The sequence below is a fragment of the Nesoenas mayeri genome (assembly GCF_963082525.1).
Source record: "Nesoenas mayeri genome assembly, chromosome: 17".
NCBI lineage: Eukaryota > Metazoa > Chordata > Aves > Columbiformes > Columbidae > Nesoenas > Nesoenas mayeri.
In genome coordinates, this window is record NC_137565.1 from 6,001,664 (window position 1) to 6,072,424 (window position 70,761).

At 45.7% G+C, this 70,761-nt stretch overlaps 2 protein-coding genes across 2 annotated transcripts in view; both read left to right on the top strand.

The window, feature by feature from the left end:
- Positions 1 to 2,409: 2,409 nt before the first annotated feature.
- GRK3 (G protein-coupled receptor kinase 3) lies at positions 2,410 to 57,277 on the top strand (the record flags this gene model as incomplete). The annotated part of the gene is made up of 21 exons (XM_080355214.1): positions 2,410 to 2,522; positions 17,477 to 17,553; positions 32,601 to 32,674; positions 36,855 to 36,956; positions 37,759 to 37,833; positions 38,837 to 38,898; positions 39,702 to 39,753; positions 40,327 to 40,418; positions 43,055 to 43,154; positions 44,610 to 44,688; positions 45,870 to 46,000; positions 46,636 to 46,730; positions 47,543 to 47,650; positions 49,543 to 49,609; positions 49,763 to 49,863; positions 51,006 to 51,072; positions 51,540 to 51,635; positions 54,202 to 54,364; positions 54,932 to 55,068; positions 55,996 to 56,109; positions 56,673 to 57,277. 21 exons carry the CDS (start codon positions 2,410 to 2,412, stop codon positions 56,832 to 56,834), a joined length of 2,067 nt encoding a protein of 688 aa, XP_080211340.1. The 3' UTR covers positions 56,835 to 57,277.
- Positions 57,278 to 65,724: 8,447 nt separating this feature from the next.
- The window catches only part of MYO18B (myosin XVIIIB), a gene marked incomplete at both ends in the record, with an annotated part of 58,167 nt that continues 53,130 nt past the window's right edge, over positions 65,725 to 70,761 (top strand). The window contains 8 exons of the mRNA XM_080355245.1: positions 65,725 to 65,763; positions 66,560 to 66,715; positions 67,369 to 68,100; positions 68,340 to 68,406; positions 68,563 to 68,672; positions 68,841 to 69,017; positions 69,617 to 69,815; positions 70,604 to 70,746. Of these exons, the coding sequence (XP_080211371.1) occupies positions 65,725 to 65,763; positions 66,560 to 66,715; positions 67,369 to 68,100; positions 68,340 to 68,406; positions 68,563 to 68,672; positions 68,841 to 69,017; positions 69,617 to 69,815; positions 70,604 to 70,746 (1,623 nt within the window). The remainder of the gene's footprint in view (positions 65,764 to 66,559; positions 66,716 to 67,368; positions 68,101 to 68,339; positions 68,407 to 68,562; positions 68,673 to 68,840; positions 69,018 to 69,616; positions 69,816 to 70,603; positions 70,747 to 70,761) is intronic.

Here is a 70,761-nt window from a genome sequence, read left to right on the forward strand (position 1 = left end):
GTGTGAATTTTACATGCTGCCAGAGGTAACAATTAACAAACAGAGCTCCCCGGCCCGTGCTGGCACAGCTCCGGATGGAGGGAAGAAGGGATGTTTGATCAGGGCCAGTAGCACCGTGTCACTGGCGAGAGCACAGGGACGGCTCTGGGGCCACGTCACTGCCTCAGACCCCATTGTGAATACACTTTGTGAAGAGCTGGTGGAGAGAATGTCTTTTCTTAGAACCCACCACTGGCCTGGTTCCAGCGGCTGCTGCCATGCCAGCTGGCACCGGTGGAAGCACAAAGGCAGAAAGAACAAGTTTCTTAACTGGGTGCCTGTATTAGCCACCTCTAAATGTGACTTCCTAGAAATTGTCACCAAGAACGCCTCTGAAGCGTACGCTACAACACTATCCAGATAATAATGGCAAAAACGCGGCACAGGAATAAAAAGGAGAGAATTATGAATCCTAAACGGCATTTTTGTGGCCCTTATTGCTATCATCATCACTGTAAAGTAACTTAAATATTTCAGAAAATAGGAGGGCCTCCTTGGCGAGGCAGCAGTGACGGCTTTCTGTTTGCTTTCTCCTCCCCTCCATGCAGCTGCATCATGCTGGGGGTGTTTAGCAACACTATCAGGTCAGCGCTGACAACCTCGCTGCTGCTCACCTGCTTCTTTTGCACGTTCACATTGTAGGAAATGAAAACCAGCTCTCTCTGTGGAAATATCTGTGAGTGGTGAGGGACAGAGGGAGCTCGGTTCAGTTAAAACTTTAGATAGGGCTGGTGGGAAACATCACACTGAGCTTCCAAGAGGGACATGCCCTAGGTCCTCTGCTCCCTTTCACCGCTTGCTCCAACACCCCAAGCCTCAGCACCACTCTGCAGCCACCAGGAACAGCTGCTGGAGGAGAAACCTACCCCAACGGATCTGTTCTGGTGAAAAGTGTTGGTTTAAATTAACATTTTCAACAAAAAGCAGGTTCTCAGGTGGTTCATAATGAGCCACACGGTGAAATCCTCCCAGCTGTATACGCTACCAAGCTTTAATCAGATCATTAACTTTCACGAAGATGTAGGAAGGAGGAGTGGCGGCACTTGAAAAGAGCTCAAAACAAGCTGAGTTTCAAACTTCAGACTTGTCATTGACTTAGCCTTTCATTGAGCCAATTATTTATGACATATTTGACGAAATTCAGGAAAGAAAGAAGTCGAAATCTGCATATGTGCTTGGCTGCAGCAGAGCTACTACTACATTTCTAACCGGGAATGTGAGCGGGGAGCTCTGCTTGGCGCCCGAGGGCACCCAGGAGCACCCAGCCAGCCACCGGCACAGCCAGCCGGGTTCGGCATGCAGCCTTGTTTGCACCATTATTTTCCAGCAAAAGAATTTCAGTGATGGGGTTTCATACAGGTGCATTTATTTGTGTCCATTTTTTCTTACGCACATCATGTTTCAATAAACTACGAGGAAATGAATTTTGAAGACTTGTGTCCGACTCCGAGCCACACGCCGGCACGGCGGGTGCTGTGCCAGGCCGGCTTGGGCTTCTACCATCCCGATGCCAGCGGGGCTGATGCGGGAGTGTCCCGGGGAGCACCCGCAGCCCCGAACCAGGTCTGGGATGAATAAACGAGGACCCCGCGCTTGCCTCCTTGGTGGCTGAAGCCATATAAAGTCCCAGTGTCAGGGGCTTCGCTCTCAAGCCCCGGGCAGCGGCAGGCGGCCCGGAGCCCCTCACCCGCGGCAGGGGCGATGCGGGCACCGCGGGAGCCCCTCGGGGCCGGGCAGACCCCGGCGGCTGCCCCTTCCCGGGAATCCCCGCGGGCGTCCCCGGCGACTCCCCCCGCCCCAGCCCCGCCGGAATCCAGGTCCGGATTTTTGCAGGCGCCGCCGCACCGCAGCCCCTCACGCCGCCGCCGCCGGGCAGCCCCTGCGGCCGCGCCGCCCGCCCATGGCCGCTGAGCCCCGCGGCCGCGCTGCGACCTGCCCGCCCGGCGCCGCGGGGGCCGCGTAGGCTGCGAGCCGCGGGGGCCGCGCCGGGTGCCCGGCCGCCGCCATGGGCCCGGCGGGGGCGGGCGAGCGCTGAGGGGCGGTGCGGGCGGGGGGGGGCGCTGCGGCCCGGCCCGGCGGGGGCGGGCACGGCCGCGGGGGGGGGGGTTTCCCGCCCGCCCGCCGCGGCGGCCGCGGGCTGAGGGCGCGCAGGGCCGGCGGCGAGCCCCAGGCGTGGAGGGCGGGGAGGCGGCCGCTGCCCCCCCCCCGTGCACACACACGCGCACACGCGCAGCCGGGAGGCGCTCGGCGGCACCGGGCGGACGGGGAACCGCCGCCGCCCGCGTCGCCTGCCCGCCGCCAACCCCCCGCCTCGGGGGCGGCTGCCCCCGGCGGAGCCTCCATCTGCAGCCCGGCGGCGGGAGCGGGAACATGGCGGACCTGGAGGCGGTGCTGGCCGATGTCAGCTACCTGATGGCGATGGAGAAGAGCAAGAGCACCCCGGCGGCCAGGGCCAGCAAGAAGATCACCCTGCCCGAGCCCAGGTACCGTCCGCCCCGGCGCCAGGAGCCCCGGCCCGGCGGCCTCCCGCTCGCTGCCCCCCCCGCGCCGGCACGGCGGTGCCGAACATAACGGTCTGGCGGTGGCGGGGCCTCCCGCCGTGCCCGGCACCCGCGGCCTCCGGCGGGGCGGGGAGCAGCGCCCGGAGCCCTTCGTGGGGGTCGGGTCGGGTGCGTTTATTGCAAACAACTTCTGCAGGCGGGTCTCGGTGGGTAGCGGTGCGGGGAAGCCAGCTTCTCCCGGGAGGAAAACCCAAACCCCACGGTTCGGGAGTTCATTTGGTGCTGTACTCGGTGCTTCATTCAGTGGGTGAGAAATTCTTTAAGTGGTGAGCTGAACAAAATGGCAAAACCGAACTGAATCGTTCTGTTTTATTCTGCGAAGCTATTTTGTTGGTGATGCTTCATGAGGTTTGACAACAGAGCAGGGAGATGCGGGCAGGGAGGACAGACTCCCAGAGAGGGTTTCTGGCTCTTAGCAGGCAGCTCACGGAGCAGAGCTGGTGTAGAGCAAGGAACCCGTGTGGGTCTCGGTGGCCGTGGGCCCCCACGGGTGTCACCGAGTGAGCAGACAAGTGCCTTGACGTGGCTCAGGTCGTTTTCTTGCGGTTTGGTGGTAAAAGCAGATTTTCTCCTGAACGACAGTCCCTGCTTATGCATGTGTTATAAAATTACCTGAGCGTCGCCTGCTTATCGCCGAAATTACAAGTAAGCTTTCCCTTTCGTTCGTGGCTCTGCAGATGTGTATTTAAAACGAAGATTTAGCCACCGAACAAAATATTGCAACAGGAAAAATATAATCCAGAATTCGCTGCAAAACGTGTAGGCAGTTTGCAGGCGTACTGGTGGCCTAGCTGAGCTGTCTGCCGGGAACGAGACATCACTGGAGCCTTCTTCGTACTTGTTCTCTCGTTTTTCTGCCTCTCTGCTTGAATTCTGGGTAGCCCAGTGAGGCTGTGGAGCAGGCGAGGGCCTGGGGGTGTCCAGCGCATGTTCATCCCCATTGCAGAGGTGGTGAAGCCTCAGATGAAGAAGTTTGACAGTTGGTTTTGATGTCCGGTTGAGGATGGCTGATGCCTATTTTTCTCCTGGTATTGAGCCTATGCTGTTCACCTGGCCTGCAGTGTGCTTTACTGGGACTGCTGGTGGCTTTGCATTTACCTTTGCGTTCTGTTTGTTACTGTCCTTGTGCAGTTGTGCTCCTATGACAGCGACATCACCCCTCTGGGGATGCCCAGGGAGAGCTGCATCCTTTCAGCGCCATGAGAAGTACCAGCACGGTGGGTGCTGGTGGGGAGGCTGGAAAGCTGCCGCCTGGGCCGACATCCTCGGCACGAGGCCTGACGGGTGGGCCGTGTGCTGCTCTCCTCCAGCATTTGCGTTTTTGTCGATGTTTGGTAGTTTCCCTCAGCTGGGAGAGATGGTTCATCCATGCTCAGCGGGGTGGGATACAGCAGCCAGGTGCAGGAGCAAGAAGAAAGGTGACGGATTAGGCTCGCTCCTAGACCTGCCCATGGAAGAACCTGTTTGCAGACACATGAAATACTAGAGGAGAAAGATTGTTTGCCACCCTCCCCGGACTGTGTTGCCGTGAAGAAGGTGAGAAGCCTGAAGCGAGGCAGAGGTTTGCAGCTGTGAATGGGGGATGTGCGACAGCTCAGCAGATGAATGAGAGGAAGCGTGGACATAAATGAGAACAGAGACTTACCTAAGGCTGGGACCACAAACGGCTCTAGATTGCTTGAAATGACTGAACTTCTCAGCTTCTAACTGAAACCAGGGATTTCTTCATACAGTAGGAAATTGTGACCGTTATGCTGGTGTCAGATGTCTTCATGCTGGTTTCTGCTTGGGTTTTTTTGATCCCTCTCATTAAAACAGACATGGTGTGTTGGGTATGCTTAAATATTCTGTATCGCTGGCAAAGTGATTCATTTAAAATTATATAAATCAGCTGGTTAAATGCAGGTTGATATAGTAACGGTAAAAAATGCAACACACAAAGTCCTCTCTTAGAGGGATTTGAAATTTAAAAAAAAATCCTTTTTTTTTGGTCTTAATTTCTGTGTGTGTGTGTGAGAGAGAGAGCAGCTCCTTGGAGAAGCATGAGCACAGCTCTAATGCTACGCTGGGCACTTGGCTGTCACTGGGACAGATAGCGGGAAGGTCACTGGAATATCACATCCACGCTGGAAAATAAGCGTCTCTGCCTTGTTGCAGCGTTCTCCTCCCAGGAAGAATGCGTTTGGTGTCGGTTTATCTCCGCGGGCAACCACTGCCCAGGACGGCATCCTGCGCTGCTGACGTTATCTCCCCAAGAAGTATTACCAAGATTTTACCCCCCCACCCCCCCGCTTTTTGCAGTTTGTCATTTTGCTGGAGCCAGGTACACCTGTCGGCATCGTTTTATCTTTCTCAGATAAGACTTGACACTAAATAAAGTATAGGAGTTACTGTAATGCAAATTTGAGGGGGCTTCCTGTTTACAAGGAAATAGCTGTAGTGCAAGCAGAAGAAATTCCAAGGCTGCAGGCCAAGGCTTAGCAGCAAATAAACTACGAGGGTGAAGAGTTTATTGGCCATGGGGCTGATTGTTGCTGAGTTTACATGAAGCATCCTCAGACTGTTTTTGTACCAAACCCATTAAATATCGCAGCTTGGGAAGAAAGAGGATAGAAAACCCTAATGAGACAAGAGTGCCTAAGGAAGAGGCTGAGTGTGTTTTTGTTTTTTTTTTAAAAACACCAAAACAAAACAACCCTTTTTCCATCCTCTGTCATCTGCTTTTCCTTCCCTTCCGCGTTTCCTCCTTTCGTTCCGAAGAGCCTTGCCAAGAGTGGGGAAAGCCGTGCTCTTTTCTAGTTTTACGCTGTTTCTTAAAAGCCTGTTTTGTGGGTAGATTCACTTTGGGGGACAGAATGCAGAATGACCTGCAGAAATAGGACCTAAAATGGAAAATAAGGCATACGTATTGAAATATGAGAAAATATGAAACCTTAATCTTTTTCTGCAGAATCACTGTCAAATATTTTAAGTTTTGGGGGGAAAGGAAGAAGTGAATTGCACTCTCAATTTTTTAGGCTGTTCAGCAGACTTCTGAAGTTTTAAACTTTTCCATGTAGGTGTTAGATTTCCCTTGTTTTGGTCGAAGGAAGTGGAAGAGCGCTGTACAACAGCTCTTTTTATCTGCCAGCAGCTTCCTCTGGTTTGAATCAAGGATTTGCATAACGTGAAGTTGAGGAAATACGGTCCAGGCAGTGAGAGGAGTGGGATGGCTGAGGGTGCAGGGACGTTAACGTTAAAGCTTCCTCACTGTAAACATCGCGTAAGCTCAGGGAGCTTTGGTGTACGGATACCAGGGGCATGGTAACAAAACACAGCGTGCCTCTGCCCAGGCTTCTCCTGCTTCTCTTGCCGCACTTGCTGGTGTTTCTCATCTCATCTTTCCTTTTGTAACCTGCTTATTTCAGTAATTACCTCCCTTTTGAGTTAATTCTTATTTTTCTCGCAGCTTTTTACATTGGTCTTCTACCTTCCTCAGAATCCTAACCCTATGGGGAGAAAAAAGGTGTATTGCAGGCACTTTTATCGTAAAAATAACACTTTTAACATTTTTCCTCAGTTATTATCCCATCTTTACTTTTAGAGGTGAAGGCTTGCACTGGTACCCCAGCCACCACTCGCCAGGGCGCTTTAGTCTGTGGTGTGCTCTTTGCTTCCTTACCTACTATTCAAAGTGTTAATAACTTGTGTAAAACCCTAATTGAGATTCACTGAATGCACAGAGGCTACTTTTTCTTTTCCAGTTCCATCCTGAGCTGTTTGTGATTTGCTTTCTTTCTGTTGCAAGAATGAATACTGGCGAAAGCCAAGCAATGTCTCTGCTAGGAGTTCAGCATCATTACCCACTCCTCTTTGCTTTTTCAGTTTTGTTCTCTTGGCATTACTATTCTCTTTCTCTGAATTTCCATTATTTCTTTGATGTGTCCTTGAGTGTGTTCTTGCAGCTCTTGGAGCTTCTGTAACATCTCTAAGTCACAGGCCACAGCTCCCCTGTGTTTCTGCTGTCAGCCTTGGTTACTTTGATGCTATTTTCTCTGGCTTTGTTTAACGCCTTCTTGTTGTGTTTATCCATTTCGAGTGCTGTCTCTTTAGAAATTCCTGACAATTGTTTGTGTAATTTTCGTATTTGTTGTTATTACGCTCACCTCATCCCTTTGTATCTTTCCAGGTGTTTCTTTGTCTCTGTTGCTTCAAGCATAACCTTCAGTTTTGGGTTTCTGCAGGTGGCACTTAACTCGCAGAACGTCTCTTGCTCAGTGTTGCAGTCATCCCTCATTAAAACATGTTTTATTGGGAAGCTGATGAAGTTTGGCTGAGATCAATCTGCCAGCGCTTGCTGTGTTGATGCAGCGTTTGTTGCGGTCCCTGGTGGTGTTTCCTGCCTGGCTCCCTCCAGCCTTTTGCGTTTGCTTGTCCCGAATGACAAACGTGGGACCTCGGAGGCCTTTTCGTGGTGTTGGTCTGTGGCACAGCAGAGCAGGGTCTACCAAGGTCTTGTCAGTGATGGTAACACCAAAACACCAGGTTGTTGAGGAATGCAGCGGCTCCAGGAAGCCTTGTGCTGCATCACGCTTCTTCCTCCCTGCGTGCAAATGGGAGAAACCTTCCAAAGTACTCGTTTGTGTTTGGTTTTGTTTTTCTTTTCCAGAAAAAACAAAAAAGATGTAGGCCCAGAATTTTCAAAGGCTTGTGCATTTACTGGGGTTTGCACAGAAATGGTGCCAGTGAAGGCAGAATTAAATGGGAGATGACATGGAGGATTAAGGATCTTCTGGTTAGTTCAGGTGAATTTGTGTCACAGTACTTTAGCTGTGTAAGGTCGTGGTACTTTATTGCAGCTTGTTCCATCTGCTTGTAGCAATAATGACTGTAAATTATTTTGGGAGAAGTTCTTAAGCTTGGCTGTCTAAAATTGCAAAACGATTGAGGTTTTTGTTTGACATTTACAATTTTTTTTGTGTCAGGCAAGATTGTTTTGTGGTATTTTTATAGCGTTTCCAGTGCTTACTAAAAATTGGATTGAAAATTTTGAAGTAAGAAATTCAAACCAGCATGCAGGACACTCAAGCTGTTTGAAATGGTTTCATTGACATGTAATTTGTGAAACTACAGGAGGAAAAAGGGTTCTAGATGAAATGGTTTTATAACTGATTTATTATTTTGCAGCTATGCTGTATCCCACTGTTTGAGTTGAAGGTTTAAGCACAGAATCAAGGAAGCAAAGCTTGGTGAGAGCTGCGAAGGGCTGAATACGTGGTGTACACCAGGCAGGTATTCTGAGGACCGGTATCGGTGCTGTAGGTGCACCCGAAGTGGTGACGGAGCAAACACCATGGATTTGCACTTCCCAAGGTCAGCGTGTCCCCGTTAAACGGAGCATCTCATAGTTCAGTGGGCGCTGTCTCCAAGCAGGTTGTAAACTGCTTGAACAGACACGTTTTGTGTTACTGCGCTTCCTAAAGCAGTCCAAACTCTTATTTCTGAGATGGTGAGTGTCTTCTCATTCCAGTTAGTCCTGCTCAGGGTGAGCAGAGACGACAGAGTAGTTAAAAACCCGTTTTTGTTTAGAAATTCAAGCCCCCCTTGCTCTGCTGTCAGTAGAAGCGTTGGTTGAGAAGGCAGTAAAAAGGTGGCTTTCTCAAAATAGTTTAGTGTGTGTACAGAAAGCTAGGGCTGCTGACAGCGCGTACCCGTCTCCAGTTAGCCGTGTGCTGCAGGACTTTGTTAGCAGGAAAATGGGTGCTCCAGGGGTGGAGATGGGCTGTCACAGGGCAGGAGGGCTCCTGCTTGCTGTGGGTGCTTCTCCCCACATCGGCTGGGTGTTCTCTCCCTTGAGAATTCAGGTTGTTGTTTGTTGTAACTGTGGTGTCCAGTACCTTCAATTAAAGACAGGCTCGTATAGAAGTGCGCAGGAAGATGAGAGTCCTGCTGCAAAGCTCTTGCAGCCTGAATAGACGAGAAATGAGGGTCTGGAAGAAGGGACTGGATCACAGGAGAAGCCAATGAGGAGATAAATGTTGTGTGTTTCTTCACATGTAGGATGTTTGGCAGCGGCAGGGGTTGAAGTCGGATTTTCTGAGGTTCAGGTGAGGTCCTGGACCGTCCCAGCCCCTGAGCACACAGCACCTGGAGCGTCTCTTGGCGCAGGAACAGGATCGGGCCTTAAGGGAGATGTTCCAATTAGCTCTCCCGTGGGGATGGTATAAGGCTGAAGCTTACATTTTGAAACATAGACCTTCCCTCGGGCGTCATTACCTTAATTAAGAAAGAAAGTAAATGAGGATGATCTGGGAAGAGCTCAGTGTGCAGGCTTCTGTGACTGTGCTAACAACAGAGGGAGGTTTCTAGGGGTGTTTTTGGGGAAAGCGCCCATAAGGTGATGCTGCGTTATAGGTGTAATGGATCCTGGTGCTGGGACCGGCCTGGGGCATCGGCTGGGGAGCTCAGCGGCACAGGGAGCTCCCCTGGCCTTTCTGCAGGCAGATTTCTCTTTCCAGTAAGGTTAATAAACCTCATAGCTATTACTCCTTTTATAGGTATGACAGTTTTTCAGTGCCTGGACCTTCCCATGTGAAGCTTTTTCAGTGAAACGCTGGAGCTATAAAATCGGGGAATGAACGTACGCAGCTCTCAGTTTGTGTTCTGGTGAAATCATGTGGAATGGCCTGGTTTAATCTTCTTACCAATAATAGATTATTTTTTTTTTGGTAATTAATAAAATTAGAAAAAAGCCTATCAGGAGCCGTCAGGTTCAGGTGCATAAACTGAATAGCGTAATTTAATTGAACTAAATTCACATAAATCAGCAGTTTCTAGCTTTAGAAAATACAGCTGTTTTCCACAGAAATACCTTCAACCTATGCTTACTAGTTTCCCTCAACAAAATCAATACTGAACAAACACCTATATAAATATATGTTGCATAAGTAAAAATTTCTGAGAATGTTAGGAGAAACCTCTTCCACATAGAAACCTCCGGTCCCCTTCCAGTGTGCCAGGAATTTGTCCTGTCAGCATGTGCTGTGTCCCGTTGGGGAAGGAGCTGGGGAAGGGGCCGGATCTGGCAGGGCTGCGCGGATCAAAGCCGTCGTTAAACGCCGACAGCGATGCCGTCCGGGTGCTGCAGCGTGTTTGCGATCCCAGACAAGCACCAGCTGCGTTTCCACCCCCTGCACGTCACTGCAGCCCTGGGGACGCAGCCGGGACAGACGTCGCAGGGGCTCCATATGGAGCTGGGAACGGACGGATGCTCATCACCCGCAATAAATAACTACCTCTGCTTAAGGTGCAGAGGAGAGAAGAGCTCCCATTAGCTTTTGCATCCTGTCCAAAACTTAAAAAGCACCCAGCAACCCAGGAAAATACACAATGCTTCAAATCTGAGGGGAAGACACCCCTGTTCAAGAGCTGGACGCGGATCGGAGGCCCCACAGGACGGCTCTGCCCACACTGCTATTCCCGTTACTACATTTCTGTCTGAATTTCAGGAGGAAAGGCAAGCTCTGTGAAGTACAAATCTTCGTTAAGCTGAACTTTAAATGAAAAGAAGACAAAATGTGGGTAGGAGGTTCTTGAGGCCGTGCCTGGTGAGACCAGCCTGGCTGTGCCGTGAGGAACCGCTCGGAAGGGGGGTTTTTTGTGTGGCTGTGATTTGCTGGGGACATTCCAGCCCTTGGGGGTGCAAGGGAAGCCCGAGGGGGTGTCACCAAGGGGGTGTGACTGTCCTTTCCCAGCCTCCTCATCACTTGCTGTTTTTCTGAAGCGCCCAGCCTGGCTTCCCCATGTCTTCCCCATCGCATTCTGTTCATTTTCCTATTTAAACGGTTCTGTGTCTCTGTGCATCAGTCCTCTGATTTATTTATAAATTATATTTTCTTACCCCGGATTTTTCCAGTCTTTTTTCCAAATTGTTCTAATGATTATGGTTACTTCGTTCGCATCTCCCTTACTTCTGGGACTTTAAAGTAACCGCCAGCTTAAAATGCATAACGAGAAGAGTTTGGAGAAGATGTTTAAAAGAGTTTGGAGAAGATGTGATTCTTCAGCCAAATATTTCTTAACAGTTTTCACTTTTGATCAGTCTTGCATTGCTAAACCCTTTAAATACACTTTTATAAAGGAAAAAAAGTGTGGGCTGTGATGGCTGTGTGCCATTCTGTGATTGCTTTGAGCTGGACTTGTTGACCCTGTCGTGCTTTCAGTTCAAAGGCCTTTGAGGCAGGAACTTTGGTCCAATTTTAGCAACTTTTTGATGGATTTGGATAGCGCAAATAAACATGGAAGTCTCTGTAAAATTGCATCCTGAGACTATAAATGAATAAATCAATCACAGTTGAATGCAGTGTGTTTCAGTCGTTGTTGGCTGTTCTACTGTTTATACTCGCATGCTACTTTTAAAGAGGGTTCTAAACATTTTATAGATAAGGAAAGATTAAAATAAATGATTGGCACATCTTTAGTAATTTTGTAATTTTTTTAAGACAATCATATTGACAAATTACTTAATTGCAGCAGGAGGAAGGAGATGTGATTTTTGCTTCAGTTTCTCTTGTAATTTTTCAGTAACCACATTCTGGTGGAAGGGCAAGTCCTTGACGTTACAGTTGAGTGTAATTATTCCTGAAAAATTCATGTACTTAGAAGCTTTTATATTAGTTTCAGATTTCCGCAATGATAATGCAAATGATCCTCGAGGACCGTGAGGATAGTGCGTATTTGAAACTGTAGCTACATGGCTCTTGCTTCTGACTCCCTCGTTGCGAACTTTGTCCATTAATATAATTTGCATAAGTGAAGCTGCTTCATCATCTGGATGAGATACTGGGGGGGGGGGGGCGGGAAAGCGCTGCTGAGCTCTAATCCCTTCCATGGCAAACAGGGGGATTGGGCGGAACATGCCGTTAATCATGCTTGACAAATATAAGAGCATTAGTTCGCTGCAGAGAAACAACTTGGCAGTGGGCTTAGCATAAACTTTGGAGTGCAGGGGCAGAAAATGGGGTAGGAACGGGTGAAGTTGGGGTAGAAAATGGCAGAGCCCAGTTGTTGTCCTGTGGGATGGTCCTGCGAGGTGGGGCTGCAAACAAGGAGGTTTCCTCATTGCTGCTTCATTTGTCAGCTGATAAGACAATGAATGGAAAGAGCATGTGCACTAATTAATGTAGTACCAATGATCACTTCTATTTCCCTGTTAAATAAAGAAGCCAGCTGGATACTGCTTTGCTGTCAGGGGTATTCTAGCAATATTGTAGGATGCTCAAAAGTAAAAGAGTAAAAGGAACATGTTTTTTTTTTTTTCCATGTTATTTCATTGTCCAAAAATGTGTTTTTCACTGTCTTCTAATTATTTGTTTCATCTTCAAATATGGAATTTTACAAGTAATAGCCAAATACATCAGATGAGATGGTCTAATGGTCTTTTCTGTCTTTATATGTTGGGAATTTACTTTGCCCCATTAATTGCTCAAACAAAAGCTGCAATGTGTAAAACAACCTTTTACAGTATCTGAGAACAAATTTGTTTGGAGAAGTGTTAACTTCTGCTGAACTTTGAACTGAGTACAAGCCTGAGAGGAAGCAAAACGAAATGGATTGAATGTTCTGTGGCATGTTCGCTATTTTTTTACCTCTGTTAATATAGGAGGGAAGCAAATTCTTTTGTATTGATGACATCAAGTGTCTGCCCTGTGCTCTCACCCCAGAGTGGGATCCAGGGGCTCTTTGCAGTTTACGATCTGGTCCAAGGGGAGTTTTCTGTTGGTTGGAGAGGTGCTTCATGCCAGCGATGGGTATATTGCAAGGAAATAATAGCACCGTTAGTAATTGCTTGCACAGATTTACTCTTTGTGTTGAGATGTTTCATTCCTTCTCTCTGTCCTGTTATGTGCCTTGTTTGCTTTCTTGCTCTGCAAAACCTCAGTAAAAATACTTTTAAGAAGAAACTGTATTATTAATGACACAGTGGTGGTGGTGTGCTTCAGACTTTGAGAAATTCATCTCATTTGAAATGGTCTCTAAGCAGGCTCAGTTCTGTTCTGGCTGTGGGAGGCTCAGATCTTTGGCTTTGCAAGAGTTCCCTGCCTGCGGCTGTGCAGAGCGAGAAGGCAACGAGGAAAATAGAGATGAAAGCTGTTGGGGTGAGGGAACGTGATAAATATGGTGTGGAAAGCCAGGTGAGAACAGGAGAGATTTGAAAAAGGGAAATCAGAGTACTAGCACAAAGGAAGAGGAGAAAGCAGCCAGAATAAATAGAAGGTGATTGTCTGGCCTGGAGATGGATGCTCCAAGCGTGGGAAGCGGGCACGTGGTGAGCACAGTCCAAAAGGGGCACAGTTGGGCAGGGCGATTGTGTTACCCAATATCTAGCATTTTCCTGACATTATTGTTAGCATTGGAGTAGTTTTTGGAGGTGCCAGGAGCCATTGGGAGTTAGTGTGCTGGGGACGGGGTACACACATGGCAGAGGGATGGGACCTACCCTGATGGCAAAGGGGAGCAAATAAACACAGCTTTGTTTCACAGAGGGAGGATCTGAGGCCGGTCACATTTATCACTTATCCAGGATGACACAAGAAATGTTGGTAGAGTTAAATACTGGGCTCTGCAAAGCTGCCATTTCATTCTTGTTTTGTTTTTCTGTTGTCTTTCAGTTTCAGCTTATAGGTGAATATATTAGTGAGTGTAACTGTGTATTCTTAATGCAGATATGGTTCTTTAATGCTTGCAATAAGGCCAGTCAGTTTCTTTTTCAAGTTGTGGTGTGCGTATGTACTATAGATAATATCCCTTAAATCAGAACTCTGCTGGATTTATACGAAAAAATAATGTGCTTTTATGATAAATAATTAAATGCTCCTTTAAGATACAGTAGTAAGAAGGCCAGTAGTAAGTAGCATCTTGATCTGGTTCCAACATTAAGAGTATGTGTACGTATGCAAACCATCGCATCTCTCTTTACCCTTTCCATTTCCTAGGTGCAAGAGATGCTTTCAAAAGAACTCCTGCATAATGTAGTATTAATATAACAAACCTGCAGGGACAAAATCCATGCATCTTAGAAATTAATAGCCAAACTTTCAGGAAATGTCAAAATTAATGCTGTTTATTATCCTCTGTAACTTCTAGTTTCTGCCTACTGCTTAAACCAACAAAGAGGTATCCAGAGTCCAAATTGCATTTATCACAAAATATTGAGCCTGACTTTTGATTTCCCCTAAACACACTTGTCCTGTTATTTCAGTTGACTTGTGTTAAGTGGACAGAAAACTGAGCATTTCTGAAATTTTTGTTGTTTGCTATTTTCTTCCTCTCTGAAATAAAAAAAAATAGAGACAAAAGGTTTTTCTACAGTACAGTCGGATATGCTTTTGTTTCTGAAGTCTCCCTGGATTTAATTTTTAGCCAGCTTTTGTTTCTGCTTATTTTGAGTGTTGCTATTAAGGTAGATCATGCTGTGAACCAAGATGAACTTATGCAAAGAGTCCACTTCTCGCATTAGCACGTTGTTTGCACTGAAAGCATATTTGGATATGGAAAGCTTTTCAGAAATGGCTACTTTTCTGTGAAATGCAGCTTTTAATCCCAGATTGTTTACGTGTAGGGCAGCTAATGATTCAATATACAAAAGCAGAGGAGGAACCTTCCTGTTTGTGGAATGCACTAGGCTCCATTTTAAAGCTGCCCATCCTTCTGAAGGATATATGGACTCTGCTTCGCTTCTTTTGAACTCAGGAGAATTTCCACCTTTAAGTTCTGTGTGAGAATTAGAAGGTTGTTATTCTGGGTAGTCATAATCCACTCCATGTAATTTATTCTTATTTATTCATATGGATAATGAGAAATGATTTGAAAGGAGTGAAAATCTTTGTTCAGAAGCTGGAATGCAGCGTGGACTCCTGTAGCCTGTGATCATCTTACAGATTTGTTCAGATCCTGTAGCTGCAAAAACGTTTTGTTCCTTTGACATGTTATCCATCAGACCAGAAGCACTAGATGTCAAGGGAGAGGAGGAGAAGCGCTGGAGAGATTTGTCTGTTACACAATCGCAGTATTTTCCTGGACATTTCAGTCATACGTTAAATTTTTCATTGTCTTCTCCCATTGTCTAGACTCAGATCTGTTTATGTAATTTCTTGCAGTGCACTTGTTAGAGCAGAGGAAAGCTTTCTTGATGTCATTATTATTAAAAAGGCTTATGATGTTACTAATGGTCTAGCAGTCGGTGGGAACGAGACGTGGCTGGGAGTGCTCCAAGGGCTGATGGGCTTGGGTAGACCAGGCGGCCGAGGAGGGGAAGTCCATGGTCTTGGTGCAGACCACGTCCATTTGTACATGGTCCTCCTGCAAGCCTGGAGAGACACAGGGGAGGTCTGGCTGGGGGAAGAGGAATGTGGAGGGAAGGAGCCCACAGGTGGGCAGAGTGGCAGGGATCTCCAAAACCCTCCAGGGGTGATGGTCCCCCCGGTCCTGCCAGCCCGACCCTTAACCCCACACTGCCAGGGAACCTGCAGGTGTTTTGCCATCCACATGCTGACATTTTGTGGATTTAAGAGAAGAGTTATGTTTTACCATCACCATTTTTAAACATATAATACTAGGATGTATGTTTTTTTAAAGTCTACCCATAGAACAGGCAACCAAATTTTGTAATTCTGTCAATGATATGATAAATTTAATTTACTACCTTGCTTCTCCCAAGTACAGAACACGATCTGTATTTACTGCTTCCTCCTCATTTGACATTGGTATTTAATTTATGTTGTTAAAATATACAGAAAGTAGACCTAGTTTTTGACGCACAAATAAAAGACTAGCAAGTTCCTCACTGAATAATTCATAGTCTGAAACCTGATAAATGACATTTAGCCCTCCCAATTCTTGTTTAACTTGATGTGGTAATTAGCTTCCAGAGTTCTTGCTTTGGATCACAGTGTTCATAGGTGTGTGTTCCATGTGGGACATTAAGATATTAAAAGCTATTAATAGAATAATTTCCTAGATGGAGGTTTGGGGCCTTTGAGTTAATTTCTTGGCTTTTATTATAGATGTTTTGTTATAGTCCCTCAGACTTTGTGCCTCAGGTTCTCATTTGGGCGGGAGTGCAAATACTTTCCTCCGTCAAAGCTGGTGGAAGAGACGTTTGCTCATATTTGTGCGGTTTTTCTGCAGCTCTGGTGATGGGCACCTGGGGCGTTCTGCAGTTTTGGGGGTTCTACTGAGAACAGGGGTGCGGGACTCAGAACTACACCAGTATCTGTTCATGGAGAGGCTTTAGAAAAAAAATAGATGAGAAATAACCACAGAAATCTATTTTTTCTTCTCCAGAAAACATTAAAACTTGTCCATGAGGACTGACCTGTTCAGTCTTTCCTGACATTAAGTAGTTCAGAGTCCACATGTTATAAGGATTAGGTGCTCGGTCTTCTGCAGAAACATGAGTGATATTTAACAATCTTCTGTAGATTTGAGTACTTTGTACAGGGTATTTGTGTTTATTTTTATTAAAAAAACCCCAAACATATGTAAATATCAATTTTAAAACTGGAAACATACGAAGTCTGGTGGAGCTTTGATTTAATACTATGACAATATAGTTTTACCAAGGCACAGTACTGCTGGGTTGCATTGATTTTAAAATTTATGTGCTTGTATTGTTGCCCATATGAAATTTTTATAGGCATTATATTAAAATGAATATTGAGGTTACTTGACAAATAAAGGAAATCTTTGTTAATGTGGTTTAAATGAGTGATTGTGACATTACAAATTAGGCAAAGTAGATGTTAAGTGCTCTGCAGCCAAGCCAGAGGCCTAATGGAGCTTCTGTTGGCTCGTTGTTGGAATGATAGATGGCAATTGCGGTGTTAACGGCCTGATGTAGCTTTGATTGACTTGCACGCTTATTTTCCATGGTGCAAGCTCAACACTGGTGTGAGAACGCAGATGTGAAGGGTGGCGAGGGTGTCCCCGGGAAGTGCGGTGACCCCGCGCCAGCCCAGGCCTCTGAGGGGCAGGGCCCCTGGGCCTCTGCCTGCAGCCTCCTTGCTATGTTTTTGAGGAAAAACACCCAGCATTTGGTGTTCCAGCTCCCAGTGGCAGCCCTGTACCCTTCCATTCAACCTGTAATATCTAACTGGGATCAAACCCCCCTGGGAAAACCCAGGGAAAGGCTGGGAGCCTTTAAACGGTGCTGCTCTTGCTTCTCTAGTGGCATACTATGAAGGGAAATACGTGCAGTCACCAATGTATTTTATTTTTTTTCCCCCAATTTATGCTCCGTTGCATTATTTTCAAACCTTATTATAGCAGATAAGTACATATTATTGAAGAGGAATTCTAGCAGCATCACACTATGGTGTAGACTATTGATACGTTAAACTTGAAGTGTAAAAGTAACATCTCTCCTACACTGAATGGGCACTAATATTACTAATACTCTATACTGGATAATGTTGGTATTTACAGTGGGGAAAAGTGAGAGTTATTGTATACCTCAAACTCAAAGAACCTTTAAAAAAACAACACCTTAAAAACCCCCACAATATTGAGACTGCAAGGCTAATTTCAGGCTATGTAAGGTGGTGTCTGGAAAGGTATTTGTAGGTGATAACTGAATTTTCGTGAAAGAATTTGCAGTGTGAATTCAGCAGTCTCTGTGTGTCTGTGACGTGGCTCTGGGCCCGGTGGCCTTGGTGGCAGTGATCCTCAGATATGGCAGCAGACTGCCCGTGGTGATGCAGTGGAATCTCATCTCACAGGAGTCTTTACATTAAAGTTTCACTTTAGTGACCCTTTCTCCAAAGTATGTTAAAGGTCTGGTTGAAAAGAAATAGTTTCAAGTAACTGTTGTTGTTTTTGTTGTGTTTTTTTCCCTCCAGTATCCGCAGTGTTATGCAGAAATACCTTGAGGAAAGGGGTGAATTAACCTTCGACAAGATCTTTCATCAGAAAATTGGTAAGTCATATTTCAATGTTACTCCTGTAAAGATTTTTAAGATTGTCTTGCCTGCCAGTTCTCTGTAACAACTGCTGAAAAATCAGTGTTGTGCATGATCTGAAGAACGCTGGAATAAGGACAGGACTTGATAAAACAAAGGTCTTCAGTAAAATAAAATACCATGAAAGGGAAGACAACAAAGCAAGACAATCCATCAATTTCATGTTCTGGAAAACTACTGGAAAAATAATTAAATTATTTGGAAACATAGAGGAGAAAATTGTATTACTTGGTATGGCCTTGTCAACAATATGATGTGTCACATCAGTTGAAGTTTTTTTTTCTCTGTAAGGGTAATAAGCCTTTTTGATAAAGGGAAGGAACAGTAATAGAAAAGATGCTGTATGTGTTGTCTTGATGGTCTGACATCGTAGTCTTGTGGGCAGCACAAGGAGGTATGGCCGGGGTGAAACTGCTGTGTGCAGGGGGTGAGACCCTTGGGAACATTGGCTTGCAGCACAGATATTGGAGCTTCTATGTGAGCGAGGGCAGGTGTGTGCAAAACAATGTCAGGGATCAGCCGCTCTGCAGCATTTTAGTTCCCAGTGGCAACGCTGGGATGAAGAACCTCTGTATTCTGCTTGTGAGCCGAGAGAGGCTGTGACCACCCCGGGGACAAGGACAGAATGACAAAAGATCTCCATAGACCAGAGGAGGGGGAAAAAATGCAGTTAAAACAAGCAGCGTTCTCTGCACCTGTGCTGGAGTAATGGCACAAATGCAGGGTGGAGAACCGCTCATCAGGTGGATGTTTAATTGCCTTGGATGTCGGTGAGCCGTGGGCTGTACTGTCTCAGCTGGATCACACGACGAAATATAAGGATCAGGATTGTAAGTAGAGGCATGTCAAGTAAACCTCTTTTGGCAGAATATTGTGTCCATCCTGGCACGGGATGACAAAATGTACATGGATCTGCTGGAAAGGGTCCAGGAAAGAGCGGTGGGAAGGAGCAGAGCTCACTGAGCTGTCTGCTAAATGTGACCTGCGAGGAAGTATTGAAATACGGGGTGATGTTGCTGAGAAAGAGAGAAGTGCAGTTGAACAGTGCTCAGAACCAGAAAAGTGGTTGCATAACTGATGAGATTAATTAATTTTCCAGGTGCTTAACATGTGAATTAAAAAAAACCCAACACCTCGATATGAATGAAACTGTTTTAGTAGTAGGATGGGTAGTAAAGCAGGGGAAGGGATTTCACCAGGGGCTTGTGTAATCTTTATCCAGTAGATTTGAGGAGTGGGTTGAGGTACGTGTGCTTCATGCACAGCTTTGTACAAAGAGGGTTGTGGAAATCCCAGTCCAAAGTGTCCATAGAAGTCTCGCGGTGCTTTCCCTTGTGTTAGCAAATTGTGGCCTGTATCTTTGTGCATAAAAACTGTGACTTTTCTGGCCAAAACCATCGTACTCTAAATGCATGTTTGCTTGTGCTGACATATTTAAGTATGTGCTTCAGTTTAGATGTCTGTGCTGAGTCATTAATACTGTGCTATAGTGTGGCAGTTGCAAAACAAGCGGAATTTTGAGCAACCAAACACAGAACACAGGCTGACCTTAACTGTTTGATTCTCTTTGGGAGCAAGGAAATGAAGAAGTTCTTGGGTTTTTTTCTTCTCCTTTTAAAAAAAAAAAAAAGAAGTCAAGCAGAACAGCTTATATGTAATGGATATTTCTATTTATGTAATTGAGTACTTTTCATTAATAATTGGTTCTGAAGAACTGTTGCAGTTATTTTCATAAGTTATAGCGACTACAGTCAAGTAACTGTAGCCTTGGAAGGATTTTATCTTTCTTTTTCCCCATGTTGGTAGCCATGGAACCTGGAATTTTAGAGCCCAGAGTTTGATGAGCAGATGAGTTTCTCCCCCAGTCTCGAGATGTGTTGTTCACAGACGTGCAGAGTCTTTCCTCTCCCCTGGGTACAGTCACAGGAGCACTTGCCCTCCGGTACCTGGAAACGCAGAGCTCTGCTGTGACCCCTTTGCTGGAGTTTTGTTTTCTTCTGAAGCTGCTTTCTTCTGAAAAAGGCTTTAGAATGGAAGAAAAAAAAAAAGGTTAGAGATAAACACAAGTGTTTTTAACAGAAGACTTTGCATTGCATTGGAAAATATTAAATTTCCTTACTGTGGTTGTTCATTTAAATTTTATTGAGTTTTCTAGCTTGTTCTTTCTTGTTAAATTAGTTCTTTTTCCAGACATTACCAGAATTGCTTGTGGTATAGTACCTTCAATTTTAGGCAAGCATTATGCAAAAAGCTATGAAAATGTGGTGAGATAATTAAAAGTCTAATCACCTTTTAACTCTTGTTATCTCTCTGTATGGCAGGGACATGGAGAGGCCGCAGCTGAGACTGGACCTGCTCAGGGGAGTTTAGATCTGCCTGAGTCCAAAGAGTCTCTGATCAGGAGCTGGTTCTCCTGGTTCATCTCCTTGCTGCTCCTCTTCTGTGCTGTTATTTTCAGTTAAAGCTATCCAGTATGCAGTCCTTTCTCCCTGTGTACTAATCATAAAACTCCCATCAAGCTACAGGTTTTTCCTTTGGTGAGCAATTTAGATGAGGACTGTTAAGCTTTTTTTTTCTTTCCAGACCACAATTCTTTCTTACAGCTCCAGGTCATTTTTTTTTCAACATCCTTCTTTCAGATGTAAAAACCAGGGCTTTGCTCAGTGGTGTGATATAAGGCTTTCTGATGTCCTATATGGAGTCATTCTCTTCGGATGTTTTCCTATAAGTCTGTCTAATTATGGTGCTGATCTTATCAGCTGCAAGTCTTTATCCTTAGTGAGCCCTTAAATCCTTCTAGGCTCCGTGCTTTCCAAGTCCCCCTGTAAAAGACTGGCCCAAATTCCCTGCCCCAGTTGTGCAGGGGATTGAACAGGCAACTTGGGTTTGGGAACCAAAACCTTTGCTGTGCCCTTTCAGATCAGAGTAAGAGCAGGAACCTCGAGCAGCGAGGCAGCAGCCCTCTGGGGATGGAGATGGCCAGGAGGCTTCGCAAGATTTGCACAAACAAATGTCCGTGCTCTATTTACATCTTTTTCCTTATGAAGGCTTCTTCCTCTGTTGAAGATGGCAGGACTGTTTGCAGGAGCGATGCTCCAGAATGATCTTAACTCTCTAAGAAATTGCCTAATGAGTCAGAGGACGTGAAGATAATCGAGCTGCCCAGAAAAACGCTCTGGCAGCGCTTTGACAGCCGGCTGTTCCCGCAGAAGCTGCTTCCTCCACAGCAGAAGCTTCATGGGGAAGTACAGCCTGTCTCAGGGCCGAGTGCGTAACCACCTTTAGCTAGTTTTCTTTTTACCACATCCTGTTTGCTTCAACACCAGATTATGTGTTTGCTTTAGAAAAAAAAAAAAAAGAAAGACATTTTTCTGGTCTCAAATATGTATTATTTACATGTGGAATCCACTCGGGTTCCTGGCAGCATTAGAATTGCTCACGGAGCTCTTATCCCGCTCCCTCGCACTGGGGTGGGCACGCTGGGGAAAACACTGATTTGTGAGCAGTTTTGGAAGGAGATGTAACGTGCTGAGCGGATCAGGGTCCGCTGCAGCGAGCGTCACTGCCGAGCGTTAAAGGGAGCAAATTAGGTCATAGTGTTACTTTAGAACAGGCTTATCGTGGGCATTAAAGTTAAATGCTTTGGAGCAAACTCGTTGCCAGTTATAGTTCAGTGACTTATGTCTGACACTGGACTTTCTGCCAAATTGCATCTACCTGGCAGACGGTGAATAAAGTTGACTTGGAAGTTCTGGGATGTGGCTGTAAAGCGTCCTACAACTTCAGTGCCTGGCTTAGGTCCAGCCTTGGGTTCTCTGATGACTGCTTGGAAGCTGGTGGGACATGGCATTTTGTCTGCATCCTTCTCAGTTTCTCATCTGTTACACCGAGCCGTTGGGTTTGGGTCTTTGGGAAAGATGAGAACAAAACATATTTTAGCTGTTTCAGCAGCTGGTCATGCTGAAATACAAGCTTTTCACCTTGCCTAGTGAGTAACCTGCATTTTTTTCCCTCTGAAGTTGGATCTAATTTCTGTTTCATTTTCTTGAAAAATAACACTTGTAAGAAGAGCCAATTAAAAAACCTTGTAGTTGACGTAACAAGTTACAAACTTTATTTTTTTCCTATTTACCATCCACTTATGTATAGTGAGGAATGATCTTTCTGGGGTGATTCATTAACTGTCTTTTATATCCTTTTAAATCAGCAGGCTCCCAGTTGGAGGTCTTCCCAGCCGGGGTGAGCGTTTTGCCATCTGTATCAGTGCTTCTTCCTACACACGCATGTCTTGTGAGGGGCTCTCGCATCTTCTCTGCTCCTTCTTGCTGCTAAGTATAGCTGGCGTATATTCCGGTAGCTTTTGAGCTGAGTTTCCAGAGCAGATGAGCGTTTGGTCTGGTTTATAGTTCATTCTGCACAGACGACCTGCGACCGTGGGGAGGGACGTTTCTGCCGCTCCTGACCGCCCTGGCTGCTGTTTCCTCCAGCTTTGTCAGTAACAACTTTCTGTTGAAAAAACAATTAAAAAAACACCTCCCAAACCCCTAACAAACTAGGGTGAGAACAGCTAAAGGGGTTGGTTTGGTTTGGTTTGGTTTAGGGCAATGAATCATGCTTTCTGTTGCTTGTTTCTCTAGTTACGGACACATCATACTTCGTTATTTCAGAATTTTGATGCTAATCATTAGATGGATCTTGACTTAAAGTCTGTTGAGAAAACATTCTTGCTCTTCCTCTTTCTGTTGCCGGTGTGGTAGCACAGCGCACTGCGCTCCCCGAGATACCTAAAAATAACAGACTGGGAAAAATACCTCCCTAGGGCATTATTTAAGCTATTGTTTAATTTAAGCATAAGATCTGTGTGCTGTTGGCATTCTGAACTAATTAAATAGTCTTCTGAGGAAATAACAATGAAAGCAATAAAACTTGGTTGGGAGTAAAGAAAAGCACTTGTGTTTTTGGCAAGTAAATGAGCAGGGGATGACAAAATGAGGCGCAGATCTTGCCTGCAGTCGCTTGCGATGGGTCGGGAGGGACAGGCGAGCTGGGGGAGCGGTGCCAGAAGCGTGTCCCTGTCCCTGTGGGGGTGGATCGAGGTCCTCCGTCCTTCCAGAGGAGCAGGAAGGGCTGTGCGAAGACCTGCGCAAAAGCGTCTTTAAAAACTGAGGGTATTTTTAGAGGCCAAGCCAGCCAGGGGCATCCTTTAGCTGCTGATCTAAGAGCTGAATGATTGAAAGCCTTGGACTTCTGCCTTGAGAGTGTTCATGAGACTTGTAGCGCTGTGATAATTTTACTCTGTTCTGGTATATTGATGTGAAATAATGAGCAGCCATACGGTAGTTACTTGTTTGGTGGGTTTTCTATAAGAGCAAGAGGCAAGTTGCTTCTTCAAGTGGGTTGATTCTGAGGTTCCTTTTCTGACCTGGGGAAGAGAGTCACCAGGCAGAAGTAGTCACCATCAAAATTAGGAAGTAACTATATGAACAAAAAATTATATTTAAAATACTGTTCAAAGATTGATCATCTTTCTTGCGTTACTTGGTATTTTCAGTTAAGTTTAGCCTAAACCCTGGGTTGTGGGTAGTGTGCAGGAGGCCTTCACGAGTCTGGTGAAGCTGTGCTCTCCTTGCATGGTTCGTCTGGTCGGTTAAAAACAGCACAAAACCCAAACCACAAGTAGGTGTCGGAAACTGTGTGATTATAAACCGAAACAGAAAGGATGAATGTAAGACATTTCACAGCGGAGCTGTTCCTTTACAGCAATTCTCTGCTTGGGTCAGACTGGGGTGTGGACAGCGAGAGAAAATCTGCACTCTGAGCCTTCCTACAACACTCGTTCTGTTTTGCTGTATGCAGTTTTTTTCCACTGAATTAGTCTTGGGTTTAAGATCCAGGTTTTATGTCATAATTTAAATGTTACTGGAAGCTACATTTCTTTCAGCATAGTTTGTGGTAAAATAAAGATGATACTTGCATGAATTACATTGAAGATCATTCAGAGGGATGTCGGTGAAGCTTCCTGCTGTGATTTTATGTACTTTTTACCTGCAAGCAGTTTTAAGGTGTCCGTCTCGTATGTCGGGGACAAATAATGTCCAAAAGTCACTGTAAAAAATGCATGTATTCTTTCTAGTTTTTCCTCTGATCATAAATAATTGAGCATTTCTTTGTTGGGATGCAGCCTGAAATGCTCCCAAGCCTTTTTTTATGGAGAGGTTGAAGACACTCAGTTGTGTGATTTCCCAGTGGACTTGCACATTAAGTCTGAAATTTAAAATGGGAAATATATATATATACCATCATCTGGAACTTCACATAACGAATGATATATACATGCTGATACATATTAGCATTTATATACAGTATATTTTTAGAAGATTTAAGTCATGTGGAAAAATAGTCTTTATCCTAGCAGAGCAGTGTAATTACACAGCTCTTAGGTCAGATTATCAGGAATTCCATGCAAACTGGAGATTTTGAACGCCAGAAGTAGTGCTGTAGGAGAGAAAATGAGAAAGATGGATAATGAGTATAATACATATAGAGAGATAACAAATGATAAATTATTTGAATGAAATTTCACTCGAGTGTTTCCATGGTTTAAGTTTTCATCAAAAACCCATTCCAGGCAGTGAGTTGGAGCTGGCAGTACCCAGCCTGCAGTCACTTTGTGTCCATGCCGTCAGTTGGTTTGGTTTTGCGTAGGAAGCACCTATGCAAACTCATTCCTCTCGATCACACGGCCCCTCGGGGATCTGTTCAGCCGAGGTTTCGGCAGCAATCTCCTGCACTGGCGAGTCTCCAGCCTTTCCTTCCAGCTCTGTTTGCAGCAGCGTGGCTAAAGCATTATAAAACCACCCTTAATATGGTGCAAAGATAGTGTTTTCTATCTCCTTGTACACACTTGAGCTTTCTGAGCCCATTTCTGTCAGAATATCATACTTGTGTACAAGCAGTGATGGGCTATAACCTTGATTTCCCCCTCATGCTCCCCCAGCAATTTCTCAGTCAGTCAGTCCAAAACAGTTGCACTCCCATGGAGTTTTTATCAACACATCCTGAAACAATTCACAGACCAATTAAGCCTCTGAACACCACTATGAAATGTAAATATTAGTTTTCCATGTCTGTAACGTGGCATAATAACAACTTTAATAGCTCTGTACTACTAATAAAGCAGATTCTCTGGTCCTGCCAGTGCTACTTATTCATCTCAGTGGGATAACTCATTAGGAACAGGAGAAAAGCTCAGAAACCAGATGAGTAAGTGGAATCTAAATTCCTGAAGCTTAAGTCTTCTAACTTTCAGCAAAGCTTTCAAGAGATAGAACAGTTAGAAAGTTGCAGAGAAGAAAAGCTGGAGAGCTCTTGCTATCAGTTATCTCAAGAATTCATTTGTAGAGCACAGAACAAACATGGATATTCAATATAAGCCTTTCAGATGCTTTTACTGTTCTCTACCGATATCTGTCCTATGCACAATACAACTTGCAAGCCCTTTGGGAAACTGGTGCAGGTTTGCAGGGCTCATGCAACGGGACGTCCCTCAGTGCAGTGTCAGGAGGCAAGTGACGTCCCGTCCGAGCTCACGACCCTCAGACCCTGCGGGGACACAGCGGTTCCCGTGTAGGGCAGGTGTTTCACCCTTTCCTGAGTGATTTCCCCTGACAGCATCGTGTCCAGCCAGCGCCTCCCTATTGTTGTGCTCTCAAACGCGCGGAGCGTGTCTGCGCTGGTTGGGTGGGTAGCTTCGGAAAGATGCAAAACAGTTTCTTGATGTTTCTAGATACTTCTGTCAATAATTTATTCTTTTTTATTAGAGGGGGAAAGCCTGAAGAGAAGTAGAACCATCTGTTTCTGAACCCCCGGCTCTCTGCAGCTTTCTTGGAGCAAACCAGGGGAAGGCTTTAAAATTCATGCGCGAGAATCATCTGTGCACTGTCACTGTTATTTCAGTGCTTTTGCTCCTCTTTACCTAAGTGCTGTGCTACTGGTTTTGTGTTTTGATTCTAACCACAGTACAATGTCTTCTGAGATGCTGCTGCAGAACAGTTTGATTCTTTACAGCAGCTGAGATCCTGAGCAGTAATTGCTGAGGTGAAGGGACTTGGCAACACCCTTCTGTGTGAAATCATTCCCTGTCTTCATCCAGTGATCCTGTCGCCCCCCTCTCCCCCAAGAGAAAACACACACCAATCTAGGCCCTTTCCAAGAAGCAGAAATACATGTCCCAGTATACTTTGTGTGTTAAATAATTTGTAACAGTGAACAGTTCATAGCTGAGAGCATGTCAAAAGAAATAGTGTGCTTTTCAATAATAAAGGGATATTGGCTTGCATTATGTAAGTAATTTTAAAAAGTCGTATAATGGAAAAACACTGACCGAGAAAATAACAGCTGCCACATCCATCATAGAGGCTGAATATTCTTGTGACGTGGGGAAAGAACTGATACAATAAATAACGACCAACCTTCATGACATTTTTAAGCTGCTAATACTTGTTAGCTTGCTAATAGCCTGCTAGTAGCTACTGATACAACTTGCACAAGCAGTGGGAGTTTCTTCTATTTACAAGTGAAAAAAAAGAACAAAACCTCATCCTGTGTATTTCTTGATGAGCTTTAGTGAAGGAATTCAATTACATTCTTTGCAATAACTGATTGAATTGAAATGCTTCAATTCTGTAGTTAGCTGTCCTTTTAGAAATTAGGATTTTTTTTACATATCTTTGGTAATATTAGTCCTTGGTCTTTCAGAGATTCTTATGTACAACCTTCTTTTCTCTGTCACCTTTGATATGTTGAATGCCTTTGATACTCCGCTTTCAATGTGTGTATAGATCTCCTTCAGTCGACTGTAATTCAGCATGTTAAGGGAGAGCAGAGCATGAAAGAGATGTACTAAATGTGGTTCAGGTATAAGTTTTCCCCATCCTTTTCTTCAAAAATGATGTATTGCATGCTCAATATTCAGAGGTATATTTCATGAGACTCTTAGGCTGATACATGCTGAGGGTTTTTTTGAGGCAAGGATCTGGTGGCAATTGCAGTGGGTGAAGCACAGACATCACTTTTTTATTTTTAATGATTTACATCTCAGCGTTAAAAATAGAGCACGTTCTTCTTTTCCTTAGAAATCCTTTTATCATTTGAATTGTGCCTCCACTTGACACTGTGACAGCCGCCGGTCCTGCTCTTTGAAGGCGCTGAGCTCCCGGCAGAGCTGGAAGGGGTTTGTCATGCAACCCTTTGCTTTTGGAAATGTAGCTTCTGTGACCCAAGCTGCTCTCGGGCCTTTGGAGCACAATAATAACTGAATGCTCTCCATGGGTCAGTCTATGAGCCGCTTCAGATCCTTTATGCGTGACCCTAGATGGATGACTGACACAGAATCGAGGAATATTTCTCCGTCGGGTCTGTCTAGGGCTGCCACTCCTCATGTGGCATCCAGGGCACACACAGGTATTGGGGACCAAGTTTTAACAAGTGTTCGTGATTTCACTGGTGAAAAGCTAATGGAAAATACCCCTGGGAATAAGGAGTTCATTTGAAGGCACTTTGAAACCTTTTAGCCAAAGTTTATGTTCATATAATGATTTACAGACGTCATTAAACAAGCTGCCTGGCAACTTGCAGGCTAATTTTGAGCTCAGTTTGATTCTATTCTAGGGAAATTGTTCTGTGCTCCTCACCGTTGTATGCAAGTCTTGTCCTGTGAAATACGATTTGCTCTTTTACGCTGCTTTTTATGCAAAGGTATATGTTAATTTGTTATGATGTATTTATATTTTTTTTTTTAGGAAAAACAGGCTAAGGACAAATAACTACTGATTGGAAAGGAAAGCAGTGAAATCTGTGGTGCCTTCTGGGCTGCGAGGATTTTTGTGGCATTGTACCTCGCCAGAGCTGTGGTTCCTACGCACATGGGTTTGCCCCAGTAGTAGCAAGTCTCTTTCTTCCTGAGCAAGGAAATCAGTGGTTCTCTCAATTCTGGAGCTTTTAGATGCTCTTTATTATCCCGTGCTATGGCAACTGTGTGTGTGTGCTGTACAGAACATGATTTTGAACTTGCCTGGGTATTCTGTAACACCTGCAGGCTGGTTTGAATGGCAGTTTTTATATGGTTTAATAACAAACCTCTATTCTGAACTTTCTGTGTCTAAGACCCGGCTCTGTTATTGGTACTGATGGTGGATTTGTTATGTAACTTGAGACAAATAAAATAAAATGGGACAAAACATGAGATGACATATTGGGAGGAATGGTCATTTTCTAGCAGAGAAGCCAAGAAGGAGCTGGTGCTGATGCTGGTGCAGACATCGCTACTGATTTGTTTGTCATTATTCCATATTTATACACAGCACGTTTAGTTAGGATTTGGAAGCAGCTTGGTATTTTTGTTTTCTGATTTGCTATTTTGCCTACTGGAAAGAGTCTACATCAGCATTTTGGACCACATTCAGGGCTGCTGTAAATAAATGCAGCTTCCTTTCAGTCAGTGGCATTGTGAACACTGACATCAGTCCTAAATGTGTCTATTTTTAGCTCTGTTGTCCTACCTAGTCACTTCTGTTTGTTTTAATAAGATTTTTATTTACTCCTGTTGAAAGGATATTTGAATCAGATACTAATAAAATTCGAGTTAGATAAGTAGTTTTCTCTGAGGTTTGTTTTATTATGGAGTTCCTCTTTATTCTTTTAATTTATTATTCCTTGCTCCTAGTTAATTGCCATCGTTGTGAGGATCGAGATTCGGCGTTAGGAATGCAGAGGTGACCTTTAGACGGCAGGAGGAGGCCGAGGGCTGGCTGGCGCATCCTGCTTTAATAACACTGATAGGGTTAGGGCAGGAAAATTACAAGTAACTGTCAAATGAGAAGTCAGCTTTAATCTCTGCAAGTGGAAAGGGCAGCATTTCTTTATCAAAACTGTAAGAGAAGGTTCTGCTTTGCATCTCATCTCTGGTCTGTCCAACCCTCCAGGGATGGTGACTCCAGCACTGCCCTGGGCAGCTTGTTCCAATGCCCCACAGCCCTTTGGGGAAGAAATTGTTCCCCAGATCCAACCTCAACCTCCCCTGGCGCAACTTGAGGCCGTTTCGTCTTGTCTTGGCGCTTGTCCCTTGGGAGCAGAGACCTGGGTTTGCATCAGACCAGGGCATCTGCAGAATTTCTGAAATCATGTTAGAAAACCAGAATTATTTGACATAAATAGTGAAGGAAATATTATGTAGTTTTTTAAGGGATGGGTTACCTTAATCCCTCCTTGACCCCTCCAAGCTTATGAAGGGGACCTGGTCTGGTTGGGGACAAGCCCTGGGAATGTTTCCATCACTCGTTCAGTGCTCCCGCGTCTCCCCGTCCTCACTTGGTGACAAACGTCCCGTTCAGACCGAGCTGCAAACATCAGGGGTCGGCTTAATCCATCACCAAAAGACATTTTGTCTTGGTAGCTGGAGTTAGTGCAATTAATGGCATTTGGCAAACTTGGCTGTACAGGATTGTTTATTAAAAAGATAATGTGAAAAAACTCTTGTCCATGACCTGGGCGAGCAGAGGTTTGGATCTGGGTGCTGTCTGGCGCTCACATGCGTGTTCTGTTGAGATCATCCATTGCTTTGGCGTCACCAGAAGAAAGCTTTTTAGTTCCCCCCCTACCCTTATCAACTAGTGATCTGGTTGTTGCAGAAATTATATAGTCTGGAAGAAATCTTTAAAGCAAAAGCTGTCAGCATCTTTATTTCATAAATAATTGCTGGTTCCTTTTATCTGTTACTTAACGCTATCATTTTTTTAATTCCTGCTTTCTGTTCTTGGGTCTTATTTTTCTGTGTGTAGTTAACTGTGAGTATTGTGCTTTTTGTCAGCTCTCCTTGAACTTCTTACAACTCCCGTCACTTATTCAATGCTGTGTCTGTCAATTAGTTTTGCTATTATCCGAGAGCTGCGGTTCCTGGCTAATAATTTTTCACTCAATCTAAGAACATCAGGAGGAGAAGAGATTTCCTTTGTGCTGCAGTGGAAGTGCAGAATCTGGTGATATAATGGGAGGTTGAACCAGAAACACTTCCAGTATGGAGAACATGAAGCTGGAATTGGATTTGTTTGAATTCAGGACAAGATTTCAAGTGTCTCCTACCCGCATTTGCAGTTGTGCTGTAAAAGAGGTGATGGTTTGAGGCAAATCATTCAAAAAAAGGTGAAAATTGGAGAACAGGACTTCTTAAATGAAGAATTTACACACAAAATCTAAACCCTTGCTTGGAAAGCTTATGGTACAAAATCCTGCTTATGGTTTGGAGCATATCTTTAAAAAAATAATACCAGAAACTTTTCTGTTAAGGGAAGTTAGTCCGTGTGAAATCCTGGGTTTTGGCTGACTACACAAGCTGTGTGTGTGTATACAGTGTATTTTAATGTGTGCACATAAATGCTGCCAGGCCATAGGTTCTTCAAAAGGAAACTAGAAATATCTACTTTTGTTACAACTTAACTGGCATCAAACAGTGTTTATTAATGGGAAATGTATTTTTTCTGAAAAGACAATGATGAATAGTCGAGGAAAGCTGGTGCTTTAATTTATGCACTAAACACTCCCCAAGTACTGGGGTAATGTAATATTCTTCTGGGATGCTACTGACCTCTTCAAGTGTTTTGGGGTTTTTTTTCCCCCTCTTGCAATGTATAACCTGACCAGCGGCATTTTCTTGGTATTAATTGATAGGACTGTAACTTAATAAGACCGTATTAATAATCTGTACAAGTTTCTGACTTCTTGGTTTGGACGTCTCTAGTTTTTTGCCCAGCAGTGCAGCTTATAGAAGAGCTGGGGTGCCCTGTGAGCTGTGCTCTTGGGAGCCTGTTCTTCCTCTGCCATCATTGCATTAAAAAGTTTGGAAAACATTAAATAGACCTAAAATGTTTGGCACGGCATGGTTGCAAATTAGCGTTGGTATATTTTTACGCTCCTCCCACAGTTGTCTTTGTGTGGTTGTGTTGTTGTTGTTTGTGGGTTTTGTTGGGAACCCGCCAGTCGCTGGGACCATGCCAAGGATTTTTCTTTCAGTGTGTTCATCGCTGGTTGTGCCGCTCTTCAGTCTCTTAATTACACGGCTGTAATCTTCTTTGGTGCGTTGTGCAAATAAAAGTTCAGTCAATTCGGCATTATTTTGCTTGGTGCTGCTGTTTTGTTCATGAGTTGGGTTCCGTTCCGTGAGTGATGGGTCGTGTTCCCAACCCCGGGTTTGTTCCACATTTGGAGATGCTGCTTGTGGGGGTGTGGACATGAGCGACTTTTTTGGCTGGTTTTGGCACAAGCCCTTAACAAAAAGAAAAGGGGAGGGGAGAAGCGTTCTAATTGCAAATTGCTTTTAAGAAATAGAAAACTTGGGGTTGGTTTGTTTGTTTGTTTTCCAAAAAGCACACTTGTTTATAAAATATTTCAAGAATGATTCTCTTTGAGAATGATGAGCAGGTTTGGAGAATCTCATAAGAGAATCTCTTAATTAGATTTCTGTCCTTATTTAGAGAACAAAACCCAGTTTCAGTAATTTTCTAAGTATCATCCTACGTAGCTAAATGAGTCAAGTGAAGTATAGGAGTTGTCTGGTCATAATCTCTTTTCTCTATCTGATTGTGACTGAATAAATCCAGGGACCTCAGGAAAGCAAGCTCTTCCAATAGGAAATTTCGATTGGGATCCAGATACAGCTAGAGGGGCTACCAAGAAGCTGATATATGTTTTCATTATACAGAAATTAAAGCTTATATTTGCCTGATTAGTGTTGCTTTGTCTGCTGCAACTGGCGGGTTTGCTCTGAGTAGTTGGTTGGGTTGTTTTTTTATTTAAGTCTTTGATAAAATTAGCTGACAGTGAGTTCAAAGGTCATGATGTTCATAGCTGACAGTTAAATGCTCTCCTGTACAACTACAATGAAATGATTATGTAGCACATGAAGTGAGTTTTGCATTTGTTTTAAAAATCATACGCTCTGGAAAGCATGGGGTGCTGTAGGCGGTTGTATTCTTTCTTAGTTGAGCCTTCTGTGATATGCAACTTTTGTCGGTGATATAATTTTGCTGTAAGTGCAAATTACAATGGCATCTTAATTAAAAAATAATTAAGTCTCTTGTGTATATATATATTTTAAGTTGAAAAGGGGCATTTTCTCCGCTGCGGTTGGGAGCGGGATGGAGCGGTTCCCAGTCGGCCGCTCCGCCTCCTTGCGCTGCCTTTGGGATTTTCGTTTACATTTCTGTGGTCTCACCTCCAGAAGCTGGGTGAGATTTCAATGCGCACGCAGTCATTCTAAATAAGGAAAGGTATTGCCTGCTGCAGTGGACTGAAAGCAGGTTCAGATAACTCAGACAATTATTAGCTGAGACAACAGATGCTCAGGTAAAGCAAACGGGCAGCAGGCACCAGCTGGGTGAACGCGGAGACGATGCTTCATGAGGTGAAGCATTAAAACGGTTATAATGGAAAATACTCATCAGCAGGCTGCAGAGGTCATGCTTTAAATTACTCGCAAAGAAGCTATAAAGACCCTGATGTAATTTATTGTGCTATAAAAACTATTAGAGGTAACATTAACCAGTAATTCTAAAATCAGAATGCAGAAGAGGTTGCTTTTCATCAATAAAAAGTAGGTAAATCTGTTTCAGGAAACCAAAATGTGAATACTATCTGGGTTTTACTCTGGAAAAAAAAGAAACACAATCTGATCCGTGAAGAGGAATGGGATATTTTGGTGCGTTATGTAAACATCTCATAAAATTCTCAGCAGGAGAAACTGAAATTTGTTTAATATAGCAATGGGAGGTGAGGGAGGTTTATGGTCCTTTTCTGTTCCCAACGCTGCGGAGATGCCTGACAGTCAGGGAGACTTAACCGGTGTATCCAATGCGTGATAGTACCCGGACGGGTTTGTATCCTTTTTTACTAGTTATCGCAGTAATGAGACCTTTTTTCTGATTGATTGATTTATTTATTTTACTTTTCCCAGGATTTTTGCTTTTTAAAGACTATTGCATGAATGAGATTGATGAAGCCGTCCCTCAGCTGAAGTTTTACGAAGAGGTGAGTGGCCGTTGGTTGAGTTTTGGGTCTGTGCTGAGGAAGGCAGGCTGGGCTGACTGGGCTGAGGTGACTGGGGTAGATGGTCCCTCCCTGGCCCTGGCACAGGCGCTGCTGCAGTGGCCAGAGAGATGCACAAGGGTGTTGTTCTCAGTCACTTCAGCTTCAGAGTGGAGTGGTTGATTCATAAGAGACACTATTTTATATAATAAGAATTGCATGTCAAAGAGCCGAAACTATCATTTTAAAGAAGTTCAAGAGACTTTAAAACCAGCAATGTAACTGTTGGTAATTTGGTACAGGACTCTGACTCTTACAGTGTATGCTACGAGAGTAGCGTAGATGATTTTTTTTGCCCTCTTACTAGTCAAATGTTTAAAATTTAGAAAATGGAGTATTTGCAGGGAAAAATCTACTTAGCTCAACTTCTAACAGTGCTTTTGTTTGCATATACTGAAATCTTGTCTTTTTATTAAATGTAAACGACAAAGCGTTTTAAAGGCTACTGTCATAGTTTTTGTCCTTCGGGAGTTAAGCATGTTTAGTTTTGAGGCATAATACATCAAAAACAAAACAATGGAAGAGAGTTACCTGAGCAGCCACTTAATCAAATCTTAATTCACTACATTAATGTGTCAGGAGGTAACTTGGAAAATACTGAGAGAATGATGGAAAGGGGAAGAATACTAATAGAAATTAAAATATCTTTAGGTTTATGAATGCTTTCTGCCATAAGGTACACTGTTTGACTATGGTTCGTTTGAAATATTTATAAGAAATGAGTTGAAATTAGGTCCATCTCAATCTCTGCTTGTTAAATATTTCTGATACCTTAAGTCCTTGAGAAATGGGATAAGCTTTTGCTCTTTACTTGTGAGAATGATGGTTAATCTTAGTGCTGCTACAAAATGGAGATGAAGTTAAGGTAAGGAACGTTTGCCAGCTCTCGATGGAATCACAACAGTGGATTCCTTCTTTCTGAAAGCCCTGCAAGCAACACCAGCGCTTTTCATTATTGTAGCTGATGTGAGACATGGATTCAGATCTGTTGCATATAGTGAAGATTTTCCTTAAAGGCAGAAAGCCTGAAATAAGCAATTTTCTGTTATGCTATTGGGAAGAGCAGAAGTTGGAGTGTGATTCCAGGTGCAGGTTGTGTCTTTGTCCCTGTGGCTGGTGCTGTGGGGGTCACTGGTGACACCTGATGTCACCCACTGGAGCGAGCCTGTGGGGCCTCTGTGTCCCTCCCTCACAGAAGGGAACAGAAATGCCCTCAAATGCTGCAGGAGAGCGATACCAGAGATGGGTCTAGATCAATAAGGTCAGTTGTGCTCCATTGTCATGAGATGATTAATGAAGAAGCTGATGGACGCGGTACCCAAGGCGGGCGTGCACCCAGGAGCAGCAATATTCCGGCAGCCAGCCCTCCCCTGCTCGAGTCTTATCGCTCCATTCATTCCTTGTCATGTTCGTGACTCTAAATATAAACCTGCAGTTAATCCTACCATAGGTGCTGGTTTCAGTTAAACACACGCACACGTCATTTTCAAAGGCAGCCTGCATTGCTCAGGATTAATTAGAAATGCAGCCTGAGATAACCTTTTGTCTGCATCACTCTGAAGCTGATGGTTTAATTTTTTTCTTGCTAGTGGGCTAACAGCACAAAATAGGCCAAGCCCGTTATCAGTTTGGAGATAAATCCTTAGCAATATACAGTTCCCTCACTCAATTAGATACTATCTTTTTCTGTCGTTTGCATCTTTTTTATATACCGAAGATATCGCTGTCATAAGTAATCAAAAAGGCATGTTGCAACAGATTGTTTAGCAAGATATTTTTAGGTGCCCCTCGATCTCTGAAACAATTCAAAATTGTATTTTTAGGTTATTAATGAAGTGTCGCTTAAAAAGAATTTAAATGCTTTGTCATGTACTTTTCAAAAAATCCCATTAAAGATGTTTAAAGAGAGGTTCATTGTGTTTTCTTCTGTGACATACCAGGTTCAGAAGCTTTTCTTTTTATATATATATATATGTATTTGATTTACTTACTGCATTTATTAGATGTAGAAAATTTGAGTATATCGCTCCATTAGAAATCGCTGGATATAGAAGGGCTCCGTACTCCAGGGGTTTCACATTGCTGCAGCTTAAGTCACGATCAAGCATTTAACTGGATGAGTGATTCATCCAGATTGGTTTGGGGGAAAAAAAAAACCATAAAATCTTCTAGATGCTTGAAAACTAATGTGTTCTCATTTTAATTTCTGAACGGATACTTTGTCAGACAATTTTCTTGAGGTGAGCTGAGTTTGCCAGGGAAACACTGAAATTCACACTGACTCGGTTTGTTATCCCGGGTCCGAGCAGCACTGCGGGCAGAGACGAGTCACGTTTGGGGATGGTGACACTCCTGCCTCTGCCTGTCGCTGTGGTTCTTTGACATGGTGCAGTGATGTTCTGTTTAACACACGTATAAAATCAGGCTGTGAACACGTCAGGTGCATGTGTGTCCCATTGTGTCACCAGGGGGTGTTCTGCTCTGGGGGGACTTAGTCACCCGCTGTCCTTTGCTCCAAAGCTCTGCAAAAGAAAGGGGCTTAGGTTAAAAATCCCTCTGTAAGGGCAGGTGGGGGAGACGCTGAGCTGGTGTCTGTGGGGGCTGTTGCAGGAGCCCCCCAGATGGTTTAATAACATAAATATAGAAGGGCAGGAGGTTGCATTCAAGTAAGACAGTGTGATGTACGTCAGACTTTCTCCTGTACATCTAATTATTTTGCAGTATCACATTAATTAAAAAAGGTTTCTTTGGCAAAGATGTTTTGAATCATTTTAATTATAAATTGATACCAAGGGGGAAGTATTCACAGATGGCAAATAGTGACAGAACTGTTACCTTATCATAGTCAGCAAACAAGAGGACGACAGCTAGAAAAACACTGAGTTTAATTACGGTGTCCCACCTTCAAAGATAAATCGGTCTGGGTCACGAGGAGCCACGCTCAAGAGTTGTTGAGTACAGCTCATCCTGTCAAAGGAGCAACATCTGAATGAAGGCGGGGGAAATACATTGTGCCGTAGAGGCAAAACATGTCTTTAGAAGTCTTCACTGTTCACAGTCTTCACAGTGTGCTGGCTGTTGGCCCGGGGACTGCTCTGTGAATGTGTCTGCAGGAGCTGTCCCTGTCGCTGTCCCATCCTGCTGGATAGGGACGAGCCAGCTCATCCCTGGGCAGGGTTCGTTGTGGGCACAGGCAGCGCTGACCTGGCCTGCGCCTCCTCCAGCGGCGCGGAACGAGTCCCAGCTGCGGCTGATGCTGCTCTGCTTGTCTGGAGCTGGCGCAGGGATGCAGAGCAAGTGATGCTGAAAAGGTCCAGCAGTGAGAGCTGAGACTTTTCCCTAGAGATCTTGTGTGGTTTTTACATTCTGTCAGTCCTGGAAGAACTCTTTCCCAAAATACACTCCAAAGGACACTTAGACTTGGTGAGGGTGTTTTTTTTGATGGAACTGATTTCCTGTTTTATTCTGAAATTACCCCTGTGGAATTGCTGTGTCTTCACCTGGACCTCCTATAGCACACCTGAATAAACTTGATATATTCCATTAAACTGTCTTTTGAGCCACCTTTAGGATTCAAATTCAACATGTAGCTGAGCCGTGTGGACATATTGAAATGTGCTTTTAATTTTTTCTTGGACATCTGTGCGTCCCTGCTGTAGTGGCCCTGGAGCAGGACGCTGAGGCCGTGGCCATGCTGCCTGTCTAATGTTACAACCCTTCTGCAGGCCCTGGAGCTTGGAAAGGAACACGTTTTGGTGTGCAGGGGATAGGTCAGAGCACGGAGGGAAATAACCTGGGAAAAGGGTCAATGCTCGTGAGGGTCAGAGGAGCAAGAGCAGTGCAGAAGGGAAGGAAACCTGCAGAATCGCTGCCTTAGCTCAGTCCTTCCCAAATCGTAGAAAACAGTTTAAAGCAAACGGGTCTTCCTGCATAAAAGTTCTAAGATAGGAGGGAAATCTAAGGTCAGCTGTAACTATGGTATTGCAGATGTTTTTTCTTTAAGTCTTAAATAAGGAAAGAATAAAGTGAAATAAAACTTCAACCAAAAGCGCGTTTTTACCAAATGAGTAAGAAATCGTTAGAAATGCGCGCACCTGATGGATCCTTCTCTCTTGCATTGCAGATAAAAGAGTATGAGAAACTGGATTCTGAGGAGGAGCGTCTGAGTCGCAGTCGGCATATTTATGACACATACATAATGAAGGAGCTGCTGTCCTGTTCACACGTGTGTATCCCCCACATCCCACACCTTCAAAATAACTGCTGCTGCATTCAGAAAGTACAGTTGAGGCTACTGCTGAAGCAACTCTTGCTGCAAATACTTGTAGTGCTGTGGATTTCAGTTCGCAGTCCGCAGGACGGGGTTGGACTGAATTCAGCGTGCTTCTTGCTTTTTTTGCAGTGATGAGGTGTAAAGATTAGCGGTGCGTGCCAATTTTTATTAAGCATGGTACGCGAAGGAAATATTTGGAGGTTTATCTGGTTTATATTGCTTTAAACTAAATCTCTATTTTAAAAAGAAGAGAAGATGAGTGCAGTTTGTGTGTCTGTATTCATATACGTGTATACATACATTAACCAACCCTCCCCACAACCCAGCAACAGCCTTGCCCTGCAAACTCACAGAATCGTGAGCTGTCGGTAGCTCTCTGGGTGTTTTACCCTGGTGGGATGGGGCTTTGGATGAAGGGTTTAAGGAGTATTTTGTTAAGTAAAGTCATGATAAAAAGTCCTTGTCAACATCTGTCTCTGGAGCCATCCCTGTATATGGGATTTTTCATGAGGAGCATCATCTAGCCCTTTATCTTCACCTCTCTGCTCCTCATCTTCCCCTCTCCTGCCTTCCTGCTTTACAATAATTGTTTTACTGCATGTTTTGCAATAATATACTTAGGAGAAGCTCTATTCCATTTGTGCTGAAGTATGTGTGTTTTCTGTATGGTTAGAGGAGCAACAGCACTGTAGAGTTTCAGTGAACCCTCTGACATTTCCAGCTGTTTGAAATCTTTCTTTTTCTTCTTCAAAAGCCTTTCTCGAAACAAGCTGTAGATCACGTACAATCACATTTAGCCAAGAAACAAGTGCCAGCCAGCCTTTTTCAGGTGAGCTCAGACAGTCTGAATGTTCAACTTTCTTCACCTGTTTGACAGTAAGTGACTTTGTGCATATTATTTAAGGAAACAGAATAAAACGGTATTGGTGACATATTCTTTGCTGTAATAGTGGCATTAGAATGCTTTTCTAAGTCAAATAAAAATGACAAATTGCTATTCTTATCTGAAGTATTTTAAAGCACATTTATGAAAGCTTTTTTAAACCTTCACAAATTCTAAATTGGGAAAAGAAAGTGTGGGATTTGCATATCCTGCATTGGAATAGAAAAATAAATGGTATCCTGGCTGATTTGTGAAATTATACATCTTTTGTGATGTTATTTACTTGGGAAGATAAAGAAGCGAGAGGTGAAATATTTCTGTTGTTACAGCCCTAATACACATTGACACAAGACAAGAAGTTCAGAAATACACAGGGTGCATTAGTCTGGTTTTGCAGATAATGAACCTCATCAGTAATGAGTGTGTTTATAAGCTTAAATGTCTTTGATGATAATCTTACCTATTTTTATATATCGCAAAAATGTGAAGATTGCCCCTGCTTGATTTTTCTTGCTGCTGAGTGAACTGTTTTTAACGCTGCAATTAGGCGAAGTGACAAATTGATAACGACGTTGCTCGAGTTATCTCTCGGCGTTAATTGGACTGGGGTTTGAGGTGGCTGCGTGCGTGCTGTATTTAAGTATATTTGAAAAACAAAATGTGCTGTGGCTGTTTTGTCAAATGTGTTGCCCACAGACGGGTCCTATACACAGATTTCATACAGTTCCTGCCCAGCAAACATTTAAGGTTTTCTAACTCATGAAAATACTTTGTGTTTGACTTCAGGGCACCTGCTCAAATTCCAAAAGCTCAGTGTAGCTTGAATGCTTCACTGAGCCTTCCACAAGGAAAGCACAGTTACATAGTGTGAGTTATATGTAATGGGCAGTATTGCATCATCAGTTTATTGTATGCTGAAATACTAACTGTGTTCCTTAACCCTTTTTAGCCATATATAGAAGAAATATGTGATAGTCTTCGAGGGAAAATATTTCAGAAATTTATGGAAAGGTATGAAGGCGACATATTATCTGAACTTTCTACCTAACGGAGCAGGAAGCCGGGTCCCTTGGTTGAGGTCTGGACACCTTGCAGTTAGCAGAAAAGGTGTAATAAGGATGAGGGCACAGCCCTTGGTCTGTGCAGTGCGGCTCATCCAGCAACGGCCAGATATTCTGTATGCATATTATAATGTTCTGTGTGCATATTATAATATTCTATAGGCTGGTGGGGGGATGCAGCCAGACTGAAGGAATAGTAAAAATGCCTCTGTAGAACTATTATTTCTTACTCTGAAAAGAAATACTTAATTATTTATGTAGAAACGAGAAAGGCTTTTTTTGGCGACAGCTTGCGGTATTATTGTTGTTTTTCCTATTTTAAGATAAAATGAGTTTAAAATGTTCCTTGGGGTATACAGAGGTTCATTAACAGAAATCGAGCCACCTCTGTTTTCTTATAATTATCTTTCTGTAATTTAAATGTTTTTTAGTTCCAAACTTAATTGTTTTTAAAAATTTAAAACCGTCTGCGAGAGTGATGTGAGGCCATACTGAGCACTTACAATTACAGGGTAAGGTTATCTGATATCCTTCTCTTAGAAGGATGTAAAATATTAAGTGTGCACTGGCTAGTAATTGTTTTACTCGGTGGGGGTGAGATTACAATTGTTTGAAAGGCAGACTGTCATTTACTAAATAGCACAACACGCCCTAGCGCAAACTTTATTTTAAATAATATTATCAGAATCTTGTCATTTCCTATAACACTTTGCACAATAGTCTCAGACAACTTTTAAACATTTTTTCCCACAGTGACAAGTTTACTAGATTTTGTCAATGGAAAAACGTAGAACTAAATATTCATGTAAGTACTTACAAGTATATTTATCTTGTCAAAGGATGAAAATGTTCAATTTGAATACTTGCTTCTGAAAAGGCGTATGGTGAATGTTACTGATCTGCTCCTCTAGTTAGATGTACAATCCTCACGATTCCTTTCTGGGTGTCCCTTCTGCCTCTCTTGATTAATTGCTTTTTGGGTTTTATAGTGGCTGAAGGGAACTGAGCCGGAATTGCCCCATCCCCATCTGTCCCCTTTGTCCCCCCTGGTTTTGGGGTTTTCCCCACACCCCTTCCCTCTGTCCTGCTCCAGTATGAAGTTTTCTGTCAAACAGCCTCCTCCTCCTCCTGCCTGATCAATGAGCCCATCAGCCCTTGTCACCAACAGCCTCATGCATCTGGTTGAACTGTCGTGCTACGAGTCCTCTGGAATATAAACAGTCCGGGGCTCCTTTTTCCAAAACAATAAATGCTGTATGAATTACAGTACTTAAGTATCTTAACGCATTAATAGATTATTCAGATGTTTTTACAGTAAGATTTCTTAATACTGAAAAATGACGTCTGGTTTCGCTTTGTTTTTTTTTTGCGTTTACAGCTGACCATGAATGATTTTAGTGTGCATAGAATAATAGGAAGAGGGGGATTTGGCGAAGTGTATGGTTGCAGAAAAGCAGACACTGGAAAAATGTGAGTATACACACACTTTATTTTAGAGGTAATAGTAAACTCTGACCGAGTAAGGAAATCCTTCCAATCATTTCTTACAAAATCACTGGAAAGCAGCATTGCATTACTGTGTAGTTCTTTGTAATTACATTTCATCCCCAGAGGTTCTGATTTCTGGATCATCTTTAAGCTCAGTGATATTTGATCCTGCCATGCAGTGGAGCTTCAGTCTGGCCGAGCTTTTAAGCACATCCTTCGTTTAAATGCTCTCGTCAGAATTAACAGAGACTGCACGTGTTTAAGATTAAGAGTGTGGTGAACTGGTGTCCCGGGTGCGAGCCGGGTGGTGCAGAGCGAAGCGGCAGCTGCGGGGCCGGGTGAGGTGGTTCCTCATCTGCCAAGGTTGCTCTTCCCGCGACAAAGCGCATCAGGCGCTGGTGCTGCCGTGGGGCCGGGACCTTGGCCTCCTCGCCCTGAACGTGGCATTCCAGATTTCTGTCATTGCATAAATTCCTGCCCCGACGAGCACGTTTCACTGGCAAAAGCAGTGATATTTGCTTACGTCTGGAAGGATATAGTTGCAGTGTTGAACTTGGGTGTGACAGAGCTCTTGGTGGGAATTCCGAGATCAACTCTCTGTGTTTGGTTTTTTTTTTCTTGTCTTACCATTCACACACTTCTGATCATCAGATTTCGCTTTCTAGGCATAATTGTCCCATTATGTCCTGTTTTAAACATCCGGGCATCAATTTAACAAATTGCTCTCGATATCTATCCATTTATTTATTTATTTACACTCTACCAACCCGCTTTCATCTTGCTCTTTTCCTAACGATTTTAGTCCAGGGACTATCCTTAAACATGTACTTTTCTAAGTAAGCACGATGTGTGCAGTGCCGAGGCTCTGCGGTCACAGCTGGCTTCACAGGAATTGTGTGTGCTTGGCATACTTAATAATCATAAACTTTTGAGCTACTAACAAGTGGAAGATACCTTAGCGTTGCTATCGTGCTTAGTATTTTTTCAGTGAATGCGACTATTCATATTAATACTATTGCTAAGAATACTGTCTTTATTCTTGATTTGGTATTTTTTTGAACACGTGTAATTCGTTAATCTGTTCCTGTACAGAAATAAACATTTTATTTAGCTTGAGCCACACTAAGCAGGTTTCCACCCCGGAGAGGCAGTTCTCAGATTCCCAGTCATGGTCATGTCTGAGTTTTGCTCTGGCAGGAGGTGGATAAACCTTGGGACTAGCAAGGGACTCAAAGGACACCTTGATCGGTTATCAATAGCATAAAGGAAAGTGCTGTGTGATAAAGCCAACCTTTATCAAGTTGGAAGCAAAACTTTAGGTGAGGTTCAGTTTCTGGGTAGAGGTTTGGTTTTAGTTCTTTCTTAATCCAGACCTGTTTACCCATCCCTAATCCAGATCCCGTCCGCTCTAGATGGCTGCCTCTGCCGCACTTTGCCTGCCAGGAGCTTGGGAAGCCACCCGAAGGTAACGCCAGCGGTGTCTCACTAACCCCGCACCCGAGGCTCCTGTCACCTCCCCTCCCTCCAGGACACCGATGTAGGGGCCCAAATGCAGACAGCAGGCCAAAGCGGGAGGGGTAGCGGTGCTTTTGGAGCACCCAACTCGCTGTAAAAATGAGATACTTGATTTCCACCAGCCCTAAACGGCCCAAGTCACTCACTTTGCAAAGCAGAAATAAAGGGTAGCGTGTGGAACCTCATTTATAGTCATCGTTTACAAACTCCTCGGCGAGAGCACGTGCTGTGAATACATTCCGTGGTTTGGAACCTGAACGTTCCGGCATGTTCACGCTCCCTGTCCCCCACTCCTGGCACTGCATGGCGAGGGCGCAGGGGCACGAGCCCCGGTTCCCCGCGGAGCCGGCGCGGCGCAGGTGGCTGATGAGCCTTGGTGCGGTGCCGCAACGCGGCCCGAGCGTATTTTAAACCAAAGGACCTAAAAATCTGTGGCTGCCCATGCCTAGGCAGCGATGGAGGAACACAGGTGTCCTTCGCAGCTGGTCTCTGATGGTAGGCTCACCTCACGTCTTGGAAAAATACCCTGAGTGTATTATATCCTGCTCTTGTTTGATGGTTGTTAGGGTAACATTCTTTTTTGAACAAAATGTTATTGCTTTGTGTAATGCAGATGGTAAAAAATGAAAAAGCTTTCTTGTGCATATCTGACCTTTTTTGAGTAGAAAGAAAACTTAAAAAAATATAAAACTCAGCATGTGTTCAAGATATGAGTTTCCTGGTAGAACTGAAACTTGTTAGAATTAAATGGAACTGTAATAGGGTCTCTGTTATTCAACTCACACTGCAAATCCTTGCTTGTCGATATTGAAAAGTGGATGTATGATATGTAATTCCTATATCACTCTGGTTGTTCGGACGCAGAATTATTTGTTAAAGCACATTTTTCTATTAGGAGTTTTCCGTTGAAAATGTTTTCATTCTGTGTGATTTTGGAGGTTTTCTTGTTTGGTGTCTAATGATGTTTTTAGTACCAGGTTTAAGTCTTCAAAGAGCTTCCTTACAGGATACTGTAAATGTGCATGGTATAACTGCTAGTGAATAATACTGAGTATAGGAGGAAATTTTTTCTGGTGCTTTTTCTGAACAGTTACTATTTTCAGGTATGCAATGAAATGTTTAGATAAGAAGAGAATCAAGATGAAGCAAGGAGAAACATTAGCCTTAAATGAAAGAATTATGCTGTCTCTTGTCAGTACAGGAGTAAGTATCATTGATTTGTTATTATTTTTTTTCTTTTTGAATACAATATAAAAGCTGTTACATATGATACATATTCCATCAGTTCAGTTCTATGACATGCAAAAGTTAAGCCTCCCTGGAGCTTTCCCCCTGATACCAGCAATGTGTCTGGAATAGGAATGGAAAAGCAATTTTCAGTTTGAGTGCTTACAGAAATAAGCATTTCAGCTAAAGAGGCTTGAGGAGGTTTCCCTTTCTTAGGTAATTCATTCTCTCTCTTCCTGCCCCCACTTTGGATTTTTTAAATATTCCTTTTCCAAGTATTTCTATTTGAGTCTTTTTAAAAATCTCACTTGTGATGCATTCAGCATCGTTTTGTCTTTAGGTGTGTGTGCGGTGTCCTCACCGTCCTCTGGTGCACATGGAGCCCAGGCTGACGGGCCTTCAAGATGGGCTTGTCTTAAACCCACAGATAGTCCGAGACTTGGCGCTGCACTGCTTGTGGGCAGCTGCGGAGCTGCCTGTGCTGCGGTGGCCCTTGTCTTCTGCAAATTTGACTTTAAAAGATGGAGAGGTGGTTTTCAGGGCTTACCCAGAAATACAGAATTATAATTGCTAAATAGTGCCCTTTAATTGTCAAGTGAAAACATTGTGAATCAGACGCTCCTCGGTGCTTTCCAGCCTTGCGATAGGCGTGTGGGGTGCTCCTTGTGCAGAAGGGAAAGCTGGTGGCAGTTTTGACCCTAGAAGATTTGGTTTTTTATTTTTCTTGCTACCCAGCAGCACATTTTCCTTTGCTATTAGAAATACCCCTGTAAGGCAAATCCTAAACCAGAACCTAGGGACGCTACACAGCAAGGTGTAGGCATTTCCTTGAACACAGAGTCTCATTCACATTTGGCTTGAACATAAGGATAGATAAAGGGATGGAAATTATTTCTTTGTTCTTTTATATGTGAAATTAAAAATTTAGATTCTCAGTTTGAAAGAGAGTTAGAAAAGAGAGATTTTGTACAAAATGCCACCCATCCACATTCGATACACCTGCTGTTGAAAGAGACGCTGGAGCATTTTGAATATGCAGAGTTAAATAGCTTCGAAAGCGCAGAATAAGGCAATTGATTTCATTCCTGAAGATAAGCTGTGAGGTTTGAATGGCACGTGCCTTCCCCAGCGACAGGATTTATGTGCCGCCCGGAACAACATGGAACTGGGAAGTTCATCATAGTACAATTAGTCATTTAAATGGGAATCCAGATGTCTCTGCAAAACACATCATAACAGCTGTGCAGATTACACATACGTTTGTGTAATCAGTTTTGTTAATCCACCTCAAATCTTGGCATTCACAACTATTACTTTGAATAGGGAGCTCAGGGAACTGCTGGGGTTGGCCACTTCTGAATTAACCAGTTGATTCAGAAAATTAAGTAGTATTTTGCTAATAAGATGGACTCTTTGCTCCTTTCCTTCTAGGACTGTCCTTTCATAGTGTGTATGACCTATGCCTTCCACACCCCCGACAAACTCTGCTTCATTCTGGACCTGATGAATGGTAAGTGAAGATCATGCAGATGATGATGTTATAATATTACAGAAATATTGGCAGGAGGACTTGCTGAGATCATAAGGAGAATGAGGGGAAAATAATCTGAGGTGTGAAGCACTAGCCTGTGAGCAGGAGGGGTAGACTATCCACAGCAGGGAATGGCTAGAACAGACTGGAAAATCTCTGATACCTCATGAGATTAACATATTTAAATAAATATATCAAAGGGCCAACGAGGCTGTAGGTGTAAGGAAATGATGGTCACGCAGAGAAATGTATGAGGAGATCAGGGACACGGCGTTCAGAATAAAAATAAAAGGGCTACTGTAAAGAGCTCTGCAAAGCAAATAGGTGGGGGAAGCGTTCCTCAAAGGGAAGAAATTCTATCTGGAAGCCTCAGTGCAACTCTGATGAGAACACAGAGAGAACTTGGCAGAGGTAAGAGAGGGAAGATGCTGCAGAGCCCTGATGTGCTGACGGTGCTCAGCACTGGTGGGACTTAGACTTGAGCTCTGGCTGGTCCTGTGGGACATATCGAGAGGTGTTGGGCACATCTGTACCTACAGCTGGAAATGCAACTGAGAAATAAAGCCCATATCCTCTAAGTCACAGACTGGTGTTTTGCAAGTGAGGATTCTCATTAAAATAGAAACTGTAGATCAAATTCAAGTAACTGGCCGATTATTTTAAATTTGTAGCTTGATCAGAAACAATTTTCTAGGAGTATTCAGGATTTGATGTGCTGGTGGTGTGGATTAGCTCACAGAGTGACACTGTAATGTGCCTGTTCTTTGATTAGGAAAGTGTGAAAACATTCCCCAGCGTTAATATTTGAATATGTTGGCCCAGGTGACCTTTTGAGGTCCTTCCCAACTCAGGCTGTCCTATATGCAAATGTATTCAGTTATTCAGAAACCTGTGTATGTGGCCACATTTTCCTTGCTGTGAAAATCCTCAGTTGCTGGATTAGTCACTGAGTGCAAATGTATATGAAGTAAATGCATTTTTATCTCGGAGTTTGAGTGATAAGTTTCTGTATTAACTGTCTCAGGTATATGGTCGCTGTGTGTACTTGCAGAGTGTGTGTCTGGGTTCCTGTGTGCTCCACAGGTTGGAATGTCTGCTGTCCGCCCATGAGGCAAGATTTTACTGTGCTTTTAATTGCATCTCTGCTCTTCTGATTTTAGGAGGCGATTTGCACTACCACCTCTCCCAGCACGGAGTGTTTTCTGAAAAAGAAATGAGGTTTTATGCTACTGAAATCATCCTGGGTTTAGAACACATGCACAATCGCTTTGTTGTATACAGAGACCTGAAGGTAATGTTTAATGCAGCGACTGCGTTCACACAGCTGGGCGTTCGAGAGCAGTGAACAACCCAGATACCGATGAGTTAAACAAAGTATCTGACCTGAAACCTTTTCTTGGGAAGAATACAGATTATTTGTTTATCTTTGGCTGGTTTTACTAATAATTTTTCGATACAGATCTAATCTGTGCTGTTATCTAATTTAACGGGCCTGGGAGATGCTTCCTTGGGGTCAGAATAAATCCTGTGGAGTGTCATTGATCTCACCATCTTAATGATGCTGTTAATTTAGAAAGTAGTGTATTTCTGAGAGCTCTGGGAGAGGAGTGTTGGGAGGAGACAGTTGCTCTGAAACCAATGGGAACTCGAGGCCAAAACAGATTTGATCTTTCATGTGTTTTCTGGTTTTGCGCTTCTATTATTTGTCAGTATTTCTTTATCTCCCCTGGAGTTGATACTACATTACAATGTAGATTTTATCTAGAAAGTGTCAGTTATATTGACATAAAAAACAAACCCCAGCCTCAACTACCTATTACCGGGCAGTACTGATATTTGAGAACGAGTTACTGTGTTCTGAGAATGTGTAGTTCTGTCAACTGAAGAATACCAATCCGTAACCTTTCCGTGTCCGTGCATTTCTAGCCTGCAAATATCTTGTTGGATGAACATGGGCATGTGAGGATATCAGACCTCGGGCTGGCCTGTGATTTCTCCAAGAAGAAGCCACATGCTAGTGTGTAAGTGTTGTGTATGGGGCTTTGCTGCACATAGAATTGTTGCTAAATAACACCTTTATGTGTCTTTATAATTCAACTTTTCCTAAAGGACAAAAATAGCACTTGCGTGGCACGAGCTGGCTTTGTAACACAGCCACGCTGGGTGCTCCAAGACGACTTTTCAGTCTCCTCGTCCTGTTTTCCTGCACAGTTGCAGCAGCTGATGTGTAGGCACGGCTGGGAGATGACACATGATTTCGAGATGATTCACGGTTCAGAGAAGATAAGAACCTGAGTTAAAGTACCAGATTGTTTTAATTGTCCTCAATGGATAATTAAATGTTCTGAAACTGACTAAAAACCAGGATTTATTGTGTCTTTCTCTTTCTGGATCTCTGCAGAACTGGAGGCGGGTTTTGTTCCCTTTTGCCTCTTGGCATCAGGTCATAACTGGGATCTGAAGTTCATTGGTTGTGCGTGAATTCCACATCTTATCTGGCATGTTTCATTCTTGGGTCCTCATTTGCCCTTATTTGGTCTCAGAATTTATGCAAAAACAAAGCTTCATCCTGCCATATCTTAAAAGATTTGCAATTCGGTAGCTTCTTGAAAAAGTTCATGCTAAATCTCGCTGTAGCCGTGTTTGCCTAATCATTTCTGTTGTTGTTTGTTTTAAGGTACCTGCTCAGTAGATAAACAAAATATGTATATGTATGTATTGTCAAAGCAAAACCAAAATAAAATATTTAAAATTGATTATTTTAATTATCTTATTGAGAAAGCACCGATTTGATTTGGTTGTACTGAAGGTTTTGTCTCTTTCCGCTCCTCAGAGGCACCCACGGGTACATGGCCCCTGAAGTGCTCCAGAAGGGCACGGCGTACGACAGCAGCGCAGACTGGTTCTCCTTGGGCTGCATGCTCTTCAAACTGCTGCGAGGGTGAGTGGGGGCTCCTGGCCTCTCTGCGTGTGTTCTCAGCCTGGGCCTCGTCATTCTTTGTCCCTTGAAATACTAATATGTAACCTATTACATGTTACCTAAAATTATATCTTAGTGACATCTTTTCAACTGAGACCAAATCTGCACGCAAGACTGAAATGGGCATTTTTTGCCTCCAAAATAAACAAAACTCGAGTTCTGCTTCCTTTAGCAGCTGCAGGTGTGGAGTAGTGAGGAAGGTGGACGCTCTGTCCACTCTTTTGACTTCTACTGATAGGCGATTTACTCATCTCCTGGCAATTGCTAGTGTTTTAAATGATATGGTATTATTCATTGCTTAAATACACTAGCAGCCCTGGTAAACGATGGGCTTCATTTTATGTCTGAGACCTGCTGTTATGGTGAAACTCTGATGCAGTGTTCCCTTCTTACATGATACTTTGTCTTCTCTTTTGTAGTGTTTGAGTAAGTTAGAATGTGTGGAAGTTTCCATTTCCTGACTCTGGCTTGTTACTGTGTTGGAATACAAGAGTATTTGATAATTACAGCTTTGTCAACTGGTACCTCATCTGTAAACTTACGTGGCTGTGCAGAATTTATTAAGACTACAGGATTTACCTGACCAGTCAATAACACTGACAAGTGTTTGTTGAAAATAACATCCTCGGAGTAAATGGCAAAACAGAAAAAAAATCTCTTAAGCTTTTTAGAGTGCTTCTCTGTAAAATTGATCATTAGTTAAATCATCCTGTGTCCTTGCATGTAATTAATTATAAGCTCTTACCTCTATCCCAGACACTGTACAAAGGAAGGTAAGCAGGTGGCTCCTGAATTTAAGTATAAAGCTGTATCAATCTAACATTAATACTTATATAATTAAAATAGACTAAATGTAAGTGTGCAAATAAAGTGTGGCATAAAATCTGCCCAGAAGTCCCCAGTGAGTCCTTTTTCTTCCCTGATCTGCTCAGATCCCCATTGTTGGGGTACATGAGACGGGACGTTGGCCATTCACTCTTACCTGTTGGGCTTAAAACCAGAAAAATGGGAGTTCTGCTCTGTCATCAGATCCATTCAGCAGAAATGCTTTTGAGGGTAACAGGGAAAAAACTCTGGAGCAGCAGGTCTCCGGTTGAAACAAGCTGGTACATGCTGCCATGTGGCAAGACAAAATGTTTTGTAATAGCTAATTAATATATTGATAGGTAAATAACATGGTAGTTTTGAAAAATATCATTCCCTTGAGATTTTGAAGAAAACAGAGAAATGGGGAATATATCCTAAATCTAATTTTAAAAATCTCAAATGTTTCTGCTTTGTTTCATGCTGTTGTTGAAGTACCGCATGCTAAATCTGTAATATTCTGAGGTCTGCTATAGCTAAAGGGAAAAACTCAAAACAGAATTACAAAGTGGGAAAGTGATAAAGATGATAATTTAACCAGATACCATCAAATATCTTCCCAAGTAGTTGTGATATCTGTGATTATCTTCTATTTCATCTACTTACTCTAAGATCTTGCTTTGTTCTGTGGGTCGTACTCAGTCTCCGTTCTAGATCCATGTTTTTAAATATCTGTGCTGCGATGCAGTAATTGTTCCAGATTTTCCTGTTAGATGAAGCTGTTCTGGTTTTTGGGAGACATAAGGCATTTGAAACACCTGATATTTTTGAGGTAGCTGGCAGCCACAGCACGTTAGTGTGTAGAGGCTCATTTTCCATTGTAAGTGCTAAATATTTTACTGCTTGTTCTATTGTTCTGCAGGGCAGGATTGATGAGGTGGAAGAATAGGACTAAAAGGATGCTACACCCTTTCCTGGGGTTGCCATAGCTGAAATAACCTGCTATGTTATGGCTTTACATTTATTAGTGCATTTTCTTATTTCTACAGTCACAGTCCTTTCAGACAGCACAAAACCAAAGATAAGCACGAGATCGACCGCATGACGCTCACCGTGGTAAGGATCCTGGTCGTAGCTGCACTTACATTCCTCTTGTTTATTAAACTCCCGTTTCCTCTGAAAACTGGAACTATGTAGCCTGCTTTGTGAGAAACCTGTATTTACACTTCTGTAATTAAATGTCTCTTATTGTATTTCTTTTTCTCACAGAATGTGGAGCTACCAGATTCGTTTTCTCCTGAACTGAAGTCGCTTTTGGAAGGGCTCCTGCAGCGGGATGTTAGCAAGAGGCTTGGATGCCAAGGAAGGAGGTAGGTGTTGTCTTCTCCTTGGACCGCTGCCTTTCAAAATTTGCACTTCTCTGTCATTGAATGAATGAATTCCAAATAAATATCTGCTTCCTGTTGCGATGATTTTAGTTTTGGAAAGAGAACATGAAAAAATGCTGTTGCATGGAGTTGCATTTCATCTTCCTTTGGTTTGGGCAAATTGTTGCACAATTTCTGTCATTAAAGATTTCCCTGAGTTCTCTGCAGTCACATTTACATTGGGTGCTGGTCATCTGTTTTATCCCTCTGTGTTTTTTGTGTCTTTGCCTGATCTGTTTTGGCATGAAGTCGTGTTACTTGACTCAGCCATACTGATAGCGAAAATTTATTGCTTTGTATTGTATCTGTAATGGTATCAGCATATTACACACAAAAACCCCAATCCCAAAACCACCAAGCATGGAAAGCTGTGAATACTTGCTTCATTTGGGGTTGTCTATTTGCAAATGTATCTGTTTCATTTAATGATTTTGAGGAAAAGGGCATTCTTTTGTTTATTGACTACAAAACGCTATTTGCTCCTGCCAGCCCTACCTTACTTGTAGCTGTTAACTGAAATTATTCTTATCACCTATTTATAAAACCAGCATGTGCCTCGTGTGAGACTGAGAGGAGTAAATAAGTGTTGAGGAACCCTTGGCTGTGTGTGACAACGCTTAATTGATGGTCACACCTGGGGCTGGGGCTCAGAGGGGATTTCCTCTGGAGCCTTTGTCTGTGATAATGACCTGAGGTTGCTTTTCAGCCTCAGGCCTGTCTAGAGTAGTTGCTTATTTTGCCATAAAAGATGTATGATGTGGAGTGGTGTGGGGTACGTTTGTTTTTTAGGAGCAGTGTATGGGATCTGACAACAGAGGAGTGATGTTTGTTGTTTGAAATGATGGAATATCACAGCACAGGAACGAGTGCTTGCCAGACCTGCAGCTCTATTTCCAGTGTTTCCACATGAAAGTCTTCTCTTCTGTTGTTTACTTAGGAAGAGGGATTGTTCTTTTTCTTGAAGAAAACAGCTTTTTGCCAATGTTTTCGACTGGTACAGATGTGACCTTTGAAGGCTTGATATTTTTCAAATACATTTGAGAAGCCCCTTCATTTTGTTGACTTCAGTTACTTTTATTTTGCAGTGCACAAGAAGTAAAAGAACATCCTTTCTTCAAAGGCATCGACTGGCAGCAAGTCTATTTACAAAAGGTAAAGGATTAAGATAGTAACCTTAGCTTACATGGTAAAGCAGTAAAAAGATAATAAGCCTAAAGAGCTAGTGGACAGAAAACTTCAGAGTTCCAGTCCCCAGCACACATACTCATTTGCAGCATACGTGGAGGATTGTTGATGGAAACTGCTGGATATTCATTACTGCAGGTCTTTCTAATGGGTTGTACTGAATTAGTGCTTTTTCAGGACCACATGACTCTGTGGTTCCTTCTACTTATCTGTCTATAAAGTGTAGGGGTTTTTCCCCAATGTTTTGGAGGACCGTTTCTAAAAGGAGCGGAGAACTTCTTTGCAATGAAGTTTATTTTCAAGGCACTTTTGCACAGTCCTGTGTAATTTGTGAAAAAAAAAAACCAAACAAACAAGAGGCTGTACAGATCTACAGAATGGATTTAAGTAATGTCCATTAATTTGCCTTTAATTACACTGCTTTTAATTTCTAGTATCCTCCACCATTGATTCCTCCCCGGGGAGAAGTAAATGCAGCAGATGCTTTTGATATTGGGTCATTTGATGAAGAGGACACTAAAGGCATTAAGGTACAGAGCTTCAAACGATTGCTGGAGAAAAGCTCAGTGATGCTGGGCTCAGCTTTCCCAGGGGGCCGTTCTGTGCTCAGGGACTACTGAACACGCACAGAGTTGCTCCCGAGTTTGGAAACTTAATCCGTGCTGTTCTGAAGAAGCTGCTCGTGCTGGTCGCTGGTTTGTTGTCACTTGCCAAGCCCTTACCTTTTATTTTTTAGATTGGCCGAAATCTACATTCCTATCAAAAGCTTTATATGATAAAGCAAATATTTCGAATGGTCAGACAACTTTTAAGAAATCTCCAGATTTTCAAGAATGCTTAATGGTTTGTAGTTTTAAAAATTGTAATTTGTTTCTGGTAGCTTGGATAAATGGAACTAAGCCTTATTTTAGTAGTGTCACCTCGTGGTCAGAGAGCGCAGTGGAAAACTCTTACAAACTGTATATTAATGGGAGCAACTTTCTGAGTTAGAAGAGTGATTTAAAAAACCTTAAAGGTTCTCATAGTATCCCAAATGTAATGAAAGAAAGAAATGAGAAGCGAAAGCTGCTGGCCTGTTTCTACCATGTCTGGAGAGGTGTGACATCCCCTCCCAGTACTGGAGACACCAGGTGAATCGGTGCTTGTCTTGGGTCACTCCCCTTCATTATTTTTGTCATACGTTTCTTCAATAGATCAAACGTTATTCTTGTTATTACAGAAGTGAGTCAGGAGGGAAACTAATTGCTTTAAACTTTATAAGCAAAAAAACATGTTGAGTGCTCACTGCGCCTAAAAAGGAGCTTGTCTGTCAGTGTCACCTGCTGTAATTACAGAAGTTGGCACAGAAAGTATTTTACATGTTTAAAGAGGAATGCAGAGAATCCTAGATGTTCTTTATCCCAATAAGCTCCACATCTTCAGCATCGGCTTTAGTCTAACAGGATTCCGGTTCCCTGCAATTCTGGAATGCCATAATTCGAAGGGACACTTTGCAAGGAGAAGTCAGGTGGTCTTTTTATTTATTGAGGGAATCAGATATTCTCAGCAAAGCCTATAAATGGTATAGCCAGATCACTTGCGTGTAATCTTTGTTCAGACTGCCTATAATGTAAATTTATTCTTAGTCATGAGTCAGTGAGGGAGATCATGTACAGCGTCTTTGCGCTTTCGCGGGGATGTCACAGTCTGTTAGAAGGGACTGAATAATTCCTGCCTGCGAGTCAGCTGCAGTCGGAGCTTCCACGGAGGTGTCAGGAGCCGTCTGTGCCCGTGAGGACAGCAGGTTCGGGTGCCTTGCTCTCCTCCACTGCCTCTGCGGATTATATTTGTGCTGCAGAGCGTCTCATGACACCGAGAAGAGCATGAGGTGAATGTGACTGGATGACTGTGGCTTTCCCCCGACTTGGGTGATGCAAGAAGTCCCTGTGAGCTGCTTGTGCAGAATTGCAGAGAAGTCTTCTGCCTTCAGAGCCGGTGTGTATTTTCCTGCTGTGATACAGCTGTGGATCTCTGAAGAGCAGGAGAATATCAGTTCTGGAGTGTCTGGCCTGGCTGCAGGAGCAGCTTTGGGCAGAGCTTTCCTATCCTACAACTGCAGCTGCGGCTGGAACCGCTGGGCTTGTTCTGAGCAGCGACGTGCGTGCCCGTCAGTCCGTGTTGCGGAACAGAACAGGAATTTCTGGAATTGTGCCCGAGTCTCTGCTGCGGGAAGCCTGGGAAGAGAAATTTCCTGAGCAGTTGGGGTCTGATTCCCCCGGCGCTGCTGCAGTGAGGGGCGAACCAGCCCTGCCCAAAGATGACTCTGGGCTGGCTCTCCAAAATAAAAGTCTCATTTATCTACTGATGGACAGAAGTTGAAGCAACTGAGGAGTGGCTGTAGAGAGCTTTAACTCATCCTCAAATGAAAACCGTTTATGATTTTATAGGGAAAACGTTGATCGCTTTTTGTGCCGCATCAAAATGCTAAAGCCAGGACGATGCTGTATCGAACAGCAGACAGTCCTTCCCCGGAGATCCAGGAGTTTTACTTTCCTTCAGTGCAATTCAAGTGCTGTAGTTAAGGATTAGGGGAGAAGAGGGTCTGTACAACAGGAAGATGGAGGTCTGCAGCATGCACTGCTGAATATTGAAGGTTAATTATTAAGAATGTAAAATCAAGCTGTGGAAGCATGGAAGGCATCATAGTGTAAAAGTATCTTTTCATTTATTCATGGAATTTTTGTGCTGAGGAAGTTTTTAACATGCTTAGATGTTAACACTGATTAAGCAAAGTTAAGAATACCACTGCTTAGATTTAAATAGTTATTTAAATGTAAAGTCTAGAGAACATTATGGGACAATGCTGAGTAAGGCTTTTAGAGTTATCAAACCAAACACATTTTGAGCAGGTGACGTGTTTTGTGTATATAAATGAATATCTTTGCTTAAATTAGTATCTATTTTTTCTCTTGTTCATACCTATTTGTTCTGGTAAGGTTAGAGTTCAATATATCTTTTAAAATAATCCTGTTATATGGATAACTATTACTTATTTGGGATAAGAATAGTAAAAGTTTTTAAAATGTTGGGTTTTTTGTGTTATTTTTCTCTTGCAAGTTGCTTGATAGTGACCAGGAATTGTACAAGAACTTCCCTCTGGTAATATCGGAGCGTTGGCAGCAAGAAGTAGCAGAAACTGTTTATGATGCAGTAAATGCAGACACAGATAAAATTGAGGCCAGAAAAAGGGCTAAAAATAAGCAGCTTGGCCACGAGGAAGGTAATCTGTCAAATACGCTTCTTTCTGTCTTTTGCTGCTAGCTGGTAATTCATGTGTTTGATGTTCCACATAACAGGCTCTCATATTACTGTCATTCACCTGTAATTGTTAGAATTCATTTAGTCGCTATCGTTTTCTTAAGACATTTCTTAATGTTTTGTAATGCTGTACGGTGACATAATGTTTTGGAAAATCTTTTGTACTCTCTTTTAAAGATCGTACTGTACAGCCTTTCATCGTTTTGTTTATGGTGCGTGCTCAGGAAAGAGTACGTGGGATTTGATTCGGTGACAAAGGAGCTGGGGGAGAAAACAGGAGGTGCTGCACAGCAACATCACTTGTCTGCGCGGGGATGTTGCAAATGCTGAACTTCGCATAGCAATATACAGTTCTTTTTGTAGTTAATAAGATAACTTTTTCAAGAACCCAATTCTGTTCTTGGTTGCTGCACTGCAGCCGCACCAGCTCCTGTAGTTAAGGCAGAATGGGCTCTGTGTGCATAGCGCCTTGGCAGAAGGATGTTAGGCTGTCCCTTGTTTCGCACACTGATGTTTCCTCTCGTTGCAGATTACGCGCTTGGGAAGGACTGTATCATGCATGGCTACATGCTGAAGTTGGGGAACCCCTTCTTGACTCAGTGGCAGCGTCGCTACTTTTACCTCTTCCCAAACCGACTGGAGTGGCGAGGAGAGGGAGAGTCACGGGTGAGTCCAATTACTCCGGGGACCAGCAGCTCCCGAGGGCGCAAAAGGCCAATCTGGGAGCTCACGCTCAGCCGTCCCTCCCTTGCGAGTAGTTTTGTCCAATAAATGACCAGTGGATTCAAGAAACTTGAGTATCGCCTTAATTGATGGGTAGCTTGCTTGCGCTGAGGAAACATAGAGTTGACTTGAGAAACTTGTTTACTTTGTTTTGTTACGTTTTTAAAAGGAATTTGGTAGTTCATGGTGTTGTTTTTCATTTAGGACTTCTGGACTATTTATACAAAAAAACATAAACTGGTAAGGTCATAAATGCTATAGCATTTTATTGCAAAGAAAATGCTATAGTAACTTTAGTTTAGTCCCACTGTGGTCATGTGCTAGGCAGATCGTTTGTATATTAAGTTAAGTAAGATTTTGGAATTTCGAAACATTGTTCTCCTCTTACAATCTATAGGGAAAGCTTTTCTGCAAACTGTTTTGTATGGTTGCTTCTTTGTAAGTACATAGTACTTAAATATTCCCTTTGAGCTCTTTCAAATTGTAAGTGCCTTTTTTAATAACAGCAGTAATACTTGGAAAATACATAAAATTATGTGCAACTCTCTAGAGAGAAAATAGTGAATATTTTGTTTGTAGCCACACCTATTTGTAGATTCTTATTTCATGCTGTCATTACTGGCTTTCTTAGCTTTTATTTTGTTGTCTCTGTTGAAGCGACCAAGCCCCTTGCTAAATCTCTCTCTTACCTTATAATCTATCTTTAGTTCATGACCTGGTCTTCATAAATAAAGAAATGTTTGTGTAGTGACTGTTAATGTTCATAACTAGATTTATGTGGGTAGTCCAAAGAAATTAGATGTTGGCTTTATTTGATGGGCAGCTGTTTTTTTGAATCGTCTCTTTACTTTATTTTTGCAAATGCTACAGCAAAACCTACTGACAATGGAACAAATAGTATCTGTTGAAGAAACACAAATTAAAGATAAGAAATGCATCTTACTGAGAATTAAAGGAGGAAAACAGTTTGTCCTACAGTGCGAGGTGAGCCGCTTGCTTTTCATTAACTGTTAATCAGATTGTTTTGCATATGAAAGAATGAAAAGTTTTTCAGGCCCTCCCATTATGTATTAACTAAGTGCACTTTACAAAGCAAAGCTGAGCCTGAGCAAAACTAGTTTTTGTCACACTCGAATTTTGAAAGCAGGAAACCTGCAGCTCCACCGGTCTCTGTTGTGGATTTCTAATGGTATTTGGGCGAAAATGAACTAAATTTAACAAATAGCTAAAAACTTCAAAACTTCTCAACCTACGCGGGCTTTGAAGGCCTCGTTGGCTCCTGTCTCCCTGCAGGTAGGTGACGGTGGCTGCTGCGTTTGCGAGGGATGAACTACATGAGTCCTCAAACATCTCGACAGGCTGTGGTTGCTGCCGCCTTGCCTGGCTTTGGCGGGTGGTGGAGAAGCACAGGGCTCCACATTTTGAGTATCCAAACTTGCTCATTCCTTCGGAAAATTAAAATAAGTTACTTAAAGTGGTGTCTTAAGAGAGAAGGCACAACTGGCAGTTTACTATGAAGTGCCAAACTACTTCTGTATCTCTTTCAGAGCGACCCAGAGTTTGTTCAGTGGAAAAAAGAGCTGACAGAAGCTTTTACCGAGGCACAGAGGTTGCTGCGCCGGGCTCCAAAGTTTCTCAATAAATCTCGCTCCACAGTTGTAGAGCTTTCAAAACCACCGCTCAGCCACAGGAACAGCAACGGGCTGTAGGAGAAACCGAGAACAAAGCTCACTTGGGGAAAGCTCCTTTGTGAACACGTTGAGCTTCACAGAATCCTTATGAATTACTTTGTGCAATCCCAGGCGCGGGATGTGCTTAGGAGAGGACGAATTAGATGTTTACAGCGTGGGGCGATGTCAGAACTCTGTGTCCGGAGGTTGTGAAGGTGACGCGTGGCAAGTGAACCTGTGCTCCTGACAGCGACCAGGCGGAGAGGCCGGGTCTTGCTCCCCGGCGGTGTCGGAACCGCGGCCCATTCCTCTAGAACTCCTGATGGAAGGAAGATGCTGTTTTCTCTGCAATACCCGTGTTTGGTGCACACCGAGCCTGCTGGCTGGATTCACTGGCGTGTGCGATCCCGATGGTGCCCGTGGCTGTGGAAGGAGCTGCGGACTTGCCGCGTTTGATACTGGATAACCTCTGATCTGCCGTGTTGCCGTGTTCTTTCCAACCGTCGCTGCTGACTCTCTAATGACCTTTCTCCATACTGCTGATGATCAACAGTGGGACTCTCATGCACTTCAAAGTACTGAATTCTAACTGTCCTGTGGTTTAAATGTTATTGCTACTTCGTGGAAACATTGAACTCGAATTATTCACTTGGTTTGTTGTACTCACTAATAGTAGCTACCACCGTTTTGCTTCTTCTACGTATATGCAGTACTATAACTGACACAATAGAGTAATAATTGGTGAAGAGGAATTTATGGTAGCTTCATCTAGTGCTCTGTTGTATAAATTGACTATTTTAGCACAGTTTTTAAAGAGCAGATTCCTTTTGACAAGTTTACAGTGAACATAAAGACAGTTCTTTTCCATTTCAGGTCAACTGGACTTTTTAAAAATTAAAAAGAAATTATTCAAATCCACTGCATTCTAGTGCATGTACTGGGTTAAAATGTCTGGGTACCTCGGTACGGATTCTGGATCACTCTTCAGTGATGGGACTTGCGGATCCTTCTCTGTTGTACATAAAAACATGAAGCAAGTGTGTTCTCATAGCGTAGATACCCCAGACTGTCACCGTAGCTCAGCTCAGGAGGTTCGTGCACACATCCCATGGCTTGGCTTGCAAAAGGAGTTTTAATTTTCTTTTCTAGAGAGTTCAAGCCGTCCGCATTGAAAACAGTCTGAGAATGCTGAGGAAGGAACTGACAAAACGAGCTGATCAAATGCCAGATTTGTATTAATCCTACTTGAGACATCAGCTGAAGCAAAGATACAATCTCTTAACCGTTTGGCAGCTTTAGCCATGTGGAATCAGCCTTTCCCTGGTTACCGGGATGTTTTGTAGGAGAGAGGTCAGGGCTGAATTTAAACTGTTTTCTGATTCAGTAAACACCTTGGAGAACATTTTCTGCTCAGTTACGGTGGTACAGCTCTCATGGTCCCTGAAGACGATGCGAGTTGCATCTGTGTGAATGGGAACAGAAGTTCCTCACGGCTGGTCTGGTTTGTGTTGCTGCCGGATCACCAGAGTCCTGGACCTCTTTCCTTGTAGAAAAGTAAAAATTGGCAAAACCAGGAGGATTATTCTAAAAGTATTTATCTTGAACACACTTGTAACAAAATGGGATGTATTTGCTTCTAGAAGTGGGAGTGGTGTAGCATGTGCTTTCACATGTGTGTGAACTCTGCTGCGGCAGGAAAGGAAAATGCATTTTGGAAAGTGCCCTGTGTGAGTCAGGCCGTGTCTTTTAATGATTAGTTTTTCTCTAATATTTTATTTTGAGTTACTCTGTGAAATGAGGACCGACTTCCCTGTCGTTCTTCCTGGTGAGTGGTGTTTGGCATCTCAGCATCCCGTGTAAGGAGCAGTGGTGTTCACCGCGCCTTGGAACAGAACGTGGCTCATCTTGCTGGTGCTGTGCCCCGGCTGGTGTGAAGCTTTTCCTAGATTACCGCACAATTCTTCTTGATTTGGAAAAAAACTCGGCTTGTGATACAAAACACTCTTAGTCCTCCCATGCTTTCTGGGTTCGTTATCGGTTCCATTCTCTCTCGGTTGTTTTCCATGGTTGCTTTTGATGGTAGATCCGTGTTCGCAGTTTTGCCATTTCGAATGCAGCGAGACGTGGATTCCGGGCGCTGGTGTTTGTGAGGAGGGGAGGGACAGGTCTGCAGTTGGAAATTGTTCCTCAAAACCACAGGTTTTATAGGAAAGGAAGGCTGTGTATTGACTTAGGGAAATATGTGTATTTTGCCATGCGAGGAGCTGGGATGGCCCTAGAAGATGCTTGTTAGCGTGGTTATTAGCGCCTCGTCTGTACCAGACAGGGAGCAGAATAGTAAAAGGAATTGAATATTTGTTTTTCTTTAGTACTATGGTTTATCAACAGTGACTATTTGTGACACATTCGACTGTGTGTCTATTGTATGCAGGGAAGTTGGGGTCCCAGTAAGACACAGATTGGGTGTGGAAGGGACTGGAGCTTCTGGTGTGGAGGGGGAGCTGGAATTCCGCCCGTCAGAGCAAAATGCTGCTCCAGACCAACTGTTCCTGCTTTATATACCCCAGATTCTCTGATGTATTTTCTTTTTTCTTGGACAAAGTTTCTCAATGATTTTATTTTACGTGAGGGTCTTCAGGTGTATGTGTAGAACATCTTGTTGAATGCAGAGAACTTAAAGCTTGGTGGTGTCCTTTACACATTCTGACCACGTTTGTAGGACTGGCGTTTTGTTTTGTTTTGTTTTCATTTGTGTTTTTGTTTGGTTTTTTGTTTGTGGGGTCTTTTTATGTTCAGGGAAGTAAAGGTAAATCAGAGCTTTTGGGCATCGACAGAGCTGAGTGAATGATTAAACACAGATTTTTGTATTAAACACAGATAAGTATCTGAAAGGCCTTTAAAAAAAATCAGCTGTACTGATGATTTAAGCACGTATGGGAATTGTCTCTTGTGTTTCAAAATAGAGAATTACATGCCAGATAGAGCCGTGTGAAGCGCCCCCTGACACAGCCACGTGCCTTCGGTGCCGCGGGGATTATTTGTGGTGATTCCGTGTGTCTGGCAGCGCAGCGAGAGGCCGGTCCCGCAGGGCGGGTGTGCGACGTGCTGTGGGGAGCTGGGCTGGCACTGCAGGGAAGCTCCAGCCCTCTCCTGGGTATTGTCCCTTCTCCCTTGTTTCCCCTTTTCCTCCACCCCGAGGCAGGGCGGCATTTTCGATATGTGGAAATCACTGTAAATTAACATCTCGCTCAAGGCACACAGCAAATTTCTAGCCAAACCCAGACCTCGATGAGTTGCAGTTTGAGTGCAGGAGAAGCAAAGCACCAGTTGTTCCTGCTGTGAGCAGAGTGTGACCGAGGAACCGGAGCTGGGCAGGAGCTTGGCCGGTGCTGTCAGGCGTCCCCGTGTCAGCTGAGATGTCCCATGGTTGCAGGTATCAATTGGGCAATTTGTATTGCACAAATTATTTTGCAATTTCATGAAACTATTAAAAGAATATCTGCTATTTTTTTAAAAAATCCTTCACCTAAGCGTAGCCTGTCCAGTTTTCAAAGCATAAAAGCTTCTTCAGGTTAGTTGCATTTGAGTTTTTCTTCTCCCACTTTCAATCTGTCCGGGAAAAGAAAGGAAATAGCATAATCAGGTTGGTCTTGGTTTTAATATAAATGCGGGTGTTTTCAGTCCAGTGCACAGACAATAGGAAACATTGTGTATTTGGTGCTAAAACAGTTGTCACCCCGGACCAGTGGATGGATGCTGTTGACGCCCAGAACTGCTGGGGTTTGGATTTGTGGTTCTTTTTGTACCACGAGTAGAATCCAGCCCCGTGCGTGTGATGGTTCGTGCACTGACGTTTGGTAGGTTTACAGCAAACCAGCTCACGGACCCTGAATCCCAGAGCTCTGTGTGTTGCTCTATTCCTGGCAGCTGATCGGCTTTAAATCCAGTTTCTTCTCTAATATCGTGTACGGACCCACGTACCACAGGCGTTCGCAGTCACACACTGGTTTCGCTTTTCCCGACACAGCAGATGGCAACGATACAGTTACTTTGACTCTGAAATGCTCACACTCTAAATATATATGGAGGAAGGACTATTTTGACGTGTACAGTAGAAAGTAAATAATTCTGGTTATGTTGATTAATATAAGGAATGAGTCAATTCTACAAATTATAGGAAAAAAAATGAAAAGCGTATTTTGAAAAAGCATAGTATTAATTTTAATATTGTAAAAAAACAAAAGAGGAAAATATCTAAAATATACAGAGGACATATGTATATCCAAATGTCTGAGGAGTTTCAAGATAATCTACTTTTGTTTTCTGTTGATTTCTATTCCATGGTGTACATATTGTGTGGATTGAACGTTGGCTGTTTTAATACTATTGTTAAATTGTATTTTTATTTTGTGTTAAACTAATCATCACAGACTCAGCTTTATTTTGTTTATGTAAAGGTTGCTATGCTATGTAGGTATAAAACCAAGAATTCTATTTTAACAAAAAAAGCATTTTATATTATTTATTAAATACATGTTTCTCCAACTTCTGACATTCCACAGAGTTTCTGCTCCGTATATGTATAGAAATGACAGTTCCTTTCAAGCAGGATCAGTCAGCTTTATTCTGTTTTTCATAGTGAAGTCGAAACAGTTCCTGTCAGTCTGTCACCAGCACCGTCTCGAAGTGCAGTGGCTTGAGAATGTAGAAACATCTGAAAAACTCTTGCAAATAAACCTCTTGGTTTGATATTTCTAAATTTCCCCTTTATTCCTCAGCATTCCAGAGAGCGAGCTGTTATTCACCTGAGTCCGGGCTGGGTTAGGGAGAATTAACCACCTTAAATTGTGGCAGGGTGTTAGCTCGGTGTTTGCAAAAGCTCAGAGAGCAGCTCCAGTGTTTGCAAAGCTCTTTAATTGCAGGTTAATGAGGGCAGGGCCGGAGGTGCCGCGGTCAGAGGGCAGAGACGGGCCGGCGGATATTGGGGATTGCAAAAGTGTCTGTCCTGGGAAAGTTTTGCTGTCTCGGGCTCCTTACGTGGTTGTTGAGAGCAGGCAGGAGGCCGTGAGGACCCTCGGTGCTGTGGACGCGTTCGGAGCGCTGCTGCACACCCGCAGATAACCGACCCCGGCACCTCCTTCCCCAGCAAGGCACAAAAATAGCACCAAATTCAGCAGATAACTCACTTGCTAAAAATAATTCCAGTTGCAGTCGTGGCCTCTGCAGTTTGAGGAATGCTCAAGGTATGAAAGCTCGTGCTTTTCGTGGCCGCGGTGGTGGAGCCTGGAGTTCGTGCTCCTCGGGGTTTGACCAAGTGACATCTCAAGGGTGATATGTGGCTTTTGGCAGCTGGAGCTGCCTCCTCTCATGGGGCAGCTTTTCCCCGTAGCAGTTCTTGCCTTGTTTTCCATTTTCCCCTTCTCTTGTCGGCCTGACAGTGTTTTATTTCTGCGGCTGAGGAAGGAGCCGTAGGTTGTGCACCCAGAGCAAGAGGCCACAGCGGCTGTGACCCGGTGCCGGTGGGACTGTGGTATCTCAGCGTCACCCCCCAGAAACACGCTGCGATCAGGACAGTGCTGAGTCCAGTGCTGCAAACCTAATGCACCCAAGCTGTGCTTCCTTAGGAAACCTGAGGACAGGCGCAGAAAACTGGTTCTTTGGTCCAGGGTCAGGGTTTGTCAGGCTTTGTGTAACTCTCTGTGCTGCCAGGCTGGAGAAGGAGCCAGAGCTCCTGCTGTGGACTGGCCTGGGGGTGCAGCTGGGAAGAGGCACCTTTTCATTAAGAGAAGGGAGAGATTGCGATTAAAATGAGACTGAAAAACAGAATAAAGCGAGAGCATCCTAGGAGAAAGGCATTTTTACAAACACTGTTTCAGTGACTACATTTGGTCCTTAAAAAAAAAATAAGGAGCAGAATCACATGAATAGCTACTAGTGATTTAAAGAAATATATTGAAAGAGAACCTGTTTTCAATGTGTAATTTAATGGTAAGAAAAGCCAGTATCTGTAAATAACTTTAGATATTGTATCTATGAGAATCATTCTTTGGTTTTATGTACTTGGCTCTTTTCATATTTATTGTGCGGAGGAGGGTGTGCCCGGTGCCGGTGCCGCTGCTGCGCGTCCCGGACTTCTCACAGACTGTCCTCAGAGTTTACAGTCCTCGGCGATTCGTGACCGATGTGCCACACTTAGTTAATTCCGACTTTTTTTTTGGTTTTTTTTTTGTTTTCTTTTTTATTTTAAAGGGTTATTTTGGCACAGCTAAGCTGCTTCTGTGTGTTGGTCAGTACATCTGCTCTCATATGACGAGAACCCCAATAAAATCCGTCCTTTGCGTGTGTGCTGCCGCCTGGTTTGTCTTGGTCTCGCCGGCCCCGTCCCACGCGGTTCTGCGGGTGGAGCCCCCGTGCCCTGGTGCCCCCAGGTGAGTCCCTTTGCTCGCCGGAGAAGCGGCTGTTTGTGGTGCTGGTTTGTGCTTTCTCCACGGGGGGCTGCTGGGGGCGCGGTGGCTGTGTCTTGCCAAGGGGACCGTGGCCACTGTGGTGTGTGGGCTCCTGGGTGATCCTCACAAAAAATGTCCCCAGCAGGGACTATGAAGTGTGATGAGTGACAAACGGTGGCTTTCCAAAAGTGCGGGGGGGACCCCGATGCCCAGAGCCGAGTGGGCCCCAGAGCGAGTCCTGCTGGCAGCCGTGCTCCCCAAGCTGTGGGTGCCATTGGGGACCAAGGGAAGGATCATCCGAAACCATGCGTCCTCATGCCGTTCCCGGCTGGAAGTGTGATTGTTTGGGAAAACTTTATATTTCAACAGTGTTAGCTTTATGGTTGGACTCAAAGGTCTTTTCCAACCTAAATGATTCTATGACTTCTATGGAAATGGGGTTTGGTGACATACCCCTTGGTCTCCTGCCAGACTAACAACCCTATTTCCTTTCTCATTAACATCTTTTCCCGGTGCTGGTGCCCTGGGTACATCCCTGGATCTCGATGGGTGATGCAGAGCAGCGTAGGGTGGGTTTCACCTTTGCCGTGGGGCTCAGTGTGACCCTGTGCCCGCAGCCTGGCTAGGTGCTGGTGCTGCCGGTCCCCAGAGTGTCACTCTGTCCCTGGGCGATGTCACCTGATCGTCCCTCCATGTGCTCTGTCCCCAGCAGAGCTCTGTGGGGAGATGACGCTGGGGACAGTGGTGCCAGGACCCCCCAGGGCAGGCATGGCCCCCGCTCGCTCCCCAGCTGCCCCAGCTGGCTGCTGCCCACGCTGGCGTTAGCACCGCCGTGACTTCGTCTTTCCACCAAGCACAGGCTATTTTGAGCTCTGCGCTCAGCGAGGGCTGGGGCTGGCGGGGGGTGCCGGGGTGCACCAGGAGCCCTGTGCTGGAGCTCTGACCCACAGCCCCAGGTGGCTGGGGACAGCCTGGGGTCCCCTCTTGCAACAGCCCTAGGCTGGTTTATGTCACCCCGCAGCGGTTCCCCCATTTCTGCAGGTGCAAATGTGTGCGCTGAGGGCACAGACATGCATGCCGGGGGGTGTGGGTGACACACGCATGTGCCGGGCGGTGCAGAGCAGACAAGGAGCAGGAGGGACCAGCAGTGCCACCACCTCTCCCAGCCAAGGCCCCGGTGTTACCGCCGCGGGTATTTTTAGCAGTGACATGTGTCACCTCAGCTGCCGTCGCGGCGGGGGGTGGCAGGGGGAGGCTCTCGCTGCTGCCACACGCCGCCTTCGCTCTCCGGCTTACGGGGTCCCGCACCGGCGGCAGAGCCCGGTGCCGCTGTGGGCCCGCAGCCCCAACCCAGGTACCGGTACTTGGGGTGTCTTGGAGTGGGGGGCTTGGGGTCCGGAGGGAGCTTTGTGGTTGTGCTGGCAGCCAGGCTGGGGCCCCTCGGCAGGGAGGGCTATTTTTAGGTGGGAATGGATGGCGGTAGCGGCAGCCCCGGCTCTGGGGGAGGCTTCCAGCCCCCAGCCTGTGGCAGGAGAGGTGCCTGGGAGAGTGGCGGTGGGGACAGGACAGTGCGCCCTGCCGTGTGCTGGAGGGTGGCCAGGGACTTCTCAATGGCCTTGGCTCTTGCACCCACCGGGGTGGCAGCGGGTCCTGGGTGGCTCCTGTGTGGGCACGAGGGCCACAGCCCGCTCCCTGTCGGGGGGGACACAGTATCGGTGGTGGTGGCCCCTGGCCCTTGTTCCTGCTATGCTGTCTGTTTGGTCGAGGTGCGTTCTCCATGCCTCGGTTTCCCATGTGCAGAGTGGGAACTGAGGATCCAGCTCTGGCTGGCGGGTGCGGGGTCACCTGCTGCGGGCACCCCTGGGTTCGGGGCTGGCTCTGCCTGTGGCCACAAAGCCCTGGCTGGAGGGACAGCATGGGGGCAGCGCTGGTCCCCAGCGGGACAGAGGGCACGTGGCGCCCGGGGCTGCTGCCCCAGAAGGCAAGTGACATTCCTCAGCCGGCTCCTGGCCGCTCCTGCCCTTTACTGTACAAGGAGATGCGGCTGCCGGCTTGCGCGGCAGGGCCAGGCGAGCCCCGGCCCGCTCCGTGCGTGAATGATCTCGACAGGTGAAGCCGAGGTCAGCTCAAAATGGGGCATGAGCAGGCTCCCGCAGCCACCCTGTGCCACCCAGCCTGGGGCAGGTCCCAGTGCCACCGACACCCTGTGCCCCTCACTGTGCTGGGTGCTGGAAGTGGCTGCACGTGGCCATGCGCTCCCCAGTGCTGCCAAACACCGTGTCCACTCCGTGCCCGAGCTGCCACGCTCCAGCCGGTGCTGTGAGCTCAGCCCAGGGCAGTGCCCGGCAAGGTGATGGTGCTGCCAGCCCCAGCATAGCCCTGGTGCTGGCAGGAGCCCCTGGCTATAACTCTCTCTCTCTGTCTCCTGTCCCTGGCGTGGCACCGTGGCTCTCTGTACAGCATCGTCCCTCCTCACTGCCAGCATGGCCATCTCCTCACGCCTGGCGCTCTGGGAGCAGAAGGAAAGTCTCGGTTTGTGGTGGCACCAGCGGTGTTCTGGGGCTGGATGCTCGCTAGCTGCCCGGGGGCTCAGTGCCGGGTGGGGGGACGCACTGCAGCCAGCCTGCCGCACGCCTCGGGGTGCCATCCCCTCGCCTCCCTGCGCACGTTGCTCTTGCTGTGTCCAACCTTACCAGCTCCAGGCACCTCTGTAGCCTGAGTGTTCTGTTTTGAGCAATTTTGCTGCTGTTCAGGGCACGCGGTTCCTTGCAGAGCTGAGACTCGTGGGTGTCTGCAGGGCTCGGTACTGGCACTGCTGCGCGATGGCACGGCTGGGACAGCCCTTCGCTGTGGGAGCTGCGGGACATGGGGCTGCGTCTCGGCTTGGGGCCCGGCGTGCAGCGGGTCTGCATGTGGCTGCGGTGACACCAGGAACCACTTGCTGCAGCCAGGATGGTTCCTCCCGTGGCCGTGCTGGAGCTGCCGGGCGCTGGGCAGAGCTGGCAGCGCCTGCGGCTTCCCCGCAGTGCCCGGCCCTCAGTGGAGTGTGGAAACCTCGGTGCTTCTCTGCGGGGCTTTTCTTCTTGGTGCTTCTCCTCCTGCTCCTCACAGCATTCCCGAGCCAGCCTGGTACTCACCAGCAGCCCACAGCCTCACCGGCAACCTGCACGACGTGGCTGTGCCCGGCAGAGCAGAGCCCCGGTGCTCAGTTCCATGTTCCTGTGCACTTGTGCTGCTGCCATGCCCGTGGCACTGGCTTTACCGGGGCTCCTGTCCCCATGCCATGACCCGTAACCCAGCCTCTGCTCCCCCAAACAGATCCGGGACGAGGACCGGGGGCCGCCCCCGTCCGCACCCCCCCTGCTGCTGTCGGTCATCCCGGGGGGGTTCATCAAGCAGCTCGTGCGGGAGACTGAGAAGGAGGCGAAGGCGGCAAAACTGAAGAAGGAAACCAAGGCAAGTGCGAAAGAGGAGGTGAGTGGGGATGAACCCCATGCAGCGCAGGGTGTCCTGCTTGGCACTGTCTGCGTGTCCCTGTCTGTCCCCAGCCCAAAGCGTTTCCCAGCCAAGGCAGCAGCCGGGGTTGCTGCGGTGCTGCCAGCCCCCATCTCGGAGGCTGGGGCTGCAGGACCCCACAACATTGGCCCTGGGAGCCTGAGCTTTATTTTGCATGAGCTGGGCTGGACAGCAAGGCTCAGGCTCACAGCACACCCTGAGCTGCAGCAACCAGCCTCGAGCAATTAATACGGTAGCCCTCATTAATGCACCTTGCCATTCCTGAACTGCTCAAGTGGAAGGCGAGTAATTAGGCAGAGCAGCAGGCTCTGGGGTTCAGCTCCCTGAGTGCAGGAAGGGGAGCATGTGGGGCATCCCTGTGACCCAGCACATGGGTGGAGGGGTGGGAGGTGGCTGGGCAGGAGGAAGAGGAGGAGCTGGAAGGTACCGGCACCCACCACGACCATGCGGCTGGGTCCAGGCAGCCATGTGCAGCCTTCACCATGCCTGGAGCTGCATGTCTGCCAGGTTGTGCTGGGCATGGGCATCCTGCACAGGCTGCGGCTCCTAGGGGTGGGGTTAGGTCCTTGTCCCTGTCCCTGTCAGACCCAGCTCCTCTCCTTTGTTGGCAGCCCGTGGGGCAGGACGGCGAGGGCCCGGCTGGGGACACCCCGGCCACTGGAGGAGAGGTGGCCAGCAAGGAACAGCTGCTGCAGAACGGGCTGCACGTGGAAGGCCAGGGGGGTGACAGGGTCTCGGCCCCCCCACGCAAGGAGCTGCCACCCGGGAGGGTGGCACCGAGGGCCACCCCCAGCAAAACCCTGTCCCCCACACCTGGCCCAGCAGTGGCTGTCCCCAAACCAGCAGAGACCCCTCGCCCAGAGGCTCCCAAGGCAGCGAAGCCGTCGTGCCCAGAGAAGAGCCCCGGGGACCCTGGGGGCAGCCGCCCAGCTCCAGCCCTTGTACCCAACAAGGGCCCCCAGCGCTGCAGCAAAGTCCCAGCGAAGGAGAGGGACGCAACCAAGGGGACGGGCCCTGAGGGCACCAAGAAGGAGAAGGAGGCACCCCCCAGCCACCAGCAGCCCCCAGCCAAGGCAAGAACCAAGAGGGAGCCGGGGCCAGTTAGGAGAGAGCCGGAGAAGATGAGGAAAGACGTCGGAGGTGGCAAGAAGGAGCCAAGTGAAATCAAAAAGCCTGGAAAAAATGTGAACAAGGCAGAGGGACCCAAGGAGGAGCCGGGAGGGATCCAAGAAAAGTCAGAAGATGTGGCAAAGGAGGTGGGGAAGGTGAAGGAAGAGCTGGGAGAGGGTAAAGAGGCACCGGGAGAGAGCAAAGAGACAGGCGAGAGCACGGATAAGGACCAGGTAAGGTGTGTGCAGACATGCCGGGCTGTTACCCCGTGTCTTGGGGCACTAATGCCACTTTCTGGTTTCATGCAGCTCTTTTTGTTCGTGTGGGCACAGCGGGGGGCTGGGGGAAGGTGCTGGGCGGGCAGAGGAAGGCAGGGTTCTGGCTGGAGGTGTTGCTGTCTGTGGGGCAGCTGCGGTTTGAGCAGCTCAGTTTTCTGCTGGCTCCTCACCGTTCCCCTCTCTCCACTCCACAGGCTCCAAGGGACGTTTGGTACGAAGCGGAGAAGGTCTGGCTCATCCAGCAGGACGGATTCACGCTCGGTAACTTGCCTTCCTGTACTCTGACCTCCCAGCACTGAAGGTACAAGCTGTCTGCAGCCTGGCTGGGGGTCAGGAGTGGGGTGAGCATTGAGTGCTGCTCCGGCACCGTGCCGCAGCCATGCCGTGCAGCAGGGACTCATCGTCCTCTCCTTGCAGCCACGCAGCTGAAGCCAGATGTGGGGACACCTGAGCTGCCGGCGGGGAGGCTGCGGGTGCGCCGGGAGGACGGCAGTGTCACCGAGGTGGACGAGGACAGCGTGCAGCGGGTGAGCCCCCTCCGTGCTTTGGCTGGCGCGGGGATGGGAGCCCTGCCCGCGGTGCTGGGCATGATGGGACCTGGGCAGCCCATTGCTGGGTCCAGGATGCTGGTGGGGTCCAGCACAGTCTGTGCAGCGATGGTAGAGCCCGGAGGGGCTCTGGCTCTTTCCCTGCAGACCAACCCCCCCAGCCTGGATTACGCCGAGGATCTGGCCGCCCTCCTCAGCCTCAACGAGTGCAGTGCCATGCACACGCTGCAGCAGCGGTACCGCGCCCGCCTGCCCTGCACCCACGCCGGGCCCAGCCTGGTGGCCATCAGGCCCAGCTTTGCGGCCACCAGCAGCGCGGGGAAGGTGAGCGCGGGGGCTGTGGAGTGGCTGGGACCTCCCTTGGGAAGCGGTCCCAGCCCCCGCAGGGACAGTGGCGGAGGGCGCTGGGCGCTGTGGGGCCGGCAGGTGGCACCGTGCGACTGTCACAGCGTGGCCGATGTGCTGGGGACACTCGGGGCCAGGGATGCTCAGGGCTGGGGATGCTCTGGGGACACTTAGGACCAGGGACTCTCGGGCCAGGGATGCTTTCAGGTGGGCACTGCTCCCAGCACTCAACTTTTCATGGTTTCATGAGAAAATTGCTGTGTTGCTGTGGCTGCAATCCCTGAGTGGAGCGGGGGTGCTGGGGCTGGGGAGGGAACAGGACTGGGCTGGTGCTTGGCAGAGCTCTTGCTCACGGCCAGGCCAAAGTGGGTCCTGCTGGGGGTTCCCTGGGTCAGTCCCCGACCCTCTCCCCAGTGCTGGGCTGGCCGTGCTGGGCAGCATTTCTCCTTCGCCTGGGAATCTCAGGGGGTTCTGCACCATAGAGAGAAACCATCATCCTGAGCATGATGCGTCTTCAGGATTCTCTCTACAAGGAGCCTGTTTTGGGGTGTGCTGTCCCACTCTCTCCCTGCCTGCAGGTGTTCAAGGGGAAGCGGGACAGCATGCCCCCGCACATCTGCTCGGTGGCACAGAGAGCATACAGGACCCTGCTGCTGCAGCGGCAGGACCAGGCCATCGTGCCCCTGGGACGCAGCGGGGCTGGGAAGACCACGTGCTGCCAGAGCGCCCTGGAGTACCTGGTGGGCACGGCAGGCAGCCTGGATGGCACTGTCTCAGGTATGGGGCTGGGTGGCCACCGCAAGCCCCGAGCCCAGGCAGGGGTGCAGCGAGCACTGGGGCTGCAGGGTGCTTGGCACTGGACAGTCAGTGCACAGCGTCCATGCAGGCTGGAGAGTGCACACAAATGCAAAGGTGATGCAGTTTCCATCCAGTGTCTTCATTTTGCCCATTCCTGGGATGATTCATGGCCCATTGGGGTGGCTTGGTATGGCTGTGCAAGTGTAGCACACGGCTGCAGTGGGGGAGGCGGGTGAGCTGCAGGGCTGCAAGTGCCACTGCCTCTCACGCGTCCCAGACCCAACAGCTTTGCTATTTTGATAAACACCCGAGTAAGCACCAGAAGGGAATTACTTGCATGCTTGGGGCAGCACTTTTCCCATGTGATCAAGTTACCAGTGACATGAGAGGAAGCGCTGTGAAGCAATCGGTAGCTTTAGAGGGCAGGTTTGGATTTTGGAGGTCTGGGCGAGTCTGGGTACACCATGCACTTGGCAAAGGGCTGATGAATGGCCTGGAGCAGGGTGGCACATGTACCCTGGCCAGCACACACGTGCTCTTGCATTGCAGGGTGATAAACTCATGCCCAGCCAGTGCTGTGAGTCCCTGTCCAGTGGGACAGACCCTGGGAGGAGCGGGTGAAGGTGCAGCTGGGAGGAGAAGCTCCTCCTGTGCCTGTTTGCAGCCCCGAGGTTGTGTGGGTGCAGCAGTGACGAGGTCTGGCTTGCTCCCGGTGACACTGGAGTGTCGCAGGGGGCCTCAGGGTGCTGCTGGTGCTGGTTTTGCAGTGGAGAAGATCCAGGCGATGTTCACAGTCCTGGGAGCCTTTGGGTCAGTGACCACCGGTCAGAGCAGCAGCTCCACGCGCTTCTCCATGGTCCTGTCCCTGGATTTCAGTGCCACCGGCCGGATCACCGCTGCTCACCTCCAGGTACCTGGCAAGACG